The sequence below is a fragment of the Aquarana catesbeiana genome, linkage group LG13 (genome assembly GCF_042186555.1).
Source record: "Aquarana catesbeiana isolate 2022-GZ linkage group LG13, ASM4218655v1, whole genome shotgun sequence".
In the NCBI taxonomy this organism is placed as follows: Eukaryota; Metazoa; Chordata; class Amphibia; order Anura; family Ranidae; genus Aquarana; species Aquarana catesbeiana.
The window spans coordinates 231,688,625-231,760,713 of record NC_133336.1 but is presented as its reverse complement, the minus strand read 5'-3'; the positions used below and the strand labels follow the sequence as shown (position 1 = coordinate 231,760,713).

The 72,089-nt window shown below is 42.2% G+C and overlaps 1 protein-coding gene across 1 annotated transcript; it reads right to left on the bottom strand.

Moving 5' to 3' along the window:
* Positions 1 to 16,364: 16,364 nt before the first annotated feature.
* Positions 16,365 to 43,953, bottom strand: LOC141116939 (uncharacterized). Its single transcript, XM_073609451.1, has 8 exons — positions 43,828 to 43,953; positions 38,118 to 38,447; positions 36,120 to 36,149; positions 29,352 to 29,672; positions 27,601 to 27,933; positions 25,807 to 25,836; positions 22,249 to 22,563; positions 16,365 to 18,300 (listed from the first exon to the last, which is right to left on the bottom strand). Exons 1-8 carry the CDS (start codon positions 43,877 to 43,879, stop codon positions 18,188 to 18,190), a joined length of 1,524 nt encoding a protein of 507 aa, XP_073465552.1. The 5' UTR covers positions 43,880 to 43,953; the 3' UTR covers positions 16,365 to 18,187.
* Between the last annotated feature and the right edge of the window lie 28,136 nt (positions 43,954 to 72,089).

Here is a 72,089-nt window from a genome sequence, read left to right as displayed (position 1 = left end):
GTGCTTGAAAATGATGTCACCAATCCACACCACAATATAAACAGGCAGTATATTATTTAAGTAAGCCCCCCCCCCAAAAAAAAAAAAGAAATAATGTAATAACGAAATGTAAAAAATAATTACATTTTTTTTTTTTGTCATACTATCACCAGTCAGTGTCCCTGATCACCACCACACCAGTTATATGATGACAATGTACTGCACTGGTGATAGTATGTAAAAAATTGTGATTTTTTTTTCTATTTCTTAATTTTCTAAAAAAATTATGACAAAAAATTACAACTTCAAAAAAATTGCTGTGCCTCTTACTAAATACCTTGGACTGTCTACTTTCCAAAAAGGGTCATTTGGGGGATATTTATACTGTCCTGACATTTTTGGGCCTCAAGAAATTAGGCTATTAGTACATCAGGATTGATCAATTTTCATATACTGTATATATCAGTGATGGCGAACCTTGGCACCCCAGATGGTTTGGAACTACATCTCCCATGATGCTCATGCACTCTGCAGTGTAGTTGAGCATCATGAGAAATGTAGTTCCAAAACATTTGGGGTGCCAAGGTTTCGCCATCACTGATATATGCCATAGTTTGTGGGTTCTATAACTTTCCTACAGACTAAATAAAATATACTGATTTTTTTTTTTTTTTTTTCACCAAACATATGTAGCAGAATACATATTGGCCTAAATTTATGAAGAATGATTATTTATTTGCAAAATCTTATAACAGAAACAAAGAAAAACACATTTTTTTATTTTTTTTTTCAAAGTTCAGTCTTTTTTTTTGTTTATTTAGCAAAAAATAAAAAAATTAATTTTGTTTGGGTACAGGGTTGCTTGACTGAGTAATTGTCATTTAACGTGTGACAGCGCTGAAAGCTGAAAATTGGCCTGGGCAGGAAGGGGGTGAAAGTGCCCGGCATCGAGGTAGTTAACCATTGGTAATACAATGTTGCTGTATACATTTTCTGTACTCTTAATAAACTTGAAAGAACAAATTTAGGGCGGAGACCGAATACTAATTGCTATAAATTTAAAAATAACGTTAAATAATTTAAAAAGTGGTCAGAAATACCTTATGTTTCTGAAGATAAATAAGAAGGTGTCAGCAGATGAAAGTGTGCACTCTTATCTTTCCTTGTCACATTCTGCGTGCCGAGAACGGGTGAAATTTTCACAGTTCCCCTTCTTGGATGGTAGCCAGTAGCCACAATCTAAAACCAGCAATTTCTGCAATCTTCTCACACACATTCTGCATCCTCTTTATTTCAAAACTTTCACACCCACATACCTAAATGTGTACACTATGATATTTGACTCATGCAATGGTCCATATATAGTCTATGTGTAGGCAAGTTGCCAATTCCAGAAGTATTGATGTAAGTCAATATTTGACGTTTGCAATTATTCAGCTTAGATTCAGGTAGGCCATCGGTCTGTTTCAAGAAGCTGTGTGTGTTATGTCTACTATCTATCTATCTATCTATCTATCTATCTATCTATCTATCTATCTATCTATCTATCTATCTATCTATCTATCTATCTATCTACACTATATTGCCCAAAGTATTGAGACGCCGGCCTTTACACACACGTGAACTTTAATGGCATCCCAGTCCGTAGGGTTCAATATTGAGTTGGCCCACCCTTTGCAACTATAACAGCTTCAACTCTTCTGGGAAGGCTGTCCACAAGGTTTAGCAGTGTGTCTATGGGAATGTTTGACCATTCTTCCAGAAGCGCATTTGTGAGGTCAAACACTGATGTTGGACGAGGAGGCCTGGCTCGCTTTGCATCAGTTGAGAAAATGCAAAGTTTTCTCTGAATTTTGCATATGCTGGTGAGCAACCTCTTTTTTTTCAGTAAGCAACATGGCAGCTGCCTGGAAGTCAGTGGAAATCATTGTAATAGCAAGGACTACTACAGTGATTTTCAGCTTCCACGTGAGGGTAGGTGCCTATTAAATGGTCTACCTCACTTTCTACCTCATTGTGTAATGCTCTTTTTCTTGCAATGGGTTTGATGTTTACATTGTTCATTGTAATTGTACTGGGTGATGGTGCCTTCTGCTCTGGGGAGGGTTAAGTGTGCTGCTTGCCTACTCTCTGGTTTTCATGATACCACTCCCTTGTGGTGGCTTATAAACACCAGGGCAGGCAGGCCTTGAGGTCAGTGGGTCTGTGTGGGAGGGGTAAGGAGGACTTGTGCTGCTATGTGATCAGACTATGTGGGAACCCAGACGGGGTTCCAGGAACTGGACTTTAGTTCTTGAAATGTACTTGATCTAGCTAACCAAGGTATGGACTGGATCATGGGGCAGGGGCATTAGGAGCAACGTTATTGTTTTAGGAGAATGTAAAGACACATAACACTGTTACATGTGAAGAATAGGGATGAGCTTCGTGTTCGAGTCGAACCCATGTTCGACTCGAACATCGGCTGTTCGATCGTTCGCCGAATTGCGAACGTTATGGGCCGTTCGCGCTAAATTCGTGTGGCGCGTCACGGCCCATAATTCACTGCGGCATCGCAGTGCATTGCTGGCTGATGATTGGCCAAGCATGCACTATGACCCGCATGCTTGGCCAATCACAGCGCCGTCAGTAGAGAGAGCTGTAATTGGCCAAAGCCAGGGTGGCTTTGGCCAATTATGGCTCAGGGGATTTAGTACACACCCCACACTATATAAGGCCGCCTGCACGGCGGCCCTGTGTAGTGTGTGTTCCGGTGTGCTGAGAGATAGAGAGAGAGAGAGACAGTGTCATTTGATTTGAGTTAGATAGATTAGGCAGAACAGTCAGTCAGTTAGCTGCACTTACAGTGTATTGTGTATATATATGCATCCCAGGTGTTGCATATATATATATACACTGTATTCAGTTTAGCTAGATCCGTTCCTGTTATCTTCTATCTAGACTATTTACATTTAATGCAGTGCGTCCTGCTCACAGTGTTCAGCTAGATCCGTTCCTGCTATTTACATTTAGTGCAGTGCGTCCTGCTCACAGTGTTCAGCTAGATCCGTTCCTGTTATCTTCAAGACTATTTACATTTAGTGCAGTGCGTCCTGCTCACAGTGTTCAGCTAGATCCGTTCCTGCAATTTACATTTAGTGCAGTGCGTCCTGCTCACAGTGTTCAGCTAGATCCGTTCCTGCTATTTACATTTAGTGCAGTGCGTCCTGCTCACAGTGTTCAGCTAGATCCGTTCCTGCTATTTACATTTAGTGCAGTGCGTCCAACTCACAGTGTTCAGCTAGATCCGTTCCTGTTATCTTCTAGACTATTTACATTTAGTGCAGTGCGTCCTGCTCACAGTGTTCAGCTAGATCCGTTCCTGCAATTTACATTTAGTGCAGTGCGTCCTGCTCACAGTGTTCAGCTAGATCCGTTCCTGCTATTTACATTTAGTGCAGTGCGTCCTGCTCACAGTGTTCAGCTAGATCCGTTCCTGCTATTTACATTTAGTGCAGTGCGTCCTGCTCACAGTGTTCAGCTAGATCCGTTCCTGTTATCTTCTAGACTATTTACATTTAGTGCAGTGCGTCCTGCTCACAGTGTTCAGCTAGATCCGTTCCTGCAATTTACATTTAGTGCAGTGCGTCCTGCTCACAGTGTTCAGCTAGATCCGTTCCTGCTATTTACATTTAGTGCAGTGCGTCCTGCTCACAGTGTTCAGCTAGATCCGTTCCTGCTATTTACATTTAGTGCAGTGCGTCCTGCTCACAGTGTTCAGCTAGATCCGTTCCTGCTATTTACATTTAGTGCAGTGCGTCCTGCTCACAGTGTTCAGCTAGATCCGTTCCTGCTATTTACATTTAGTACAGTGCGTCCTGCTCACAGTGTTCAGCTAGATCCGTTCCTGTTAAATTCCTACTGACCGGCAGGCTTGTCTGGTTACAGTATATAAAGCTACCTGAAGAAAATTACAGGTGTTCTATTTGATCCTATTAGTACCACGGTCAGGCAGCTAGACTATTTACATTTAGTACAGTGCGTCCTGCTCACAGTGTTCAGCTAGATCCGTTCCTGTTATCTTCCTACTGACAGGCAGGCTTGTCTGGTTACAGTATATAAAGCTACCTGAAGAAAATTACAGGTGTTCTATTTGATCCTATTAGTACCACGGTCAGGCAGCTAGACTATTTACATTTAGTACAGTGCGTCCTGCTCACAGTGTACAGCTAGATCCGTTCCTGTTATCTTCCTACTGACAGGCAGGCTTGTCTGGTTACAGTATATAAAGCTACCTGAAGAAAATTACAGGTGTTCTATTTGATCCTATTAGTACCACGGTCAGGCAGCTAGACTATTTACATTTAGTACAGTGCGTCCTGCTCACAGTGTTCAGCTAGATCCGTTCCTGTTATCTTCCTACTGACAGGCAGGCTTGTCTGGTTACAGTATATAAAGCTACCTGAAGAAAATTACAGGTGTTCTATTTGATCCTATTAGTACCACGGTCAGGCAGCTAGACTATTTACATTTAGTACAGTGCGTCCTGCTCACAGTGTACAGCTAGATCCGTTCCTGTTATCTTCCTACTGACAGGCAGGCTTGTCTGGTTACAGTATATAAAGCTACCTGAAGAAAATTACAGGTGTTCTATTTGATCCTATTAGTACCACGGTCAGGCAGCTAGACTATTTACATTTAGTACAGTGCGTCCTGCTCACAGTGTTCAGCTAGATCCGTTCCTGTTATCTTCCTACTGACAGGCAGGCTTGTCTGGTTACAGTATATAAAGCTACTTGAAGAAAATTACAGGTGTTCTATCCCAGCTTAGTGCAGCTACAGGCCATTAGTATGTCTGGAAGGCCAAGAAGGAGAGGCAGACAGTCACAAGCCAATAAGAGAGGGCAAGCAGGCTCTGTGTCTAGTGCTGGTCGTGGAGACGGTGCATCCTCATCAGCACGTGGCCATGGGACACGCTTGGCCTTTTTTTCGGCAGCTGGCCATGTTGAGCCGCAACATGCGGAAGACTTGGTCGAGTGGATGACCAAGCCGTCCTCATCCTCCTCATCCTCTCTCACCCATGCCCAGGGTGCTTTGTCTGGCAAAGCAGCGGCCTCTTCCCTCAGCTCAATGTCATCAGTGACTCCTTCCCTAGCTCCACCATGTCCTCATGAGGATTCCCTCGAACTGTTTGACCACAGTGTTGGGTACATGCTCCAGGAGGATGCCCAGCGTTTGGAAGGCTCTGATGACGATACTGAGCTCGATGAAGGCAGTAACATGAGCGCGGACAGAGGGGGTGCCCAAGAAGGACAGCAATCTGGCAGTCATGCTCCCCCTGCTGCAGCATACTGCCAGGTTTGCTCCAGTGATGAGGAGGGAGGGGATGATGAGGTCACTGACTCAACGTGGGTGCCTGATAGGAGAGAGGAGGAGGAGGAGGAGGAGGAGGAGGAGGAGGAGGAGGAGGAGGAGGCGGCAGCACATCACCAACGAGGCAGGATGCCCTCCAGGGGCCAGCCTAAGGGCAGCACATTGACTGCATCACACCCCAAAGCTCCACATGTGCAGGGCGCTGCAGTCTCTGCGCGTTATTCAAAAAGTTCTTTGGTGTGGGCCTTTTTTGAGACGAGTGCATCAGATCGCACCGCTGCTATTTGCAACATATGTCTCAAGCGTATCTCGCGTGGCCAAAATATCTCCCGCTTGGGTACCACATGCTTGACCAGACATATGTTGACCTGCCATGCAGTTCGTTGGCAAGCGTATCTAAAAGACCCACACCAAAGAACAAAGAGGATCTCTCCTTGCTCCTCATCAGCTGAGATTTCCAACCCCACTAGACCTTCAGTCCTCTCTGAGACCTGCAGTGAGAGGAATGAAGGTGTAGAATTAGGTGTGTCACAGCCAAGTACTTGTGGGCAATCTGCTTTTGGTACACCGACGTCAGATTGTACCAGGCAAATTTCCCTGCCCCAGCTGCTGCACCGCCGAAAGAAGTTTGCTCCCAGCCATCCACATGCCCAGCGGTTGAATGCTAGCTTGGCAAAATTGCTAGCACTTCAACTGCTGCCTTTTCAGTTGGTAGACTCTGCCCCCTTCCGTGAGTTTGTGGAATGTGCGGTTCCTCAGTGGCAGGTACCCAAACGCCACTTTTTCTCACGGAAGGCGATTCCGGCTCTCTACCGGCATGTGGAAGGCAATGTCCATGCCTCGCTGGACAGGGCGGTCAGCGGTAAGGTGCATATTACCGCTGACTCATGGTCCAGCAGGCATGGACAGGGACGTTACCTAAGTTTCACGGCGCATTGGGTGACTCTGCTGGCAGCTGGGAAGGATGCAGGACAAGGTGCAGTAGTGTTGGAGGTTGTTCCGCCACCACGCCTCCAAAATGCTGATTGTGACACACCTCTCTCCTCCACCCCCTCCTCTTCTTCTTCCTCCATGGCCTCTTCCTCGGAACCAGCGGTGCTCCGTAGGCGTTCAAGGGGCTACGCAAGTACGCAGGCCAAAAGATGCCATGCGGTGCTTGAGCTGGTGTGCTTGGGGGACAGGAGCCACACTGGGGCAGAGGTTCTGTCAGCTCTGCAGGGGCAGGTTCAGAGGTGGTTGACGCCACGCCAACTTAAGGCAGGAATGGTGGTTTGCGACAATGGCACCAACCTCCTCTCTGCCCTCCGACAGGGACAAATGACCCATGTGCCCTGTTTGGCTCACGTCCTTAACTTGGTGGTGCAGCGGTTCTTGGGCAGGTACCCGGGCTTACAGGATGTCCTGAGGCAGGCCAGGAAAGTCTGTGTGCATTTCCGCCGGTCATATAATGCCAGTGCTCGGCTGACGGACCTCCAAAAGGAGTTTAACCTGCCCAAGAACCGCCTAATCTGTGACATGCCCACCAGGTGGAACTCAACGTTGGCCATGCTGCAGCGGCTGCACACGCAGCAGAGGGCCATCAATGAGTACCTGTGCGACTATGGCACCAGGACAGGGTCAGGGGAGCTTGGTTTTTTTTCCCCACGCCAGTGGGCCATGATCAGGGATGCATGCACTGTCCTGTCACCATTCGAGGAGGCCACGAGGATGGTGAGCAGTGACAGTGCATGCATCAGTGACACTGTCCCCCTTGTCCACCTGTTGGAGCACACGCTGCGTGGAATAATGGACAGGGCACTTGAGGCAGAACAGAGGCAGGAAGAGGAGGACTTCCTTAGCTCTCAAGGCCCCCTTTATCCAGACAGTGTTCCTGCGTGCCCGCCGATCACACAGGAAGAGGACGAGGAGGAAGAGGAGGAGGAGGAAGATTGTGTCAGTATGGAGGTGGAGCCTGGCACTCAGCATCAGCAGCAGTCTTTAAGGGATCAGTCCCAAGAAACACATGGACTTGTACGTGGCTGGGAGGAGGTGGCTGCGGACCATGTCGTTCTTAGTGACCCAGAGGACTCCGGACCGAATGCCTCAGCAAACCTACGCTGCATGGCCTCCCTGATCCTGCAAAGCCTGCGTAAGGATCCTCGTATTCGTGGTATCAAGGAGAAGGACCAATACTGGCTGGCAACCCTCCTTGATCCACGTTACAAGGGTAAGGTTGCGGACCTTATCTTGCCATCGCAAGGGAGGCCTTGCAGAAAGGTCTGTGCAACGCGTTCCCAGAGACTGGGAGGTTACAAACTCCTGTTTCTGGACAACGTGTTGCTGAGGCTTCGGTCAGTCAAAGAAGGAGCGGTGGAGAAGGTGGCCGTCTGACCGATGCGTTCAGACAATTTTTTGGTCCGCAGCCCCAAGGTATGATCGGTTCCAGCAACCATCGCCAGCGTCTGTTTTACATGGTGCAGGAATACCTAGGGGCAAGATCAGACTTGGACACCTTTCCCACCGAAAATCCTCTGGGTTACTGGGTCTTGAGGATGGATCACTGGCCAGAGCTTGCACAGTATGCAATTGAGCTACTGGCCTGTCCTGCATCCAGCGTTCTTTCGGAACGCACATTCAGTGCTGCTGGAGGCGTGGTAACCGATCACAGGGTGCGTCTGTCCACCGACTCGGTCGATCGGCTGACCTTCATAAAAATGAATGAGTCTTGGATCACCACCAGCTACCAAGCACCTGATGCTGATGTAACCGAATAATTTTTTTTGAAATCTCAGATCCCTTCAAAGACTGCCTATGCTGATGCTGAGTGACTATCCCTGAGTAATTATCCTCTTCCTCCTCAATCATCACGCTGATAGCTTGTAAGAACATTTTTGGTTCTGGGCGCCACCACCAGTGCCTAAGGCACAATTTTTCAGCCCCTGTTTAACAGGGGCGTGTAATTACAATTTTTGATGTAATACTTTGCAGCAGGGCTCGTTCCTGCATTCCAACTAGAGTGTCTGTGAGGGGTTGCAGTGTTGTGGCACCAGCACCAGTGCCTAGGGCCCAATTTTTCTGCCCCTGTCTAACAGGGGCGTGTAATTACAATTTTTGATGCAATACTTTGCAGCAGGGCTCGTTCCTGCGTTCCAACTAGAGTGTCTGTGAGGGGTTGCAGTGTTGTGGCACCAGCACCAGTGCCTAAGGCCCAATTTTTCTGCCCCTGTCTAACAGGGGCGTGTAATTACAATTTTTGAAGCAATAATTTGCAGCAGGGCTCGTTCCTGCGTTCCAACTAGAGTGTCTGTGAGGGGTTGCAGTGTTGTGGCACCAGCACCAGTGCCTAAGGCCTAATTTTTCAGCTCCTGTTCAACAGGGGCATGTAATTACAATTCTTGATCTAATATTTCACAGCAGGGCCCTGTGAGGGCTTACAGTGTTGTGGCCACAGCAACACCTAAGGCCCAAATTTCTGCTGAGTATATAGGGCAGGACCCTACTTTCAAACATCTAACTTACAAACGACTCCTACTTGCAAACGGAAGGAGACAACAGGAAGTGAGATGAAATCTACCCCTAGGAAGGGAAATTCTCTCCTGTAAGAGTTAATATGGGAAAACAATTTCTCCTTTCCACTGATGCTTTCCAATCCTTGTTCCACAAAAAAACCCAAATTTTCAAAAAACATTTTTCATTGGGACAAAAAAGTGAGGTGAAATCTTCTGAAGAGGAGGAAAGACAGCAAAACAAATGTCACAGGGGTGATAACCCTTCCCTATGTTTTCCAAAAAGCTTAGAAAAGATTTTTTGGCTGGAGCTAAACACGTTAAAAATGTTCAAAATTACAAACAGATTCTACTTAACAACAAACCTACAGTCCCTGTCTTGTTTGCACCGCCTGTATACTGCTGTTCAGAGTATATAGGGCCTGGTGGCCCCACACCTTTCCTTATTTTAATTTGGGTGCGGGGTTCCCCTTAATATCCATACAAGACCCAAAGGGCCTGGTAATGGACTGGGGGGTACCCATGCCGTTTGTCTCACTGATTTTCATCCATATTGCCATGACCCGACATGACATTAAACCCGCAAGCAGTTTTAAATGAGATTTTTTCCTTTAAAAATGACATTTGGTGCAGAGACTGTTCTAAACATGGGAAACACGCGTCACTTTACAGGCATACTATAGACACCCCCCAGGTACGATATTTAAAGGAATATTTCACTTTTTTTTTTTTACTTTAAGCATCATTAAAATCACTGCTCCCGAAAAAACGGCCGTTTTTAAAAGTTTTTTTTGCATTGATACATGTCCCCTGGGGTAGGACCCGGGTCCCCAAACCCTTTTTAGGACAATACCATGCAAATTAGCCTTTAAAATGAGCACTTTTGATTTCGAACGTTCGAGTCCCATAGACGTCAATGGGGTTCTAACGTTCGTGCGAACTTTCGGTCCGTTCGCGGGTTCTGGTGCGAACCGAACCGGGGGGTGTTCGGCTCATCCCTAGTGAAGAATTATCTCAGTTAAAGATTTCCATTGATGAACAGCTTTGACTGGCCTAAGTTTATTTAAGAATACAGAGTGTATTAAACAGCATCCTCTGAGGAGAAAACACATCTGGATTCTAAAAGGAAAATACTATACAAGATTGTAAGGCTGAGTTAACCCTTGCAGAGGTGTCACAGCTAGAGAACTTTGGTGGGTTGGATATCCTGAAAACATAGCAGCTAGCTTACCAAGAAATGAGTGACTGGTGGGGGTGATGGAAGGCCCAGGTAATGAAGGGATTGGTGTGCTTTGGGTCCCTTTCCTAGCAGCCTGGACTTCCTTCTTGGGTCTGGCTGCAGTATGGGGCTTCCCTGTGACCTAGTTGAGGAAGACATAGGTCTTGAAAAGAAGAGGGAGGCACAGTGCTGGCAAAGGTAAGGACAAGTGCAGCCCTGGCCAAAAGTTTTGAGAATGACACAAATATTAATTTTCACAAAGTCAGTTTTATGATGGCAATTTGCATATACTCCAGGATTGTTATGAAGAGTGATCAGATTAATTGCAATTAATGGCAAAGTCCCTCTTTGCCATGAAAATGAACATAATCCCAAAAAGAACATTTGGACTGCATTTCAGTAAATCACTCTGTAATGCTGATTGAGTTAGAATAAGAGACTGGAAGCTTTAAAAAGGAGGGTGGTGCTTGAAACATTGTTCTTCTTCATGGTTAACCATGTTTACCTGCAAAAAAACATATGCAGTCATCATTGCTTTGCATTAAAAGGGATTCACAGGCAAGGATATTGTTGCTACTAAGATTGCACCTAAATCAACTATCGGATCATCAAGAACTTCACGCAGAGAGGTTCAATTGTTGTGAAGAAGGCTTCAGGCTGCCCACGAAAGTGCAGCAAGCACCAAGACCATCTCCTACAGTTTATTCAGCTGTGGGATCAGATCACCACCAGTGCAGAGCTTGCTCCGGAATGGCAGCAGGCAGGTGTGAGTACATCGGCACGCACAGTGAGAAGAAGAAGGGCACCAAAGCAGCCACTTCTCTCCAGGAAAAACATCAGGGACAGACTGATATTCTGCAATAGGTACAGGGATTGGACTGCTGAGGACTGGGGTAAAGTCATTTTCTCTGATGAATCCCCTTTCTGATTGTTTGGGGCATTCGGAAAAACACCTTCTCCGGAAAAGAAAGGTGAGCTCTACCATCAGTTCTGTGTCATGCCAACAGTAAAGCATCCTGAGATGCTGTGTGAGCTCTCTTCTCAGCCAAGGGAGTGGGCTCACTCACAATTTTGCCAAGAACACAGCCATGAATAAAGAATGGTAAAAAAACATCCCCCAAAAGCAACTTCTCCCAACCATCCAAGAACAGTTTGGTGATGAACAATGCCTTTTCCAGCATGATGGAGCACCTTGAGGCAAAAGTAATAACCAAGTGGCTTGGGGAACAAAATATCAAAATTTTGGGTCCATGGCCAGGAAACTCCCCAGACCTTAATCCCATTGAGAACTTGTGGTCAATCCTCAGGAGGAGGGTGAACAACCCCCCCCCCCCCCCACACACACACACACACACACAAATTCCAAGCACTGATTATGCAAGAATGGGCTACCATCAGTCAGGATGTGGCCCAGAAGTTGATTGATAGCATGCCAGGGAGAATTGCAGAGGTCTTGAAAAAGAAGGGTCAGCACTGCAAATATTGACTCTTTGCATAAACTTTACTTTATTGTCAATAAAAGCCTTTGAAATTCATGAAATGTGTGTAATTATACTTCAGTATACCATAGTAAAATCTGACAAAAAGATCTAAAACCACTAAAGCAGCAGACTTAGTGAAAATTAATATTTGTGTCATTCTCAAAACTTTTGGCCAGGGCTGTATGTGAATACAGAGTCACTAAAGAGAGTGGCAGGTCGTAAGCTGTTGAGGTCCAGAAAAAAGGATGCTCTCCCGTAGCGTCAACAGGAGAGTGAAGATGTCAAGCGGAGTGCTGCCAACTCAACCGTCTACATGTTATCACAGCTTTTAGGGGCACAAAGGGACATCTATACTCCTCCTTGTAACCCTGCTAACACATGAGGATCTTCCAGGTATGACACATGCATACATTGGTCCAAGCTGAAACAATGTGTAGTCGGACCCAGGTGTTTGGTAACCAAGTTGGAGTAAATGCTCTAGGGGGAGTTCAAGTCGGGGATCCATAGTGGAGAAGGATCTGGGGTTTTGGTAGATCATAAGCTTAATAATAGCATGCAATGCCAAGCTGCGGTTTTCAAAGCGAGCAAAGTCCTTTCTTGCACTAAGAGAGATATGGACCCCAGAGAGAGAGATATAATTTTACCCCCCTGTACAAATCATTAGTAAGACCTCATTTGGAATATGCAGTTCAGTTTTGGGCACCAGTTCTCAAAAAGGATATCAGGGAGCTGGAGAAAGTGAAGAGAAGGGCAACCAAACTGATAAGAGGCATGGAGGAGCTCAGCTATGAGGAAAGATTAGAGGAACTGAATTTATTCTCTCTTGAGAAGATTAAGGGGGGATATGATCAACATGTACGGTCAAAAAGAGATTTTATCTCCAAATATGGAAAGGTTTCCTTATAGTTATGTCCTGTACACACAATCGGACTTTCCGACAACAAAACAGCAGATTTTTATTCGAAGGATGTTGGCTCCAACTTGTCTCGCATGGACTTTTGTCTGACGGACTTGTGTACACACGATCGGAAAGTCCAACAACAAACATTTGAAAATTTGAGAACCTGCTAGCAAACATTTGTTGGTGGAAAGTCCGACATCAAATCTTCGATGGAGCATACACACGGTCGGACTTTCCGCCAACAAGCTTACATCCAACATTTGTTGTCGGAAAATCCGATCGTGTCTACCCAGCATAAGAGCTATGAAAATGTGGAATAGACTCCCTCCAGAGGTGGTTCTGGCCAGCTCAGTCGATTGCTTTGAGAAAGACCTGGATTCTTTCCTAAATGTTCATAATATAACTGGGTACTAACATTTATAGGTAAAGTTGATCCAGGGAAAATCTGATTGCTTCATGGGGGATCAGAAAGGAATTTTTTCCCCTGCTGTAGCAAATTGGATCATGCTTTGCTGGAGTTTTTCACCTTCCTCTGGGTCAACTGTGGGTATAGGATTGGGTATATGGAATTGTATCATATTATTTTTTATTTATTTATTTATTTTTATGGTTGAACTAGATGGACTTGTGTATTTTTTCAACCTGACTAACTACCGTATTTATCAGTGTATAACGTGCACTTTTTCCCCCTTAACGTAGGGGGGAAATAGCGCGTGCGTGTTATACGTTGATATAGGCTACCTTGGAGGGAAAGGAGGAAACGAGCACGGCCGAAACACAGAGCCACAATCTCCTGTGTACTTGGCTCTCCTCGCACCCAGTCCCACCCCCTGGACAGTTCCAGCATTGATGTCCCGGCATTGGACCACTGTTATGTCCATCATAGGGGCCGAGCCAAGGGGCGGGACTGGGTGTGACTGCGAGCCGAGCCGAGTACACAGGACATCCAGCTCTGTCTATCCCAGCATAGACAAGGCTGCATATGGGCACGGATAAGCCTGAAATAATGGACAAGGCTGCAGATGGGCACTAATTAGGCTGTAAGGATGAGCAAGGCTGCAGATGGGCACTGATTAGGCTGCAATGATGGGCAAGGCTCCAGATGGGCACTGTTCAGGTTGCAAAAATGGGCAAGGCTGCAAATGGGCACTGTTTAGGCTGCAATTATGGGCAAGGCTGTAGCTGGGCACTGATTAGGCTGTAATGATGAGCAAGGCTGCAAATGGGCACTGATTAGGCTGCAATGATGGGCACGGCTGCAGATGGGCACTGTACAGGTTGCAATGATGGGCAAGGCTGCAGATGGGCACTGATCAGGCTGCAATTATGGGCCAGGCTGTAGCTAGGCACTGATGAGCAAGGCTGCAGATGGGCACTGATTAGGCTGCAATGATGGGCAAGGCTGCAGATGAGCACTGTTTAGGCTGCAATTAGGGGCAAGGCTGTAGCTGGACACTTATTAAGCTGTAACGATGAGCAAGGCTGCAGATGGGCACTGATTAGGCTGCAATGATGGGCAAGGCTGCAGATGGGCACTGTTCAGGTTGCAATGATGGGCAAGGCTGCAAATGGGCACTGTTTAAGCTGCAATTATGGGCAAGGCTGTAGCTGGGCACTGATTAGGCTGTAATGATGAGCAAGGCTGCAAATGGGCACTGATTAGGCTGCAATGATGGGCACGGCTGCAGATGGGCACTGTACAGGTTGCAATGATGGGCAAAGCTGCAGATGGGCACTGGTCAGGCTGCAATTATGGGCAAGGCTGTAGCTAGGCACTGATGAGCAAGGCTGCAGATGGGCACTGATTAGGCTGCAATGATGGGCAAGGCTGCAGATGGGCACTGTTTAGGCTGCAATTATGGGCAAGGCTGTAGCTGGACACTTATTAGGCTGTAACGATGAGCAAGGCTGCAGATGGGCACTGATTAGGCTGCAATGATGGGCAAGGCTGCAGATGGGCACTGATCAAACTGCAATTATGGGCAAGGCTTTAGATGGGCACTGATTAGGCTGCAATGATGGGCAAGGCTGCAATGATGGGCAATGGCAAGGCTGCAGATGGGCACTGACCCTTATTTTGCTTCAAAATTCTTTATTTAAAATTTAAGGTTTTTTCCTAAAATTTCCCTCTTAAAATTAAGGTGCGTGTTATACGCCGATAAATACGGTATGTAACTATGTAAGGTGGCAACAGGGCACGTAGAACATGGGAAAATCTGGTACAGCAGTATTTTAGAAAAGGTCTTGCAGAACACAGTCTCAGTATTATAGAAGACACTTTAGAAGGCTTACGATGCCCAAAAACATCTGATGAAGGAGGCGACTGAAGGTGGTATGGAAGCAAAGGCACCTGAAAGGCAGAAGGAGTTCCTAGCTTGGCAGCTCAGTTGTGCGATCCCTGCTTGGTCCATTCTCCACTGGAATTCCTCTTTAGACTATAAGACAAAGAGAGGGCTACAACACCGCTGCAGGTGATACAATAGCTGTACTAAAGATCTGGTGCTGGTCCAGTCCGTGAACTAAAAGACTTTCAAAGTTTGTGCAAAAGAGGTGACCGCACTCCAATCTTCAGAAGTATGAATGCTTTTAATCCTAAAAAATCCATGCATTACATCAATAGACCACAATACAACAGGACTATAGCAGCAAGGTTTAACTCGTTGGCTGATTTTTCATTCAGATATCCTCTGTGAAAAATGACAGTGTTTATCCCCGACTAAAAAACTATTTGCTTTTTGTCCAAAATTTACACTAGAACAAAAGATTGATAGGAAGAGACATAAACAGGAAAACAGCAATCACTCCTGCCATCCGAATGTGCCCCATCAGCAGTTATAACTGACACCGTACTATCATCTAATAATAGACTCAACACACCATCCTGATCTTCCTGTTTTTTTCTCATTTCAATATTTTTAAGGGTTAGATGTGACATTTACCAAACCCCCTCTACAAGGGAATCAATTACTGTCATTTAAAACACATTGACCATTAGGATACACCTGCAGTGAAAATGTATTGAATGTCACATTGACTATTTTTTTTTTTTTTTACCACTTAATATCTACCAGATCATTTTGTTTTTTTTTTTTGTTGTTGTTGTTGTTTTTGTTTTTTGTCAAATTCTGCATTTTCTTGCTACAAAGTTACTTTAACCCCTTCAATAACGGGAACTTTCCCCCCTTCCTGCCCAGATCCATTTTCAGCTTTCAGCTCTGTTGCATTTTGAAATGACATTTTTATCATTTTTTTTCCCCACAAATAGAGTTTTCTTTTGGTGGTATTTGATCACCTCTGGGATTTTTATTTTTTGCACAAAAAAACACTGAAAATTTTGAACAAGAACATTTTCTTTTATTTTTGTGTAAATAAGTATGTTTTCTCCTTCACTGATGGGCACTGATGAGGCAGTACTGATCAGCACTGATGGGCACTGATGATGAAGCGCTTATATGCAGCACTGATGGGCACTGATAAGTGGCACTGATATGCAGCACTGATGGGCACTGACAGGCACTGATAGGTGGCATTGATATGGGGCACTGATAGGTGGCACTGATATGCAGCAATGATGGGCACTGATAGGGGGCACTGATGGGTGGTGCTAGTGGGCCCTGATGGGTACTGATAGGTGGCACTGATTGGCACTGATGATGAAATGCTTATATGCAGCACTGATGGGCACTGATAGGTGGCACTGATATGCAGCACTGATGGGCACTGATAGGCGGCACTGATAGGTGGCACTGATATGCAGCACTGATGGGCACAGATAAGTGGCACTTATAGGTGGCACTGGTGGGCACTGATGGTTACTGATAGGTGGCACTGATTGGCACTGATATGCGGCACTGATAGATGGCACTGTCAGGCAGCACTGATCAGTAGGCACTGGCAGGCATCACTGATGGGCACTGAGTGCCATCCCTATTGGGCATTGATTGGTATACCTGGTGGTCTTGGGTGGTCATCCCTGGTCTTCCTGGGTGGGCACCCTCAGGGGGGCTGCACTGATAATCATAATCGGCTCTCCTCTACTCACGTCTGTCAGTGCGAGTGGAGGAAAAGCCGATAAACGGCTCTTCCTATTTACACTGTGATCAGCTGTGGTTGGACACAGCTGATCAGAGGCTCTTTACCTAGATCGGAGATGCGGTATGTCCGACTGACCCGTCACATCAACAATCGCCACACTGCGCGCCCCTGCACGCTGGCTTGTTATCCTGCTGGACGTCATATGACGCCCAGTCGGGATAACTAAACCACTTCCCGACCACCATAGGCCGGGCGGGAAGTGGTTAAGCACCACCAAAAAATGTTATATTTTCTGAAAGCAGAGACCCTGGAGAATAAAGTGACAGTAGTTGCAATTTTTTTTATTCCACATGATATTTATCAAACACATTATTTCAGGAAAAAATACACTAAAAATATTTTATTGCAAGCAAGTACCCAGTTTTTTTGTAAAATATAAAAGATTGTATTGAGTAAATAGATACCAAACATATCTAGCCTTAAAATTGTGTAATCTCAAAAAACTATGCTACACAAAATTGTTCATAGGCAATGATTTAAAAGCCTTTACAGGTTATCAATTTAGAGTTAACTGTGAATTATAGTCCTAGAATTATAGCTTTCAGTCTGATGTTTATGGCGATAACTCACATGTGCCATGCCCTACGTTGTGCGTTTGGATTGTGTTGTGTACAGGGGTGAAAATAGAATAGAAACAGAAATAGAAAATGAAAGGCAAAACACTTATGTATATAAATAAAATACATTATAAATACATTTTTCCCTTCTTTTTTGCGTACACGCATGCGCCAATGTGCATGCGCGTGCGCCAATAGACGTTGGCGCCAAGTGCCATATATATAAGTGTAGCAGTTGCACTAATGCTTTGCTGTCTACAGCTGTACCAGTGTTGCTGAAACCTGATCCTGGTATTTCTATGTTTGACCCGGCTTGTCTCTGACTCCGTTGAATCTCTCCTACCTTTGACCCTGGCCTGTATCTGCTTCTTGTCTCTTGCTCATCTGCCTGAACTCACATTGCCAATCTCTGCCTGTACCCTGCCTATTCTTTACCTGCCCTCTATGCCTGCATCTGATCATCTGTTACCAACCTGGCTTGTCCAACCAAGCATCCTGTGTCTCTTCTGCTCCGCCTGCACCTGCCTGGTCCCTGCAGCCTGCTGCCACCAGCCTGGAAATCTGCTGGCCTGCCAAAACCTGCCGTTTAACCATGTGGTCCAACCTGGTGACACATCCACCACACGGAAGACGATCCAGGCATCCATACACCACCATGCTCTTGTGGCCACTGGGTGATCCCTGAGCCGGGTTGTACAAGAGGCCTTCCCTCTGCACGTCAGGCTCAGCCGTCAGGTATGTGAAAGATCATTGGAGGTGAGCAGGCTGGGTTCCCAGCACAGCTAGAAAACTGATCACACTGTGTGGTCAGGTATTAATAGGAAAGCAGAGGGACTGACAGGGATACCAGGAATTTCACACAAAGGAAGCAAAACAAAGGAAACAAGATACATTTCCATAAATGTATATGATGGTACAGCAGGCACATATAACATACAACTGGAGGCTGGAGCCCAGATTTTTTTAGCCAGGAACATCAAGAAATTAAATATTGCTCTAGTAAGACATGTATGGTCATGACAATGTTTTTTCTAGCCTAAATTTTAATATTTCATAAAGTAACTACAACTTTATTTGTGTTTTTTTTTTCTTCAAAAACTAACTTGGAAAAATCTTCATCAGTTGGCTATACACTCTGTCCTAATGTGGTGGAGTAATATAAGCACAGCAACAAGGAGAACACAACCTGACAATGCCTGGTAGATCACGGAAGGCATTGTTGATTTTTTTTCTGAAAAACAAAAAAAAAAAATGTTACCGTATATAATTATGTCTATAAATACAATTTATGTAACAGATAATTTAGCTACATTTACTTGTATTTTAATTGATTAGTACAATTGGAAACGTAAAATTTGAATTTCACCTTAAAGTGAACCCGAAACGTAACAGCAGTGCTAAAGTGCAGAACCTTATGGTGCCTCCAGGGGGCCTGGCCTAGATAGAGGTGGCAGGTTCCTGCTGGGTGTCCCTGTTTCTAGGTAGCGGGTCACTCCATCTGCCAGCAGCCACACACCCCTGCCTCTGGCTGCACTTCTCCAATTGTCTATGCTTCTCTAGAACCAGATTTAAGCATCACAAGCCCAGGGTCCTGGGCTTGTGATAGCAACAGCTACCTAGCTCCCTTCCTGTCATGCCCAGCTTGATGTGCTACTTGTCGTTTCAATTGCTTCTTGCTGACCACTATCTTACACCCAGACTACTCTTTTGGATTGCCATCTCAATTTGACCTCAGAGTAACTACTGGATTACACTGGATTACACTTGCCCACTGCCTGCCCTGACCTCGGAACTGTCCAGTGGATCACACTTGTTCGCTACCTGCCCTGACTTCAGAACTAGTTAGTGTATTACGCTTTCTCCCTTACTGGATTATGTTTGCTTTTTATCTGCTCTGACCTTGGAGCTGTCTATTGGATTATGCTTGGTTGCCCCCTTACCTTGACTTTGGAGCTGTCTACTGGATTATACTTGGTTGCCCCCATACCTTGACTTTGGAGCTGTCTACTGGATTATGCTTGCTTGATACCTGCCCTGTCCTTGGTGCTGCCTATTGCATTATGCTTGCTTGTTCCCTTCCCTGACCTTGACACTGTCCACTGGACCATGCTTGCTTGCTCACTTGGAGCTGTCTATTGGATTACACTTGCTCACTTCCATCCCTGACCTCAAAACAGTTTTTTTGGATTACACTTGCTCTCTTGAGGCCCTATTCTTGGAACTGTATTATTGGATTAAGCTTGCTCGCTTCCATCCCTGACCTCAAAACTGTTTATTGGATTACACTTGCTCTCTTGAGGCCCTAACCTTGGAACTGTATATTGGATTATGCTTGCTCATTTCCTGCCCTGACCTCGAAACTGTCTATTGGATTATGCTTGTTCACTTCCTGCCCGGGCCTCTGAACTGTACACTGGTTTATGCTTGCTTGCTTCCTGCCCCAACCTTTGAACACTCTACTATAACACAATTGCTCACTTCCTGCCCTGACCTCAGAACTGTCTATTGGATTATGCTTGTTCACTACCTGCCCCAACCTCAGCACTACCTACTGGATTACACTTGCTTGCTTCTTGCCCTGCCCTCAGAAATATCTACTGGATTATGCTTGCCGCTGCCTATCCTGACCCAGTACTTTACCATGACAACTAACCATAGGCATCATCTGCCAGACCAGCCTCAAGTCTACAGGTACCCTTCCTTGTCTCATTCACTTAGTCCTGGTGCCAATTGCACTGTGCCTCAAGACCTGGAACCAACCACATACCAGTAGGCCTGCTTGTCTTAGGGGAAGAGGAAGGAGTGTGGTAAAGGCAAAAGAAACTCTTGGTGACTCTCATTCCTGGACTAGGCGTTGGGCTGTTTGCCACACTTGGATTCTAAGTTATTTGATTAGCTCTTTCACTTTCCTATACCTATTGCAGCCTATCCAGATTATCAATGGCAAGGATCTCAACAGCTCCAAATGCTCTGCTCATTATTTCGATAAGCATCCCTCCAAAAATCGAAATTTTGACATGTTCCTGAAAAGCAGAAGTGATTCATTACAGTTCCCCCTTTCCCTTGTTTTCTCTTCTTTTCCCTCTTATTTAGAAACATATAGTTCCTGTTTTAATTTGAGCAATGCTCAAGAAAATTCTGCAAGAAAATGTGCAATGTGCGAGAAAAGTAAACCTCAGACATGAAATATGAACAAAGCATAACTCTCTATAGTGTGTACTTGTCTCAATCCAGAGCACTAAGTGTCATTTCTGTCTGTTGCCTCCTTCCTCTGCTATCAGCATGAGTCACTTTTGACAAGTTTTGCTGACACCAACTGAAAAAAGGTCACAGGGAAGGGATCTCCAGCATGCAGCCTGTGATTGAAAGCCTCAGGTCTTTTCCTGTGTGCTGAGCGAAGGCCTCCTACTTTTAAGAGCTGAGAAATCTTGTGTAAATTCTGCACTTCAAATGGATGTAGAGGAGAGAAGACTGCAGATAAACAGGTACAGTTTATGTAGGAGGGTTTGTTTAATCTCTGTGTATTACTTGAGGCCAGTCACTATACTGGACCTATGGAAATGTTTACAACCACTTTAATGAAACTTTGAAAGGAGTCAAAATACTTTTGGAAATTACAATAGCGTGTAGATCATATAAGAATTTAGTGATTGAGTTTACATTTACTTTCAATCAATGGAGTTTATTTAATAAAGGCAAATAGGCTGTTCACTAAGCAAAGTGAATTTTCACATTACAAGGGAATTTTCCCTTAGTTTTGTGAATGAGGTGAGGCTTTCATGACTACCATTATCCAATCATCATGTGCAACCAAAAATCTATTTTTTTATTTGTATTTTTTCTTTGTATGTTGTGTACTCTTTGCAAGGTGAGCAAATCCCTTAGGGCTTGGTTACACTTGCAGTTGAAGGGCGGTACCCCGCTCCCCAATCCAGTCCACCTAAGCTGCAAAGGAGGTAACAGATGGGGGTGTATGCAGGCTGCTGGGACCCAGGGACACACACATGCTGTCGCCAAACACCAGTCTTATTAATTACTGGTGGTTTTAGACAGCATTCGTCCACCGGTACTGAGTCCACTGCAGAACTTTTTCGGTCCTTGAATGCCCCCTATGGTCAACTTTAGCACATGGGTCTCTGGACGCAGATAGACACCTGGGACCCTTTAGTGATTTGACTAATATTTCAGGAGACCAAGAAGGCTTGTCCCTCTAGTTGGGCAGCATCCCCTGAAGAAGTCTGATATATGGGTGATACATGTTGGGAACTTCATCTTATAATGCTGTATCCATAAAATCTTGTTGATCTGTACTCGCCAATTGTTGTGTTTTAACATTTTTTTTTCTAAAATAAAACATTTCTTACATATTATATATTATAGTTACTGCTTTTCAAATTAATTTGCACCTGAAAAATCCCAATCCCTCCATCTACATTTAACAATTAAACCCCCTGTCAAATTCAGTGGGCAGTGCCACCCATCGAACGCAAACCCATTTAGGTAAATGGAGCCGTACTGCAATGCACATGGTTCCAGTGCGGTGGTGTAGACTTTTAGTTGTGGTGATGAGGCGGCCTAATGCCCTAAGGCTCCATACCGCTCCTAAGCCTTTAACACCTTTGATAAGACAGACAGGGTTCTATTCTACTCTACAGCTACTCCAAGAACTCCAGCAACATTATAATTAAGCTCCTTGCTGAGTGAAACGTGTTGGGTCGTGTTCATCTTTGATGGAGTGGTTGCTTTATTGGACTGATGAATAACTGGATGAGATGCATTTCTGAGTGAGTGGTTCTCTTTCTATTCCTGGAGTTGTTGTAGGGTTAATCTGATGACTATCAAGAATCTTTTGTTCTCGTTGAGAGTCAGGGGATAGGAGCCTTGAGCAGAGCAAGTATCTTCTGTCTATTAGGGTTCAAATCTAGTACCACCAAAGAGATATCTTCCTGCACAGTACAGACAGGGTAAATTATGGCAAACACAACTCCTCATCCTAGTCATAGCAAAGTAGAATTGTTTCCTTCCTGGAAGTTCCATTAAAGACCATTTGAAAAAGGCAAGCTACAATTTTTATGCTATGTGAATCATGGGGACATGTAGGAAATGTACAGTAAATAAGGTATTATCTCAATTTGGCTGCAACAGTGGAAGACAAAAAAGTTACAAGCCTTCGACTTACTTTGTAGCTTCACTTCGAAAAGCTGTGTGCAGTAGTGGACCCAGTTATCGGTAAAAAGCTCAGCTCTGAAGACCCGCTCATCGGTGGCGGTTATCCGAGGCAACCGTAAAGATCCGTCACTCGTGGCAGAAAGTCTCCTGGAGTAGCAATAATTCTGACGCGCTATCTGACCCGGCCTAGTGATTGCTAGGTGATCGATGTTATTAATATCCCAAAAAATAGATGCTACTCCTGAACGACTGGGAACTTGTAGAGTAACAGTGTCCCCAAGGCGATGAAATAATTGTCTTGTGGCAGTACACGATTCATTAGGCTCTAATGAAAAAAAACAAAAAAAAAGTTGAGTTTAACCACTTGCCACCCAGGCCAATTCTTACACTTCTCTCCTCTATGTAAAAAACATCTTTTTTTGCTAGAAAATTACTCAGAACCCCCAAACATTATATATATATATATATATATATATATATATATATATATGTATATATACAGTATCTCACATAAGTGACTACACCCCTCACATTTTTGTAAATATTTTATTCTATCTTTTCATGTGACAACACTGAAGAAATGACACTTTGCTACAATGTAAAGTAGTGAGTGTACAGCTTCTATAACAGTGTAAATTTGCTGTCCCCTCGAAATAACTCAACACACAGCCATTAATGTCTAAACTGCTGACAACAAAAGTGAGTACACGCCTAAGTGAAAATAAACCAAAAAATATGTAGAAAATGGGATTTTAAAGGTACCCCTGATATAGGAAAAGACATTATCTACTAATAATATATCAAATATTTATTGAAGCAGTTTTACAAAAAAATATACGATAAAATGTGAGAACAGTTTTACATTCACAGTCAAAGGTATACATCCTCAACCTAATATTGACAATGAAAAAAACTGTGGTCACCAAGAGTTCAAAGCATAACCACGTCCACATAATTTCAACATGTTTCGCCCAGAAGGCTTCATCAGGAAAATGGACGAGGCTTTCAATTATTCAACAACATTTTCCTGATGAAGCCTTCTGGGCGAAACATGTTGAAATTATGTGGACGTGGTTATGCTTTGAACTCTTGGTGACCACAGTTTTTTTCATTGTCAATATTAGGTTGAGGATGTATACCTTTGACTGTGAATGTAAAACTGTTCTCACATTTTATCGTATATTTTTTTGTAAAACTGCTTCAATAAATATTTGATATATTTTTAGTAGATAATGTCTTTTCCTATATCAGGGGTACCTTTAAAATCCCATTTTCTACATATTTTTTGGTTTACTACTTCAGGGATGATGGTACATATATAAAAAACGTTTATAAACACTGATCTCTACCCATATACCTTAAGTGAAAATGTCCAAATTGGGCCCGATTAGCATTTTTCTTCCTTGGTGTCATGTGACTCTTTAGTGTTACAAGGTCTCAGGTGTGAATTGGGAGCAGGTTTGTTAAATTTGGTGTTATCGCTCTCACTCTCTCATACTGGTCACTGGAAGTTCAACATGGCACCTCTTGGCAAAGAACTCTCTGAGGATCTGAAAAAAAAGAATTGTTGTTCTACATAAAGATGGCCTAGGCTATAAGAAGATTGCCAAGACCCTGAAACTGAGCTGCAGCACGGTAGCCAAGACCATACGGCAGTTTAACAGGACAGGTTCCACTCAGAACAGACCTTGCCATGGTGGACCAAAGAAGTTAAGTGCACGTGCTCATATCCAGAGGTTGTCTTTGGGAAATAGACGTATGAGTGCTGCCAGCATTGCTGCAGAGGTTGAAGAGGTGGGGGGTCAGCCTGTCAGTGCCCAGACCATACGCGGCACACTGCATCAAATTGGTCTGCATGGCTGTCCTCCCAGAAGAAAGCCTCTTCTAAAGATGATGCACAAGAAAGCCCGCAAACAGTTTGCTGAAGACAAGCAGACTAAGGACATGGATTAGTGGAACCATGTCCTGTGGTCTGATGAGACCAAGATAAACTTATTTGGTTCAATGGTGTCAAGCGTGTGTAGTGACAACCAGATGAGGAGTACAAAGACAAGTGTGTCTTGCCTACAGTCAAGCATGGTGGTGGGAGTGTCATGGTCTGGGGCTGCATGGGTGCTGCCTGCACTGGGGAGCTACAGCTCATTGAGGGGACCATGAATGCCAACATGTACTGTGACATACTGAAGCAGAGCATGATCCCCTCCCTTCAGAGACTGGTCCACAGGGCAGTATTCCAACATGATAACGACCCCAAACACACCTCCAAGATGACCACTGCCTTGCTAATGAAGCTGAGGGTAAAGGTGATGGACTGGCCAAGCATGTCTCCAGACCCTAATGAGCATCTGTGGGGCATCCTCAAATGGAAGGTGGAGGAGCGCAAGGTCTTTAACATCCACCAGATCCATCATGGAGGAGTGGAAGAGGACTCCAGTGGCAACCTGTAAAGCTCTGGTGAACTCCATGCCCAAGAGGGTTAAGGCAGCTGGAAAATAATGGTGGCCACACAAAATATTGACACTTTGGGCCCAATTTGGACATTTTCACTTAGGGGTGTACTCACTTTTGTTGCCAGCGGTTTATACATTAATGGCTGTGTGTTGCGTTATTTTGAGGGGACAGCAAATTTACACTGTTATACAAACTGTACACTCACTACTTTACATTATAGCAAAGTGTCATTTCGTCACTGTTGTCACATGAAAAGATAGAAGAAAATATTTACAAAAATGTGAGAGGTGTACTCACTTATGTGAGATACTGTATATATATATATATATATATATATATATATATATATATATATATATATATATATATATTTTGTTTAGCAGAGGCCCTAGGGAAAAATCATACAAGATGTTATTAGGGCAACGATCTACCAGAGCACCCAGATCCTCCTCCATCTATCATCATATTATAAGTAAACATTCTGAAAAATGACTAAAGAGCCTTAGCCTCACCCAAACTGAAAGCTCAAAGTCACATATTATCTTTGCTAGTTACAGAAAGATCATTTTTGTTCATGCAAAGACACTATTCCCCCATCCTCCATTCCATTCTTCTCCAGCCAAATATTTGCACTAAGGCCCGGTTCACACTAGTGAGACATACAGTACGCTCCAACTTTGAGAGCACATGTCGCATGACGTGTATGAATCAATGATTCCCTATGAGAGCCGTCTTAACTAGTTTCGACTTGTGTCGGCCCAATTTGGAAAAGGTTCCTGCACTACTTTGGTCTGACTTTGGTCTGATTTCAGCCCATTGAATATCATTGAAGTCGCATCCAAGTCGGATCACCATCTTAACTATCCATCTCAACTATCCAAAGGACAAGCCGGACTATCTCAAAGTTGGATCAAAACCGTATCCTGTTCATTAAAGTCAAATAGAAGTCGGATCGATGTCAGACCAAAGTCGCTTGGCAAAGTCAGCTCGACAGTCGTACAACCAGTGGGAACCGGGCCTAAGGCTTTATTTGAAGTGGTTGTGAAGGACTGTTTCAAGAATGTAATTAAAAGTAACACAATTTATAATGCCTGGTATTACTGAATATTTTACTTACCTGCAATGCTTGGAGATAACCCATTATTGCCTGTAGATTAGAATGATAAGAATAGTCATTATTGCAAGTAATCCTTTGCAGCAAATGGTTTGTGTTTCATCTGAAAGAGTCCAATATGTTGATGCAGTTACTGGGCTGGTTAAATGATTTGTGGAAGGGTTGTGAAGGGATTGTGGGTGCTGGTGGTCCCATATCCCCTATGTGATATCAATGAGAAAATCACCAGAGGCTGGAGAAAAGAAGACCAGCACTTGACTTTACCACTTGGATTGTGCTGGCTATAGAAGCCTGGATATTGAAGGCACCTAAGCTACAGAGGCATGACTGTAAAGGTAGGTGCACCTACCCACCTTGTGGGTCTGTAGCCTATTCATTTTAACGAGACACAAACAGGTGTACTGTAAGATGGGTTAATATGGCTTTTCCAAGTGTTATTATCAGATCTGGTAATATAGCTTAAAGTGTATTTTAACCTAAATATTAAAAACATCATATTTTTTCCTTCTCCATAGGTACCTACGGTAGCTTAGTCAGCTTACGCCCTCATTTCTTGGGTCAGTGTCATGCCTCTAGGCTATTTGTTAGCCTGACATGCCCCAGCCAGCAGAGTCTCTCACTGTCAATATTAGGAGGAACATCAGGGCACTGACCGCCATGCAGCAGAACGTTGTAAAGGGAGTGGTTGCGTTTTTTTGACAGCTGAGAAGTGTTATTTTTAAGATACTTGGCAGGCTTTAAAAATACTGTTCCAGCTTTCCCTCCTAATGCTGTTTAACCTTAACTCTAAAAGATTTCCTACCCTCAAGCCTACCTCATGCCTACCAATCTATCCTTCTTATAGTCCCCAATCTATCCTACGAGGTGGGATGAGAACAATCCCTCCTGGCACACTCTCCTACTATTCTGCCCCTATCCCCCCTATTATCAACCCCCCCCCCTCCATACGCATGAACCCACATTTTCCATGACTTTCCTTCCCTATATCAATATCCCCCCCAACCTTACCTATAGCACCCCTACTACCCTTGTTTAAGCATATCCTACCCTCTCACAGTGGTCCCTACACCTATGGGAAGATAATACCTTTTATCTGCTTGGTCTTACATGCGATGTCTTATGCCGTGTACACACGACCGGACTTTCGACGGACTGAACTCCGAAGGACTTTTCAAAGGACTTTCGACGGAGTTCTGATGAAACAGACTTGCCTACACACAATCACACTAAAGTCTGACTGATTCGAACGTGATGACGTACGATCGGACTAGAATAAGGAAGTTCATAGCCAGTAGCCAATAGCTGCCATTGCGTCGTTGTCTGTCAGTCGGACTAGCATACCGACGAACTGATTTTTCGACCGGACTCGAGTCCGTCGGAAAGATTTGAAACATGTTCTATTTCTAAAGTCTGTCTGATTTTTCGACAGCAAAGGTCTGATGAAGCCCACACACGATCGAATTATCCATCGGACCTTTGCTGTCGAAAAGTCTGGTCATGTGTACACGGCATTACAATTGATCCTGATGCCTTTACTGCTCTACAGCTCACATGTACTGACCTTGGACATTACGTGCAGCTTCCTACCTTGCCTAAGGTATTATTTAGGCTGTTACTTGTATCTCTCACTTGAATGCATATGCATATACCACCAATTTACAACAGTACTACTAATATAATAAATCAATACTATTAATAAAACATTCTTGATCAACATTAATGTTCCCAATTGTGTAAGCAACGTAATTTTGTAGATATATGAAGTAAATGTAAAGCCATTGACTTTTTTTAACTTACCGCTAATCCTTAGATCATATATCTGAGCACAGATGTATTTCATTTCACTGGTAAATAATTCAGCTCGGTAAATCCGAATGTCATTGGAAGACAAAGATCTGATAATTAATGACCCATCCTTTAAGCTGGAATCTAGTCTCCCGGTATAGTCAGAGCCATGATCTCCCATCTCCAGTGGTTGGCTTGGTTTTGTTGTGGCAATAATAAACTTTTCATAGTTCCAGCTGGCAGAAGTGAGAGGGATATTATTCAGGTCCAGTTGTAGAACAACGTCTTCACCCTCCTCAACAGAAAGACTTTTCATGGGGGCACAGGCCTTTGATAAGGAAGCACCTACATTAAAAAAGAATAATTTGTTGAAGTGTTGTCATTGTGGACCTTCGCCTTCTTTACAGAATATTATTCCTCACCAAAAAACTCATCAAAAAATTGGAGATGCAATCTCAGTTTAAGTTGAATTCCTTTACTTCAATCTCCATGCATACAAAAGTTAGAGTGCACAGTTTCGGACAGCACATGTCCTTCATCAAGCTGCATATAGTAAATACGTTTTTTATATAACTGGTTTCAAATGTGTAAAATTTCTCATCTAGGCAGTAATGACCACCAGCTGCCTCTGGCCTCCTGGGATTCTCATGTCTTGCATCCCAGGAAGCCTTAAGGCAATCTACATCACATGCACATTTGCCTCTGTAAATTAGACCTACAAACATCAACTCTGTACTATGTTGAAGCTGATAAAGAATCAGCTTCCTCCCCTTCCCTGGTTTGAGATTCACAGCTCCAAATCCAGAAGTGCTCAGAAATAAGCACTTCTGGGCTCATAGAACCCAACATAGATCCGCAAATAGATGTTTGCTGGTCTACCACTGCTCTCCGTCCTGACACCTGTCATGGAGGTTTTGGGCACCTAAGGGGGATAATTGAGCCTTGGGGGGGGTAGGTATTAGGGTGGCACATTATAGTACAAATGATCAGGTGGCTTTACAGATGGTCTTATCACTTCTGCAAGAAAGTTGGCAGCTGAGGCGAAAAGTATAACCAAACGTAGAAGCTGGGAGCTTGGCGGCACAGCCGTGATAGTTAAGGAAGTGGCAGCAAAAGTGTCAACGTCTACCTGCAGTTCAAGAGAAGAAGAATTCAAAAGAAGAGGATGAAAGTATACAAGAGAAGCAGTAGCCAAAAAGAGGGGAGGAGGTAGAGGGAACTAAAAGCCTAGGGGGGGTTAGGGGAAAAAAAGGGTGAACGAGGGGGAAGGGTGTTGGGTGTCAAGGTGGGGAGACAAGCTCCCCATTCAGTGGGCTTGCAATGAGAATTCAGGGCCAAAGGGTTTTGAATTGTTGAGATTCTGAGAAAGCTCTTCATATAGTCTAAGTGAGGAAATAAGTGGGGGTTACCTGTCATAATGTCATGCAACCAATTCTTCTAGGTGCTGGAGGCAAGCTAGCTCCGCACACCACTTTACCATTGTGGGAGTAGATGTTAATTTCCAATGTCTTGGAATCACATTTCTGGTAGCAAATAGAAAGAAGTGAAGCAGGCTTTTATTTGCTATAGATATGGAGTCAGGTGGCACGGAGAGTAAGGCAGTGGTAAGAGACACATGAGTATGCATTCTGGATTAGTCGTGAATCAGTAGGCATGGCCATCACACATGCAGCACTGTCCTCGTAGCCCCCCTATATCTCCAACAAGTGTTGGGGTGAAGGCTAAGCTAAGCTTTTTAAGACAAAAATGTTAGGTAGGCTTACGTTTTAGTTTGACATCAAAAAGCTGTGCACATTTGTAGACCCAGGTGCCAGTGAAAACATCTGCTTTGAAGACCCGCTCTTCATTGGTGGTCATCCCAGACAGCTTTAAAGATCCATCACTCGAGGCAGTAAGTCTGTTAGAGTAGACATTTGCCTGAGACTCTAACTGATGACCTGGTCTGGTCACTGCTATGTGATCCATGCTGTTAATATACCATTCAATAAATGCTACTTCTGAACGAATGGGAGGTTGGAGAGTAACGGTGTCTCCAAGGCCTTGGTCACTGTGGGAACGTATTTCTCCACATGTATCTGCAGATGCTGTTAAAACACAAAAATGTTAAATTAGTTAAATGGACAATCTGATTTTGTAAAATGCTTAAATGCTATTAGTAAGCACGCATCAATCAAAATATATGACAAAATTGGTTTTTACCACTTCAGTACAGGGCACTTTCGCACCTTCCTGCTCAGGCCAATTTTTCCAGCTTTTAGTGCTGTCACTTTTTAAATGACAATTACGCAGTCATGTTACACTGTACCCAAACTAAATTTGTATCATTTTGTTCCCACAAATAGAGATTTCTTTGGGTGGTATTTGATCACCTCTGCAGTTTTTATTTTTTGCTAAACAAAATAAAAAAAGATTGAAAATTTTGCAAAAAAAAAGAGTTTTTCTTTGTTTTTGTTATGAAATTTTGTAAATAAGTAAGTTTTCTCCTTCACTGATGGGCACTGATAAGCTGCACTGATGGGCACTGATAAGGTGGCACCGATGAGGTGGCACCAATGAGATGGCACTAATGAGGTGGCACTAATGGGCACTGACGATGGGCACTAATAGGTGGCACTGATAGGCAGCACTGATAGGTGGCACTGATATGTGGCACTGATGGGCATTGATAGGCGGCACTGATGGGCACACATAGGTGGCACTGGTGGGCACTGATGGGCACTGATAGGCGACACTGATGGGCACTGAAAGGCTGCACTGATGGGTACTTATGGGTGGCACTGATAGACGGCACTGCTGGGCACTGATGGGCACTGAAAGGCGGCACTGATGGCATTGATGGGCACTGATGGCTGGCATTGATAGATTTCACTGATAGGCATCACTGGTGGCACTGGCAGGCATTTTTCATTGGCACTGATTGGCAGCTGCCTGGGCACTGATTGGCATTTCCCTGGTGGTCTAGGGTGTCATACCTGGTGGTCCAGTGTGGTGGCCATCCCTGGTAGTCCTGGCGGCATCCTGGTGGTCCCGGGCTGGCATCCAAGTGGGGGGGTATGCTGATAAACAATCAGCACAGACCCCTCCTGTCAGGAGAGCAGCCGATCGGCTCTCCTCTACTCGCGTCTGTCAGACGCATGTGAGGAAAAGCCGATCAGCGGCTCTACCTGTTTACATCGTGCTCTGCCGTAATTGGACACGGCTGATCACATGGTAAAGAGTCTCTGTCAGAGACTCTTTACCTAGATCGGAGTTGCGGTGTGTCAGACTGACACGCCACAACAACGATCGCCGCGATATATAGGACAACATCATAACATATGACGTTCGGTCAGGATATCGCAACCACTTTGCCAACATCATAATGCTATATGGCGGGCGTCAAGTGGTTAAATGTGGAAAGTATAACTGAATTAAGACAAACGTTTTAGGCTCCATGCACACTAGCATTTTTTTTAAGTCCAAAAAATGTTGGCAAAAACTCTAGACAACAAACACTGGTAGTAGCTTTTTGTAGTCGCGTTTTAGCAGTGTTTTAGGAACGTTAGTGTTTTATTAGCATTTGTTCAGTAAAAAAAAAAAAAGCTCAAAAAAACAATATCAACAGCGTTTAGTAGCGCTTAGAAGCATTTAGGAGTGTCTCTGCTGGAAAAAATGCTCCAAGAAACTCTACAAAAACATCTTTTTTTGTCTGCTCCTAGATGCTGAAGCTCAAAAAATGCTAATAGCCTAACGCAGTGTGCATGGACACATAGGATAACACTATTTAGCTTCTAGGAGCAGAAAAAAATGCTAATAACAGCTTCTAGGGTCTTAAAAAAACGCTAGTGTGCATGGAGCCTAAGGTGGAGGGCACGAGAATCAGCTATAGTAAACACTAAGTAGTACTTTGGTTTTAAAATATTCTCAACTGAAACTTCCTTGAAATGATCTACATCCAGCCCTTTTGAATCTGTTTATCAAAGTTAACGAAAAGTGCTATAGATTGACGATTTATAATGCCAATGTTTTTACATTCATTTTTCTTCAAGCTCCTCCCATAAGTGTCCGCATGGGGGGTGTCCACACAGCGTTGCCAACTGCCCGTAAATTTCAATCTGTTTTTCAGCTGCCCATAAATGCCCGTTATGGATGGTGGCTGCCCGTAAAAAATATGGCTGCAGGGCAACATTGAAACTGCACATGCGCAGTGCCAAAGCCTGCCGGGTTCGGGAAACTCGTACATGCTGGGCCATTTCTGGCTGAGTGGGTGCATGCATGGTGAGTTAATGGCATAATGGCACCGCCTGGCGCCATTTTTGAATGGACAGCAGTTGGCACTCGGCTGCCTCTGAGTCAGCAGCATATCAGTGGACAAGTCTCCCGACCCAAAGACCGGACTCCGGCTGGAACCTGTGGGGACTTCCACCACCACTATGCCACTGTAAGCATGGCCACACGGAGACCAGATCCCTGCACCATCCATGATGGATGGTGCAGGGGTCTAGTCTCCAGGACTCAGTGTGGCTGTGCTCACAGTGGAGTGGTGGGAGACTCTATCCAGCAGCTATGGATCCATCCATGGCTGCTAGAGGGAGACTCCCACCACTCCACTGTGAGCACAGCCACACTGAGTCCTGGAGACTAGACCCCTGCACCATCCATCCATCCATGGCTGCTATATCTACAGAATGTGATGTTCTCATCCTCCAACCACCTCTTTTATCATGTCTGCAGCCTCTAACCACCTCCCGTATCATGTCCACAGCCTCTAATCACCTCTTGTACCTTGTCCGCACTCCGCAGCTTCCAACACCTCCTGTAACATGTCCGCAGCCTCCAACCACCTCTTGTTCTATGCCCGCACTCCGCAGCCTCCAAACACCTCTTGTGCCATGTTCACACTCTGCAGCCTCTAACCATCACCTGTACCAAGTCCGCAGCCTCCAACCACCTTTTGTATCATGTCTGCAGCCTATGGTTGCCACCTCATCCCTTTAAACCCGAACACACATGAATTACACAGGTTCTGTGGCTGATTAAGAGGGTAATTAAACTCACTTGGTGCCTTATCTGCATTTAATTAGCCTCAGAACCTGTGTAATACAAAGGTGTTCAGGTTTAAAGGGATGAGGTGGCAACTCTACTGCAGCCTCCAGCCACCTCTTGTACCATACCCACACTCTGCAGCCTCCAACCTCCTCCTGTATCATGTCCATAGCCTCCAACCGCCTATTGTACCATGTCTACACTCCGCATCTTCCAACCACCTCCTATACCGTGTCCGCAGCCTCCAACCACCTCCTGTATCCTGTCCGCATCCTATAACCAACTCCTGTATCCTGTCCGCAGGGGACCCTGATGTAAGGGGGAACTCTGATGGGGACCCTGATGTAAGGGGGAACTTTGATGGGGACCCTGATGTAAGGGGGGACTCTGATGGGGACCCTAATGTAAGGGGGGACTCTGATGGGGACCCTGATGTAAGGGGGGACTCTGATGGGGACCCTGATGTAAGGGGAGACTCTGATGGGGACCCTGATGTAAGGGGGGACTCTGATGGGGACCCTGATGTAAGGGGGGACTCTGATGGGGACCCTGATGTAAGGGGGGACTCTGATGGGGACCCTGATATAAGGGGGGACTCTGATGGGGACCCTGATGTAAGGGGGGACTCTGATGGGGACCCTGATGTAAGGGGGGACTCTGATGGGGACCCTGATGTAAGGGGGGACTCTGATGGGGACCCTGATGTAAGGGGGGGCTCTGATGGGGACCCCGATGTAAGGGGGGACTCTGATGGGGACACTGATGTAAAGTGAAACTCTGATGGGACCCTGATGTAAAATGGAAGTCTGATGGGGACCCTGATGTAAGGTAAACTCTGATGGGCACCCTGATGTAAAGTGAAACTCTGATGGGGACCCTGAAGTAAGGGGAGACTCTGATGGGGACCTTGATATAAAGTGGAACTCTGATGGGGACCCTAATGTAAAGTGCAACTCTGATGGAGACTCTGATGTAAGGGTAAACTCTGATGGGGACCCTGATATAAAGTGGAACTCTGATGGGGACCGTGATATAAGGGGGGACTCTGATAGGGATCCTGATGTAAAGTGGAAGTCTGATGGGGACCCTGATGTAAGGGGGGACTCTGATGGGGACCCCGATGTAAGGTAAACTCTGATAGGGATATGTGTTTGACAAAGGAGTGCAGCCGTCATGCCATTCACGGCTTGCTGACTCAGGAAACGCGTCATGTGTGTGACGTCATCACACTTGCCTGGAATGCTGTTTGCCTTCCAAGCCTCATTCTGGTACTCCTCCATCATTGCCGGCCGGTGGACACAGTGCATCTGAAAGACCAGTTTGATTACACATCCATGGCAGGGATGATCGACCTCATGGACACCTCCAGTTACATCTGGGACTCCCATATGCCTTTTTAACTCAACACAAATGTGAGTGAAATCTCTGTTGCTGCTCTTTTTATTAAAATTGTTTTTAAGTCTGCACCCAGAGGCGCCTCCTTTCTTTGTTTCTAAACTCTGATGGGGACCCTGATGTAAGGGTAAACTCTGATGGGCACCCTGATGTAAGGGGGACTCTGATGGGGACCCTGGTGTAAGGGTAAATGCTGATGGGCACCCTGATGTAAAGTGAAACTCTGATGGGACCCTGATTTAAAGTAAAACTCTGATGGGGACCCTGATGTAAATTAAAACTCTGATGGGGACCCTGATGTAAGGGGGGACTCTGATGGGGACCTTGATGTAAGGGGGGACTCTGATGAGGACCCCGATGTAAGGGGGGACTCTGATGGGGACCCTGATGTAAGGGGGGACTCTGACGGGGACCCTGATGTAAGGGGGGACTCTGACGGGGACCCTGATGTAAGGGGGGACTCTGACGGGGACCCTGATATAAGGGGGGACTCTGACGGGGACCCTGATGTAAGGGGGGACTCTGACGGGGACCCTGATGTAAGGGGGGACTCTGATGGGGACCCTGATGTAAGGGGGGACTCTGATAGGGACCCTGATGTAAGGGGGGACTCTGATGGGGACCCTGATGTAAGGGGGGACTCTGATGGGGTCCCTGATGTAAGGGGGGACTCTGATGGGGACCCTGATGTAAGGGGGGACTCTGATGGGGTCCCTGATGTAAGGGGGACTCTGATGGGGACCCTGATGTAAGGGGGGACTCTGATGGGGTCCCTGATGTAAGGGGGGACTCTGATGGGGACCCTGATGTAAGGGGGGACTCTGATGGGGACCCTGATGTAAGGGGGGACTCTGATGGGGACCCTGATGTAAGGGTGAACTCTGATGGGGACCCTGATGTAAGGGGGGACTCTGATGGGGTCCCTGATGTAAGGGGGGACTCTGATGGGGACCCTGATGTAAGGGGGGACTCTGATGGGGACCCTGATGTAAGGGGGGACTCTGATGGGGACCCTGATGTAAGGGTGAACTCTGATGGGGACCCTGATGTAAAGTGAAACTCTGATGGGGACCCTGATGTAAAGTGGAACTCTGTTAAGGACCCTGATGTAAGGGTGGACTCTGTTAAGGACCCTAATGTAAGGGTGGACTCTGTTGAGGACCCTGATGTAAGGGTGGACTCTGTTGAGGACCCTGATGTAAGGGTGGACTCTGTTGAGGACCCTGATGTAAGGGGGGACTCTGTTGAGGACCCTGATGTAAGTGGGGGCTCTGATATGTAACAGGAGGCTCATAAATGATGGGAGCTTCCAGGGGCGGACTGACCATTGAGCCACTCGGGCACTGCCCGAGGGCCCTGGGCCACTAGGGGGCCCCATCAGGGTTGCCAGCCTCAGTAAAACCAGGGACAGTATGTATAAATCTGTGTTTTTTTTACATCTGTCTGTGTATACTGTGTGTACATGTATGTGTATACTGTGTGATTGTATACTGTGTGTGTGTATACTGTGTGGCCCCATAATCACTGATTGCCTGGGGGCCCCATAATCTCCTATTGCCCGGGGGCCCCATGAGTTATCAGTCCGCCCCTGGGAGCTTCAGATGTGAAAGAGGGACTTTGGTGTTATGGGGGGCTTCTAACATGAAGTATTTCTTCAAGTGTGTTTCTTCATTCATTTAAATTTTATTCAATCAACTGATTTTTTTTTCTCCAACAAATATTTTTCAAATATACAATGTGGCCCTTATACTGACAAATGTATAGACCCCTGATCTAGAAGCTGCAGATTGGCATTGAGTGATGTTATTAACACTATGATCTACCAGAGCACACAGGTCCTCTTCCATCTATTAACAGATTTGAAGTAATCATCTACAATAATGTCACCCAATCCGAAAATTAAATGTTACAGTTTTCAGTAGAAATTTTGTTAGTATTGCATATACAAGGATTGTATCTGCTAAAAATGCTATGACCCATCCACTTCATTCCTCTCCCGTCAAATCTTAGCTTTAAGCCTTCTTTTTGACAAGGGCCAAGATTGACTTTTTTCAAGTAGTTTTAATTAAAAGTAAAAGTAAAAAGGAAACACTAATGAATATTTTACTTACCAACAATACCTGGAGTTAACCAATCCTTTCCTGTGTAAAATAAAATGAAAAAAGTCATTATTGCAAAGTCAGAACAATAATTTGCAGCAAATTGCTTGTGTTTTATCTGAAGGAGGTCAGTATGTTTGCATAATATTTTTTTATGCAATGACTGAGTTGGGTAAAGGATTTGTGGAAGGTTTGTGAAAGGATTAAGAGCGCCGGTGTTGCCACTTTCATATCCCCTTGTCGTGTTGATTGGTAAAGGAGAAATAACCAAAGAAAAAGGCCAGCACTTGACTCTACCAGAAAGGGCTGGATTGTATTAAAAGAAGCCCAGGTGTTGAGGGTACAGTACCTAAGCTACAGAGGCATACATACAGTATAAAGCCCCGTACACACGATCAGACTTTCCAACAGGAAATGTTGCATATAAAGGAAAAAAAAAAAAAACTGCGCTAAAAAGCAAACAATTATAATCACTGAACTGCAGCCACAACAAAAAAACTAAAAAGAATAAAACTAAGTGACTAAGTGCACTTACAGTCAAGTGGTCAAAAAATCTATAAATTAACTGATGATGAAATTCATAAATAGCCTGTAAGTAGTTAATGAAATCCAATAATAAATAAATGAGTTCATAAATTGCCTATGAATAAATGATAAAGTCCAACATTGAATAAAGTGCACATGCAATTAATTGACCAAACAAATGTTAAAATATGAACAATAAAAAATATATAAACAAAAAAAATGACCAAAGTTCATAAATTGCTGGTGAATAAACAATAAATAAAGTCAATTCATAGAGAGCTCAAGGAGGACCCACAAATCCCATGAAGGAGAATCACAAAATCACACATCCACAGTTCAATGGTCCCCGCCGGTGTGAGAGGAAAGAGGAAAAGAGGGAGTGTGAAGGAAGTGTCCAAGCAGACGGTGGATCCAGGTGACAATAAAATTGAGCCCTTACCAGAAGTGGTGGACCTCCTTAATAGCGAGGTCATATGCGCATGCAGAAACAGCCCTCTGCAGGAACAGATGGATGACCGCATCCGGAATTCACCGACGTATATAGCGTTCCAAGGGGAGGCAACTCCAGCGTGTCAGCCTAGGGAAAAGCACTCACTAGTGCTGTGAGTGCAAAGAGAGGCAAAAAAGGCTCCGATAGTGTAGTAAAATTAAAGACCTTTATTGCTTATGGGGACAAAGAACACATCTCCACCATAAAGTATATTAAAATAGCCGGCATATAAAAAGGGAACACCCGTGTAAACAGACATGGGGCGTACAACGTGATGGCATACAGTGCATAGCAACGCCCTACATGTTTCGTCATAAATGACGTCTTCAAAGGGGCACGGGCGACGCACTGAACCATCACCTATATAGTGCTGAGCAGCAACCAGACCTCGTTTTCATCTGGGCGCCGCTCAGCATTCGACCACTTGACTGTAAGCACACTTAGTTTTATTCTTTTTGGGAAATGTTGGATGACAGGCTGTTGGCGGAAAGTCCGACCATGTGTATGCTCCATCGGACAATTGTTGTTGGACTTTCCACCAACAAATGTTGGCTAGAATGTTCTCAAATTTTCAGCCAACACATGTGTGTTGTCGGACTTTCCGAAAGCGCTCGTTATTGTAAAACTAGCATTCGTAATGGAGACATCACGTACGTCTTATACGTCACTACATTCATAATTGTTGGCCACCATTTGTGTGACCGTGTGTATACAAGACAAGTTGGAGCCAACATCCTTCTAACAAAATCCCACGGTTTTGTTGTCGGATCGTGTGTACAAGGCTTAAAGGTATGTTCCTACTTTATCCAAAACTATAAAAAAAGGTTTTGGCCTTAGATCCACCTCAACATAAGTTGAGTACTGCAACTTTTTGAAGCAGGGGCAACATTTTTCATAAAGCCATTGTAATTGGCAAGTGGAAGGCGATAATGTCATCATTTGTGTATAGATGTTTGAAAGTAAAAGCCTTTGTGTTTTTTTTTTTTTAAACGTACCGTTAATCCCGAGAGCATATAACTGAGCACAGACGTAATTATTTTCCCTGTTAAATAATTCAGCTCGGTAAACCCGCATGTCATTGGAGGACAAAGATTGGATAATTAATGAGCCATCCTTTAAGTTAGAACTTAGTCTTCCGGTATATTTTAATCTATGATCTCTCATCTCCACTGGTTGGCCTGGCTTTGTTCTGGCAATAAGATACTTTTCCAAGTCCCAGGTGACAGAAGTGAGAGGAGTATCATTTAGGTCCAGTTGTAAAATGACGTCTTCACCCTCCCCAACAGAAAGGCTTTTCGTGGGGGCACAAGGAATGATGGAAACCACTGCATTAAAAAGAAACATTTGATCCAGTTTAAGATTGATAAGGCATCATTTTTGTTTCATTGTATCTAATTACATAGTTACATAGTAGGTGAGGTTGAAAAGAGGCACAAGTCCATCAAGTCCAACCTATGTGAAATCTTTAATAATAAATCCCAGTTGAACTTTTAGTGTGATCAGCGAAATACCTTTCAGGTGCATAAAAAAAAAAAAAAACAGTTTGCTTTCTTTAAAAAGCATCCACAGCCTGCATAAAAAAAGCCTTTCTTCTGCCAGCATGCTGTAGAGAAGGACCCTTGCTCTCTGTGTGGAAGCAGTGGTCTCTCTGCAGATGATGGACACGCACCTCCTCAGTCAACTAGGGCGCCCAGGCGCCACCCCCCAGCCATGTGTCTGACCCCCTGATCTACATGCAGGGATGCCGGATGCATAGATTCCAATGGGGGGTGTTTTTTTTTAATTTGGAAGCATGTGATTAGAGCCAGAGGCTCTAAAATGCGAAAGGGAATGCCGCTCCCAAGACTTCCACACCTGAATTGATGCTCCCACCCTACTCAAACTCATGGGTGCTTGCTCTGCACTGTTGTGCAGGAAAAAGAGAAATATCCTGGACTGCCGCACTTCATGAAAAATGGCATCTTTATTGGCAAAAATAGATAAAAATCCAAAATACAGTCACATCAAGGGTGGATAAGACAGAGATTAATAGCTAACGCATTTCACATCAACTGATGCTTACTCATAGCTTGATGTGAAACGCGTTAGCTATTAATCTCTGTCCTATCCACCCTTGATGTGACTGTATTTTGGATTTTTATCTATTTTTGCCAATAAAGTTGCCATTTTTCATGGAGTGCGGCAGTCCAGGATCTTTCTCATTTTCCTAGCCAGTGGCTCTAATAGGCTTCAAAAAATGGTGGTCTTGGGGTGCAGAGCATTGTGCTCCGAACCCACCCAGTTGTGTTACAATAGCGAATTAATATTTGCTATTGTAACACTGAATCCCCTCCCAGTCAATCAGGAAGCGGGTCATGAGACTCGTCACCCAATTGGCCGAAAGGAGATCCAATCGGATTGGCCATCAGGTGAGCCACGACGCACGGAGTAGAGGAGGGGGAAGACGCACACAGGGGAACCGAGCAGCAAACAAGCAGCCCACAGCTCAAAGGGAAGCTGCCACCACTGCTACCGCCGCCACCCGCTACGCTGCCTGTGAGATGAGGTAAGTGCGGGGGCCCCGACTGACTCACATACTGGGGGGGGTGCCGTCCGTGACCCGGCCGGCCAACTGACCGGGAGGGGGATTTGGGGGGTGCCATCTGTGACCCGACCGACTGAAGGGGTGGCAGCGGGTGAATTGTGTGTATTGCCCCCCCCTCCAAAAAAAACTCCAGCCACTACTGGTCAGTTGTATATCTCTCCAATTAGCAAAGAGTGATAGCTCTGCAAAGAGATCACTGCTTCCACATACAGAGAGCATATGTCCTTTCCTGCTGGCAGGGAACAGACTTTTCAACTCAGGCTGTGGTTGTTTTCTAAAAAACAAAGACAAAAAAACAAAACCAAAAAAAAAAAAAAAATCAGTGAGGCTTTGCAAAACTTTTGGTTTTTCATCCTCCTTGGTCCAGTGAAGCGGAAAAATTATATACCAATATTTCATTACAGATTTCATATTTTATTGCTTGCTTAATGTTTGTGAGTTGGAGGTTTGAACTGAATATGGGTTTAATACAGTTCAAACACTTGATATTGGCTGACTTTCAGCAACACATTTGATTTTTTTCTTTGGAAGTTTAGAAAAAAATGTTGCTTCCTGTTCACTGATAGAAGCAAGGAAGTTCAAAAAAGTCCACAAGCTTTCTTGTAAATCACATTTTGGCTGGTAAACTAAAATTCAAGAAATGTCCTCACGGCGTTACGAGATATTGGAAAACAAATCTGCCTACATTCTCAGATTCAGGGTAATTAATATAAAAAGAGAGTCAATTTACCCCCCCAAAAAATAATATTTTAGTTATCGGGGGTGTCCTGGAGATAAATCAGCCACTTATGTCTTACATTTCTTGGACACAATAAGAATTCACTAACACTATTGACAATTCTGTTCTTGTCCACCTTGGAATTTAAGGTACCCAACTTATTCAATTTTTTTTTTGGATGTTGGGATACAAAGAAAAGCAAAACCTCTCTAAGCAAGTTGTCAATGGGGTGATTCCCCCATTGCAAGAATACTCCCATATTCATGTTCTAAGGAAAACACAGAAATTTGGATTTTTTTTCTCACTTTCTGTCCTGGTGACAATGGAGAGGGTAAGACAAAAGAAATGGTCGCACTCTGAGACCCCAAAGTTTGCTTGATGTTGCCTTTATTGTCACAAATTTGTCAGACAGACAGGAAAAGGAGTTGACATGTTTCACAAGCGATAGCTTGCTTGTTCACAACAAAAGATAGCACCTGCCAGGCTGGATATTTAAGGTGTTCGCCCCAATCAGGCTATACCCAAAAAACACCTGCCTCAGGAAATGCTATGTGCAAAAACATTTCTACTGACATGCTTAAAAAAAAAAATTATATATATATATATATATATATATATATATATATATATATATATATATATATATATATATATATACAGAAACACCGACAGACTTAAAAAAATGTTTTTAAATAAAAACAAAAATGTATACAATTCATCAAATAAACAATATATGGGTCAAAAAACAAGTAACAAAATCCAAAAACAAAAAACAGAGAAAAGAAAAGCCAGTATGTATCTGTCTGGCTTCTTTTCACCCAAAAAACCCAACATGTGCATATACATATAAATGCACACATCAAAAACACCTGTTGAGTTGATATAAAATGTGTATAAAAACATGATAAATATACAGGAGTAGCTGGTAAAGGGTATAAGGATATGTGAAATGAGATATTGTCACATTGAACCACTCTTGGTACAAACAAAAAACAAAGGGATGAGTGGAACTGCATGTGATTGGAAGATTGAGAAGAGTAAGTAGAGCAATGTATGTACATATAAAAATAACTACAACAGTAAAAACAAAAATAAATATAATTACAAATTGGGTGAAATGTGCAGCGCTTATGTGATCATATAAACCATAACAAATAATATGAGTACAAAAAACGTGAATAATAAATGATGTGCTCAAAAATACTCCAAGCAGTCCTCTATTATGACATGTAATGTCTATAAACAGAGGAACTTGGACGTGTGATGTCCAAAAAAAGTCAGTGTGACAAGCTTCAATCATGTGTGATGATAATCCTCAACCACATGTGGATATAATATAGTAACAGTCTTTAACTTCAAATATGTATGATGTAATAACAGTTGATAGTAGATCTACCACCAAAGACACCAGAAGCTTCCTCCCAAAAAGACATATAACCAGTCCTTTCCAACGCTCAGGTTCAAATCACTGTGCTAGAGGAAAGACATTGTAGTCCGTCCTGCCGATAAGGGCGGAGGTATAGTCGTGCAGGACAGACTGGACTACATGCAAGAAATGTATAGGATATTAAGCGACCAGGACACATATAGGGAACTTACCAGTAACCCTACTGCCCAATATAAAAAAGAGCTGGACCAACTCGTTTAAAAAGCTTTTAATGAGCAGATTCTAAATAAAAAAGAAAGGGCTTACCTAGTACCTACTGCACCTAGAATCCCAATCATGTACCATTTGCCCAAGATCCACAAGGATCCTGTTCACCCTCCGGGTCGACCAATCATAAGTGGAATCGACTCTGTAACATCACGTATCGATAAATATATCGATTTCTACATTCAAACATTGGTCAAAGGTACTCCATCATATCTTAAGGATATGACTGATACCATTAGGCTACTTGAAAGTGTGGAGATTGGGGGGGACCTGCTGATGGCACATTTCACCCAATTTGTCATTTTTGCAACTTTATCCACTGCTGTGCTGGCTGCTTTAGTTTTTTTTTTTTCAATTTTTGTTTGATTTCTTTTATAGACAGCGTGGTATATATTTGTTTATAAAATATAAATACATTCATATGCACATATATATAACTAATTAGATGGAACACAAATTAAATCCTAGTTAGTAATTAATTATAAAAGTGTGGGATGTCCCATTCATAGTTCATATCAAAATATATTCTGGTTTTGAAGTGGAATATCCAGAAAACCTCTCTTTTACAGAGAAGTTTGAAAACTCCTCTTTTAGGTAACTGAACTTTTTCCAAAATCTGTATCCCCACCATGGCACTGCTGCCACTGTGGTATTGATTAAAATGTCAGCCAACATTTGTTGGCAGATTCTTGTCTACTCTATATAAATGTTCTTGGAACCTGTCCCTAAGTCTCCTTGTTGTGCGGCCAATATATTGTACATTTGCAAGTCACAATATATATATATAATTTATTGTGCATTATGCTATGTAGACACGATTTTCCGACAACAAAACCGTGGATTTTTTTCCGACGGTTGTTGGCTGAAACTTGCCTTGCATACACACGGTCGCACAAATGTTGTCAGAAATTCCGAACGTCAAGAACGCGGGGACGTCCAACACATACAACGAGCCAAGAAAAATGAAGTTCAATAGCCAGTGCGGCTCTTCTGCTTGATTCCGAGCATGCGTGGAATTTTGTGCGTCGGAATTGTGTACACACGATCAGAATTTCCGACAACGGATTTTGTTGTCGGAAAACTTGAGAACCAGCTCTCAAATTTTTGTTGTCGGAAATTCCGACAACAAATGTCCGATGGAGCCTACACACGGTCGGAATTTCCGAAAGCAAGCTCACATCGAACATTTGTTGTCGGAAAATCCTATCGTGTGTATGCGGCATAACAGTTGAAATTTTTTTTTATCTGGTGTGTTTTTTCATTGAAGAAGGATCACACAATATCTCCCTTAATAATGGAGAGGGTGAGGCTTCCTCACAGGGATAAAGACGGCAATAAAAACTTGACAGAGTTTCAAAACCTTCCCTACTTTTTTTTTTTTTTCAATAAAGGTTTATTTTCTAAATGTAAAAATACAACGAGGTTAACATTCTACATTTTTATTCAAATAGAAAAAAATATATATATGTATAAACACTTATTGAAAATGCCAACAAAATGACTTTAGGTATATTTTAACATATCTCCATTGTAATTATTTGCATCTTCAACACTATGTAATTTCTCTTCTCCTATCCACCAGGGTATTTTGTGTGTTCCATCACCTCACATACTCACATACTTCATGATTTATAACAAATAACTATATATATATATATATATATATATATATATATATATATATATATATATATATATATATATATATATATATATATAAGAATTGGATAAAAAAAGAAGACAACTTACATCCCTGTGGATATATAACAAGGCACCAGCAGACGAAAGGCCAGTCTTTCATTTTTTTTTCTTGTGTTGTTCTGACTGCCAGGGACAGCTGAGGTTTTTCACACTTCCCCAAAGGATGGTGGACACATATGCAAAAACTAGCAATGTAGACACAATTTTAACCTACAGCCAACATCCTGTTCATTTTAAATGCCCAGTCTTCACACCCACTGTTAAAGGAAACGTACCTTACTTGGATCCTACCATATTTGTATTTGCAACCAAAAAGAAATTCACTTCAATGTAGGCTGGTATTTGACAGACATTCTTATTAAATGCAATTGCATAGTTAATTTACAGTATTTAAATAGATATTAAAATAGTTTGAAAATCTGCTGAGTAGAGTTAAAATTTTAATGGGATTTGACATGGCCCACATTTTTCTTTTGGAGCCTGGTTCAGACTTCTTTTGACTTCAGCTTAACGTCCCTTTAGAGGTAGTTCCCTTCCGATGTTGGCAAATTTTTAAAAAAATTGGCCGAACTACGACTGATTAGGAAAAATTTTGTAAGGTCATTCTTCCTTCTTACCAAAATCATTAAAAAAACTTCTAAAGATTCAATATATAAACATCTGAAAATTGCTGAGTAAAGCTTATTTAAAAATGAATAGACTTGGACCAGATTTTATGTATTTACAGTGCCTTGAAAAAGTATTCATATCCCTTGAAATTTTCCACATTTTGTCATGTTACAACCAAAAACGTAAATGTATTTTATTGGAATTTTATGTGATATACCAACACAAAGTGGCACATAATTGTGAAGTGGAAGGAAAATGATAAATGGTTTTAAATTTTAAATACAAATAAATATGTGAAAAGTGTGTGTGTGTGTGTGTGTGTGGGGGAGGGGTATTTGTATTCAGCCCCCTTTACTCTGATACCCCTAACTAAAATCTAATGGAACCAATTGCCTTCAGAAGTCACCTAATTAGTAAATACAGCCCACCTGTGTGTAATTTAATCTCAGTATAAGAACAACTGTTCTGTGAAGCCCTCAGAGGGTTGCTAGAGAACCTTAGTAAACAAGCAGAATCATGAAGGTCAAGGAACACACCAGACAGGTCGGGCATAAAGTTGTGGAGAAGTTTAAAGCAGCGTTAGGTTCTAAATATATATCCACGCTTTGAACTTCTCACGGAGCACTGTTCAATCCATCATCCGAAATTGGAAAGAGTATGGTACAACTGCAAACCTACCAAGACATGGCCGTCCACCTAAACTGACAGGTCGGGCAAGGAGAACATTCATCAGAGAAGAGCCAAGAGGTCCATGGTAACTCTGGAGGAGCTGCAGAGATCCACAGCTCAGGTGGGAGAATCTGTCCACAGGACAACTATTAGTCGTACACTCCACAAATCTGACCTTTATGGAAGAGTGGCAAGAAGAAAGACATTGTTGAAAAAAAGCCATAATAAGTCCCGTTTGTAGTTTGCGAGAAGCCATGTGGGGGACACAGCAAACATGTGAAAGAAGGTGCTCTGGTCAGATGAGACCAAAATTGAATTTTTTGGCCTAAAAGCAAGACGTTATGTGTGGTAAAAAAACTAACACTGCACATCACCCTGAACACACCATCCCCACCGTGAAACATGGTGGTCACAGCATCATGGTGTGGGGATGCTTTTCTTCAGCAGGGACAGGGAAGCTGGTCAGAGTTGATGGGAAGGTGGATGGAGCCAAATACAGGGAAATCTTAGAAGAAAACCTGTTAGAGTCTGCAAAAGACTTGAGACTGGGGCAGAGGTTCACCTTCCAGCAGGACAACGACCCTAAACATACAGCCAGAGCTACAATGGAATGGTTTCGATCAAAGCATATTCATGTGTTAGAATGGCCCAGTCACAGTCCAGGCCTAAATCCAATTAAGGATCTATGGCAAGACTTGAAAATTGCTGTTCACAGACGCTCTCCATCCAATCTGACAGGACTTGATATATTTTGCAAATAAGAATGGGCAAAAATGTCACTCTCTAGATCTGCAAAGCTGGTAGAGACATCCCCAAAAAGACTTGCAGCTGTTATTGCAGTGAAAGGTAATTCTACAAAGTATTGACTCAGGGGGGCGCTATACAAATGCCCCCCACACTTTTCACATATTTATTTGTAAAAAAAAAAATTTAAAACCATTTATAATTTTCCTTACACTTCACAATTATGTGCCAATTTGTGTTGGTCTATCACATAAAATCACACTAAAATACATTTACGTTTTTGGTTGTAACATGACGAAATGTGGAAAATTTCAAGGGGTATGAATAGCTTTTTCACTTTCAAAACTTTTTATTGTTGTTTTAACATGACATACATGAGGATGCGTACATTTCCGGCAACTGAGGAAACATAACTTATAATGTGTTACATGGATAAGAACAAATATTACAAACTAGTACAAAAGAAAGGAAGCAAAACTGTCGTTACGAGAATAACTCTCAGCTGTGATATGCATTTCTGTTGTAAAAGATTATCCATGTAAATTCATAGAAATTCTCGTGAGCCGAGCATCACAAGTTCTGGATTATATAGAACAAAACCCGGACTCCTGGGTCTCAGGAATACCATATGAGGAAATACTAACATATGTAAAGCTTTCAGACAGGTTCCTCAGGAGTCTCAGGATACTGTAATGTGAGCACAGATCCTTTGATCTGTGTGTATTAATCAGGGATGTCCGGTGGACCCCTCCAACCCAGGAGGACAGATATAAATAGGGATTCACTCCCTGAGGAGAGACGTCGGATGACCCTGGGTGCCCTTGCACACCCCCCCCGTGGGATCTTCCTGTAGGTGTGGTCGGGTTCTATCCCGTGCCATCCGTCTCCCCAGGAGCATTATAAATTGGCTGGGGGGCTAACAGAACAAACCCCCCCCCTTCTGTTTCATGCCGAAATGCCCATTCATCCTCCTGAGAGGGGGAGAAAGGGTCCCCCGGACATCCCGAGCAACAAAGTCCCGAGAACTCCTCTCAGTGGTCAGAGAGATCATGTTATACCTGAGAAATAGCGAGGTCTAATCAATCTTAAAAAGGGGAGACAGAGAACGTGTGAAAAGAGTGGTAAAAGGGAGTAGAAAAGGTGGAGAGAAAGGTTTATTTAATAGCAGAGGCTAAACTTGCGTCAGGTTCCAAACCCGGTATAAGGGATATGTTGCAAAATGTGGCCCAAGGTTCCCAGATGGTATTAAATTTCTCGACTTTGTCATTCAGCTTCGCGACTATTTGTTCCTGGGACATGATCCAGGATATTTTCCTCTTGCAAGCCTAAAAGGACACCGTGGGTTTCTTCCAGGCTTTTGCTACAGTGACTTTTGGACCTAGTAAAACAAAGTATGATAGTGCCCGTAAGCGTTTAGGTGTATTGGGTATATCACGATTAAATAAGGCAATATGTGGATTGGGGGCAACCGAGACCTCAATCAGTTTGCTAATTGTACGAAAAATGAGCTTCCAGAAGGTTCTGATGCGGGGACAAGTCCACCAAATATGAAGCATGGTGCCCTCTAGGTTGCACCCACGGAAACAAAGAGGAGAGGTACCGGGGTATATTATTGCTAATTTGGACGGGAAATAATACCATCTGGACAAGACCTTTAGACTGGCTTCTATGAGGGAAATGATTCAAATACCTTTGCAGGAGCGCGTCCAGGATCTGAACCAGTCTGTCGTCTGCCAAACTTCGCCTGTATCCTCCTCCCAGGTCTTTGCGTAAGATGGTTTGTTCAGGTTTGTCTGTAGTGCAGTATAAATCAAGGAGATTCCCCCCTTTTGATCCATCAGGTTCGAGCACCAATGCTCAAAAGGGGTTATTGAGGGAGGTTCTGGTTTGTTAGTCCATATAGAATGTAAGAAGTGTGAGATTTGTGTAAATCGGAACTGTTCCGTGTCCGGCATTTCTAGTTTACGCTTGCAGTATGATATAGTAAGGGGGCCACCAGGAGTTAGGAAATGTCCGATCCGATAAAGGCCCTTGTCGGTCCACCATCGGAATGCTCGGATATTTGCTCCTGGTGTAAATTTTGTATTGTGGAATAGATGGGATAACGGCTTGAGCTGTGATGTAAGGGAGGATTGTTGTAATAGTTTAGTGCATGTTGCTATTGAGTGAGAGAGAGTGGGGGCCATTATAGCTGGTCTAATGGTAGGGTCACAGTATAAGAGGAAGTCAATGGTGTTGAGGGGTGTAGCTCTTCTTTCCATTGAAAGCCACTCGGGTTTTGGGCCTTTAGAAAAAACTAGAGAGATTTGCGACAATTGCGCCGCTTGGAAGTAGTTCCATAGATCCGGGAGGCTAAGCCTCCTTGTGTCTTAAGGCGATACAGTATCTTGGAGGGACATCTATAACCCTTTTTACCCCAGATAAAGCGAGTAATCTCTGATTGAAACTTTCATATAACATTCCTCGGAAGCGGGATTGGTAGAGAGCGAAATAGGTATAAGAGACGGGGAAGGAGGGTCATCTTCACTGCGTGAATTCTCCCCAACCAGGATAGGCCACATCTTGACCACTTTTGTAAGTCCCCTCTACACCTATTGAGCATGGTGGGGTAGTTGGCTTTAAAGAGGTTATTTACATCTGGGGTTAAATTAATCCCCAGATAAGGAATGGTCATGGGGGCCCAAGAGAATTCAAAGTTATTAGTTAGTTGTGTCACTATGTTGGGAGCAACAGTTATATTACAGTATTACAACAGTTATAAGCAATGGATTTGGACATATTAACCTTTAATCCGGATATTTTGCTAAATGAGTTCAGGACCCTGTAAATGTTTGGGGTAGTTATTAAAGGGGAGGTAATATACAGCAAGAGATCATCCGCATAAAGTGCGCATTTATGCTCATGTTCTCCGCAAGTCACCCCCTTAATATCAGGGTTCGTTCTAATTGCTATGGCCAGTGATTCAATGGCCATTGCAAGGAGAAGGGGCGATAGGGGGCAGCCCTGCCTAGTGCCCCTCCCAATTGAGAAGGAGGAAGAGTATCTTCCCATCAACCGTACTTGGGCAGAGGGGTTAGAGTACATGGAATTAATTATATTTAGGAAATGGGGGCCAAAGTTCCAACGTCGAAGGGTTTCAGAAAGGAAGTTCCAGTCGATTGAATCGAACGCTTTGTGGAGGTCGATAGAAAGAATGAAACCTGTTTGTGGGGAACCTCCATCCCAGCTAGATTTAAGGAGGGAAATTACGTCTATTGTCCTTCTAATCTGGTCCGGGCCTTGCCTCCCAGGTATGAACCCTACCTGATCGTTCTTTAGATGTAAGGGGATAAAACTGGCAAGTCTATTGGCTAGGATCTTGGTCATAATCTTTATGTCGTTGTTGATTAAGGAGATAGGCCTGTAATTTCCGACTACGCTCGGATCCTTCCCTGACTTGGGGATCACAGAAATGTATGCTGCATTTAGATCAGGTCCCAGAGGGTGACCTTCCCTAAGGAAGTTAAAAAGCTTTGTGAGATGTGGGGCTAAGGTTTCCCCAAATTTTTTATAGTACCCGGTGGAAAACCCATCCGGTCCAGGGGAGGAGCCAAGCTTCAAGGAATTAATGGTGTCTAGAACCTCTGGAATCGAGAAGGGGCTTTCAAGTAAGTTCTTGTGTTCTAGGGACAATGAGGGCAAAGGCAGGGAGTCAAAGAAGTCATCCCATGATAGTCCTGAACGTTGACTTTGGGGTCTGTAAAGTTCCGCATAAAACTGATGGAAGGCTTCCATGATCTTGGTAGGATTCTGGGACAGGTCACCTGAGTTCAATTTAATTTTAGGGAATGTCAGTAGGCGAGGCTTAGGAGTGAGTTTTATCGCCAGTTTCGCTCCTATCTTATCTTTCTGTGAGTAGAAACGCGCCCCTGTCCACCTGAGGATTCTTTCTGCTGTTGTCGTTAGGTTCAGGTTAAGGAGGGCCCGAGCTCTATCCAACTGAGATAGGGACTCCACATTAGGATTAAGCTTATGTGCTTTTGCAAGGTCACGAAAATTTGCGGTCAATTTGATCATATCGCTTTTGTGTTCTGCTTTCAGTGTAGCTGTTAATTGCATTATTTTCCCCCCGATTACCTTTATGAGCAGCCCAGACTGTGTACAGGGTAATATCCGACGTGGTGTTTATTGTGAAGTACTCTTTAATAGATTTCTCTATTATGGTGGCTTGTATGGGGTCGTTAAGGAGGGATTCCTGCAGGTGCCAGCGCTTGCGTTCTCTATGGCCTGATGATCTATGGGTGGACAGAGTAACCATTGAGTGGTCCGACAGTGGGGAGTCTATAATCCGGGACCTAACAATCACAGGGATCGTAGAGGCCTGTATGAAGATGTGGTCAATCCTGGCGTAAGAGTTATGGGGAGCAGAGAAATGAGAATAATCCTTAGTACGAGGATTAGTTTCCCTCCAGGCATCTACCAATCCCGCTTCGTGTATTAACTAAGCAGCTTTAACGCTCTGTTTAGTAGGGCGCTTGAGTTTCTTTAGACCATCTCTTGATTTATCCATTGAGAAGTCGAAGGTTAAATTTGAATCCCCCCCCAAGATAGTTGTTCCCTTGAAGTGTGGGCGGAGTTTGTGTAGCATGGAATCAAAAAATGCCCGTTGGCCTTTATTAGGGGCGTAATATGAGACAAAGGTGTATAATGCACCATCTATTTTCCCTGAAACTAGTAAATACCGTCCCATAGGATCTATAATCGTGTTAGGTTGAGAGATATTGATATGTTTAGCAAAACATATGGCCACCCCTTTTGTCTTGTTGGGAGCTGATGCGATAAAAAATAGGGGGAAGTTGCGATGGAGAAATGTGGGTTTATATGAAATGGGGAAATGAGTTTCCTGCAAAAAAAGAATATCCGTGTGCATGGATTGGTATACTTGAAACAATTTCCTCCTCTTAACAGGGGAGTTCAATCCCTGAGTGTTGTGGGAAATAAAATTAAGTGTTGGATGAACTTTGCGGTTATCAGCCATGACTTGTATGTCGTGGGAGTGTGCTTATGAGAAAGGTCATACCTGAATTTGTAGGGTAGTTCATCTCGATGTTCACGTGTAGGAGTCCTGATTGGGGCGAAAGACCTGGGAGGAGAAGCCACGAACGAGCGCAGAACCTGGAGACTCTCGAGTTGGATGCAAGAGGAAGAGAGAGTAGAGGGGAGAAAGAAAGTAAAATGGAGATTAGACATGTTACCAAAAACTTATTCACAGATCTGTCATACATGTATCCAGAGCAGCGTTTACACAAACAGGGGTCCCCTAACCCCTTCCCAATCCCCAGGTAGGATGAACTACCCATACCTTACCCGTCGCCTGAGAGGGCCGGTAACCAACCAATTGGCAACCGGGCAAGAAACCGAATGCACTCTAGTGCACTTGGATTCAACTAGAGGTGCACTAAGTCCACCACGGCCTCACAACCTCTAAATCCATATTTCTAAAGAAATGTAAACTTTCTAACATTACTTCCATAAACTAAACCAAACCAGGAAGATAAAAAAAAAATAAAAACCTAAATGAACATTATGGAGAGCAATAAGGCAGAGCAACCCTATCATCTAATGGATGTGTGTAAAATAGGGTTATACTGTCCTAACCGGACTTCAGGGCTCCAGCTAGTCATCAGGGATAATTAAATGGTAGGATCTGCCGGAGAGATCAGACCCTTAAAGGAGAACAAAATGGTACAAAAATAGAGATGAAACTAAAATAAGTGGCATTGTGGAATTTGCTGGTGAGAAGAGGGTCAGCAAGACCTAGTACCCATATGGGCCTATCAGACCTATATAATAGCCAGATATGGCTATATATATACAATAGCTTATGAGAAGACAAGAGACTTCCTCCCGTCTCTGCCACCATCCCATGAGTTCACAGAGTCCGCTGTTGCTGAGTCTGTGAAATCTGAGATGGTAGCAGTAATGTGAGCCACTGCAGGGAAATGGAACACCTCTGACATATGGCATCTTTGCAGATAACATTTACATGAGGAAGAGGGAATGTCCCGTAAGAGTTAACGTTAACCCGATAAGTCCATCAGGAATCACCGGAACAGGTTCTGGATCCAAATAGAGGATAGCCCGTCATGGAGGAAGGTTCTCTTTGGAGCGTTTGGAGCTCTGTTTAAGCCAGTTGTGTTGCAGCGGACTTGCTGGTGGGGGCCTTTTTGTAGATGATGATGAGCTCTTGAGGGATCAACCCCAATTGAAGAAGCAGACGTTCCCCTTCAGCAAATGAGGAAAAGCCGTAGTTCTTATTTCTATAGGAGAAATTTAATCGAAGTGGGAAAGACTAACGATATGTGATTTCTTTGTCAAGCAGTGGTTGGATTAAAGGTTTGAGAGAGCGTCTTTTTTGCACAGTGTATGGTGACAAGTCTGCAAAAATTTGGATCCTGTGCCCCATCAGTGTTAGATTTTTATAGCCCCTAGATCTTCTCATCACCTCCTCTTTGATAGAGTAGAAATGGGTTTTCACAATGATGTCTCTAGGGAGACCATCTGAACGGGGGGGCTGTAGGGCTCTGTGCGCTCTGTCCAGTTCAAGTTGTTGTTCCGTGATATCCGGTATAAGGTTCCGTAAAAGGGTCTTTACTGCACCATGAACATTTTTCTCTGATTCAGGAAGACCTCGCACTCTAAAATTATAGCGTCTCGACCTGTTCTTGAGGTCATCAATTTTGGCAAATGCTGATTCCAGCTGATCTTGCATACCTTGTAACCGTGCTGTATTTTGATTAATCCAGGAAACTGCTTGGTCAGCTTTCTTTTCAATTATGTCCATCCTCATCCCTATTTGCTGCAGGTCAGCATGAATGGATGAGGTAATGTGTGCTGCATTTTGGGCCAGGCTTTTTGAAAGGAGATGAGAGAAAGCCTCCATCATGGAGGGGAAGTCTAATGGTACAGGGATTTCAGGCTGGGCTTCTGGGGCTGACAAAAGCATGCCTGTATGAGGATCTAGCATTGGTGTTGAGGGAAGGCCCAGGCCCATCCTGCTCAGGAGGGATTCTGTGGAAGCTGGGGATGCAGCCAGGGGCAGGGGTGGATAGTCCTCACCTGGGGACTGTGGTGGTGGAGGATGCTGAGAGTCCTGCTCCCCCCTCGAGAGCTCCATCTCCTCCTGTGTGTGAGGGCCTTGTGGAGCCGCCGCCATCTTGGCGTAGCTGAGCAGAGGGCCTGTCGCGGTCATCTGGCTCGCCAGATTCCGGCGGACGTTCGCCGTTTTCCGGGATCTGTTCTAGGGGGTTTCCCCCGCTCGTGCCTTCCGGTTAGAAGCTCTGCGGGTTGCTCCTGACACTCCGGTGGTTAACGCTGGGCCGTGGTGGAGCGGAGTATTAACAGCCGGCGGCCATCTTAGGTGACTCCGCACATGCGCCTGATGAATAGCTTTTTAAGGCACAAAGGGGTTTTGATGATTGTATACCTGGGGAAAAAAGGCAAAATAAAGAACTGAAAATTTTAGTCAAGCACAATTATAATTCTAAATACTGGTACCTCTGATGTTGAAATGTTGTTTTGCAGTGTTCACACTGCGGTTTAGCATTGCAAAGAGGATTTGCAAGAAAAACAAGCCACGTAACCGGAGGAACACAAATGACAAGAGGAAGGAATGACAAAAAAAAACTATTTTAATTCCAAATTCTCCAGAAGTGGTCATTGATCAATGCAAAAAGTTGTAGTTAAATTGATACCATTTATTGGCTGGCTGAAGTTATTAAAGATGTAAGCTTTCAGTTCCCTTCCTCTGAGGAAGATATCCTTTTCAATAGAAATTTGAACCAGGCTCCAAAAGTTGTGTATTACAAAGCAGCAAATAGTGCAAATTTGGTTTTGGAAACCCCTGGCAGCTTAAAATGAAGGGGCCAAAAACAGCCTGAGTCACTTCATTAAAATAGTGTTCCAGAGATACTAAGATGGAAGGAAGAGACCTGGTGGCACTAGCAGTCAAATTAAGGTTGCTCAGGACACAGCAGAACCAGATATTAGACAAAAAGAGCCTTTGGAGTAGCCTTTGGTCACTTTCTCCAGGAAGATGTTTGGGAATCCATACATTCAAGAATTATACTGAAATAGGCTCAGGACTCCTAAATTCTCAAATCATCAGATATTTTGAGATCAACTCTAAATGGCATTTTGTCAATGTGATAGTGATATTTATGTAAATTAGCGGTTTTTAAAGTCCCAAAATTCTATCGAAGTTTATATACAGTCATGGCCAAAAATATTGTCACTCTTGTATTTCTGTCAGATAATGCACCAATTTGCCCAGAAAATTGTTGCAATTACAAATGTTTAGGTATTCTCCCAAAATCCATACCAGACCCTTATCCAAGCATTCAGCCCGGCAGGCCAGAAAAAAGGTGGGGGAGCACATGTGCACATGTTGATGGAGACAAGGGACTCTTTCCCACAACCCTGGCCAGTGGTTGTGGGGGTCTGCGGGCGGGGGGGCTTATTGAAATCCTGGAAGCCCCCTTTAACCAGGGGGACCCCAGATCCTGCCCCCCCTATGTGAATGAGTAAGGGGTACATAGTAGCCCTACCCATTCACCAAAAAAAGTGTAAAAAGTGAGTAAAGACACAACACAAGTTTCTGACGAGATCTAAAATTTTCAAAAAGTCCCCCCAGTGTAGATCCATTGTCAATTACTACACACGCCGCACCGCCAGACCCAGGAAAAAACCCTCCGGTATCGTCAAAGGCTCCCACTGTCTGCCTGCTCTGCCGGCTGACAGTTCTTAAACAGCTAAGGGGCAGGGGAGGGGCACCCGACGACATCCCCAGGTGACCCCACCCCATTATGACTCTATCGATCGGGACATGAGAACCATCCAAGGAAGCAATATAGTTTGCCAGCAATACTCAAAATGAGGTTCAATGTAGAAATGTAGAAAAATGTAAAATAATGCATTTGGGTGGCAAAAATATAAATGCAATCTATACACTAGGGGGGAGAACCACTGGGGGAATCTAGGATGGAAAAGGACCTGGGGGTCCTAGTAGATGATAGGCTCAGCAATGGCATGCAATGCCAAGCTGCTGCTAACAAAGCAAACAGAATATTGGCATGCATTAAAAAGAGGATCAACTCCAGAGATAAAACGATAATTTTCCTGCTCTACAAGACTCTGATCCGGCCGCACCTGGAGTATGCTGTCCAATTTTGGGCACCAGTCCTCAGGAAGGATGTACTGGAAATGGAGCGAGTACAAAGAAGGGCAACTGGAGGATCTGGAGGATCTTAGTTATGAGGAAAGGTTGCGAGCACTGAACTTATTCTCTCTGGAGAAGACACGCTTGAGAGGGGATATGATTTCAATTTATAAATACCGTACTGGTGACCTCACAATAGGGAGAACACTTTTGCGCGGAAGGGAGTTTAACAAGACACGTGGCCACTCATTAAAATTAGAAGAAAAGAGGTTTAACCTTAAACTACGTAGAGGGCTCTTTACTGTAAGAGCGGCAAAGATGTGGAATTCCCTTCCACAGGCGGTGGTCTCAGCAGGGGGCATCAATAGTTTCAAGAAACTATTAGATAAGCAACTGACCGACCACAACATACAGGGATATACAATGTAATACTGACATATAATCACACACATAGGTTGGACTTGATGGACTTGTGTCTTTTTTCAATATCACCTACTCTGTAACTATATGTAACTATGTAACTCCCTCTAGAGCACAAATATCCAAGGGAGTAAAAAAAGGAAAGGGAGTTGTACTTACATAGACCACCTGCCTGCCTCCTATTTTTTGTGCATAGAACCAGTAAGAACTACGTGAAGGTCCATGATCCCCAGTGGCGCCTACACGCATGATTTCTCGTAAGCCCCAATGCTGAGTCCTGCTGGCCTGGTGGCCAGAACGACTCAAGTGGAAAATTCTGCTTTTATAATTGCTCTGGTTAAAACCCTATTCCTCATTAATTGAAGGTAATTATACTTTATAGGTATTGTGAAATGGTTATGACAGTTACTTTGTATTTAATGCACTGTTCAGTACGACACTTTAATTATGTGCTTCTCAACGCAGATAACCTATCCCCTTGAGGAAGTTACGAGTTTTATCATTGAAATGCATTGGGTTGCTGTTGGCGGGATCAAGCTTGTGGAAAATCCGTACAATAGTATTTATACCTGCTTATGGTTATCATCATGTTTGTGTCAGATTGGGCTTATCATGTTACCAGAGCTCATATTTTTAATTTATGTTGGTCTTCATTTTTGTACAAATAAAGCTATATATTTTACAAGAATTTATGTACTCATGTGACCCATTACTTGCTGCATTAAAACCTCTAGGTCAACTTAATTTATTTTGTATACTTTTTGGGGTGAGCAGCATCCCTAGCTCTATGTTGCTCTGGAAATTTTATAGACAGGCAACCCCATCCTCAATTGCTCTGTCATGCAACACTGTACCCAAACAAAATTTATATCATTTTTTTCCACACAAAAAAACGTTCTTTTTGTGATATTTGCTCACCTCTGCGGTTTTAATGTTTTGCTATATAAACGAAAAAAGAACAACATTTTTGAAACAAAAACTATATTTGTTATAAAAACATATCCAATAAAATCTAATTTCTTCAAAAAAAATGTAGGGCAAAATGTATTCTGCTACATGTGTTTGGTAAAAACAAAAAATAAAATCCAAGTAAGTAGACATGCGCAATTCCTTTTTTTCCGAATTAGTTATTTTAACGAATTTCGACAAATTTGTTAATTCGTAAATATCCGAATTAATGAAAACCTGTTTAACAAATTTTTCCGAATTTTCGGAAATTAGAAAACTTGTAAATTCATTAAATCGAAAATTTTGAAATTAGAAAATTCATAAATTTATTAATTTGAAAATTCGGAAATTTAGAAATTTGAAATTAGAAATTCAAAATTCCAAAAACTAGAAAATTTGAAAATCTGAAATAATAGCTAACTAATAATAACTTACCTATTACTAACTATTAAATTACAGGTATTGGAATTTCCTTTCAAGTTTGGCTGTTAGTGAACGTAACGAATACAAATTTATCTGTTACAAAGTTACGAATTATCTGAAATAATGAATGCCGTATCTAAACGAATGGAATGTAACAAATAATAATAATAAATAACAATAAAAACATTTTATTATTATTATTTATTATTAATTTGTTCCGTTTCACTTGTTATTCGTTATTTTGGATAATTCGTAACTTCGGATAGATTTGTATTTGTTACGTTCACTAACAGCCAAATTTGAAAGGAAATTCCAATACCTATAACTTAAACGTTCGTTAATCTTTTCAAATTTTTTGATTTTCATTCTTATTTTTGGATTTTCGAATTTTCAAATTTATGAATTCCGATCATAACGAATGACCCGAAAAAACAAAAAAACAAAAATACAAAAAACATATGAAATGGAAACGAACATTTTTTTCAGCAGTGCACATGTCTACCAATAAGTGTATATTAATTGATTTGTGTGAAAGTTGTAGCGTCTACAAACTATAGTATCTATATTTGAAAATTGATCAGTCCTGATGTACTGACGGACAATGTCATTTCTTGAACCCCTTACAATGTTAGGACAGTACAAATCCCCCAAGTTGACCCCTTTTTTGGTAAGTAGACAGTCTGAGGCATTTGATAAGAGGCATGGTGAGTTTTTTTAAGTTATACTTTTTTTTGTCACAGTTTTTTTGGAATTTTTTTTTAACATTTTAATTTTTTTTTTACTATTTTTTTACATGCTTTCATCAGAGAAGCTTGCCATAGTGACTGTTTTACTCTGGGGGGTGATCATGGATTTTTTTTTTTTTTTAGTTTGCTGTTACAGTAATAATCATTGTGACAGAAATGTTTTGAACTGTCATGAATGTATTACATTCATAACAGCTGTTATTACTATTGTGTGCTGAGATTGGCCCACAGCTATCACATGTTACAGGGCGCCCTGATTGGGCCAGGTACTATGTGATAGTTGTGGGCCAATCACAGCATCACAATACCAAGCACAGCTGTTCTGAATGAAACTCATTCATAACATTTTTACATTATGATCATGTAATCGCTTAGCAATCATGTGGTACCCCATCCGCCGCAATCCACTGTGTCTGGGGGACACAGTGGTTGGTTGTGGGAGCAGCAGGCTGCAGGCCTATCAGCTGTTGACGTACATGTACGTGATCCAACCTGCCTGTGCTGCCCGCCTCCAGTAACTGTACTGTGGGTGGGTGGGAACGGGTTAATATGTGCATTTCCTATGACCGTTAGCTCCATCTAGTGGACACAATGTGGTATTTTCCTGAAATACCTCAATCAGGAAAAAAAAAAAAAATCAGCATTTTGACCACTAGATGGAGCTGACATAGCAAATAAACATATTATACAAAATATGGTGATAATTCATGACAGCTGTGTGAGTGCTTGGATTCATTTTTAACATGCTTATCAATAGCTGGTGGTTTCCCCTGATGAAGAGGTACTTTTGAATCCCCAGGCCATGCAATGGCCATTTACTTTACTTTAAATTTATACTCGAATAAACTTTTTTTGGACTTTCCAATGTGGTGCTCCAGTCTGTATCTCTTTCTCCAGTATCAATCCAAAGTAGCATTGGATGCCCTTTGTTGGATGCTGTAAGGACATGTTGACCAAACTGTTGAGGTTGAGGATCTTGCTCTGGTGTCTGGCAGGGGTACCTGGATAACAAGATTGACCGAACAGAATTATAAATCTCTTGGTTGGTAAAACTTTTTATATTTGTATTTCAACCAGCTGTTTTCTCAAATTCAATTACAATCCCCTCCCAATGAGCAAGAGGAGACTGAACCTGGAGAAGGTCTTCAGTAGGCTTTTTGGAATATAATATAAACCGTTCAGTGCCCCTGACTGCTGGGCAGAGCAGGAAAAACCCAAAGCAGTAACAGGAAGTCAGATGATGTGATTTGCAAGACCCCCCATGGTGGAGCCAAAACTGTCATTCCGACATACGGAACCATCAACCAACCAAGCAAGGTCAACCATCAACCAAGACACCCGTCTGATCAGAAACAACAAGAATTTACATTCTGATTCATACCGGAGTAAGGTACAAAGCTTTTCTTTTTCTTTTTTTATAGTTTAAATGACAACCTCCAACAACTGGTTAAAAACTACAAGAGCAACAGAAAATCAAAATGACAATTTATTGCAAGAAGTACTCATAGGAAACCACAGAGTGTAAGATCTGCAACATTTAAATTTTATACATAAACTTTTTTTTATTCCTGTCTGTGAGCCCACTGAAAATATTCCCCTCTCTGTCACTCCTAGTAGAGGGTGTCAGTGGGACAGGAAGTGTGGGGGTGGTGGGATCTCTCTGGTAGGGGCCCCTACTGCCTCACAGAAGACGTCTGTTTAGGCGAAACGTACGTGGGGCAAGGAAATAGCGGTGATGTTGTGACGCCCGTGGAGGGTGTAGGAAGAATGTTTGATTTCAAATGCCTGTTTTAACTTTGCTGCTGTAAGTAGATCCTTTAATAAACTCCATTTTTTTTAACTGGATGCTGCGCAATTAGTTTTTTCTCTTTTCTCCTTGTTATACAAGACTGGTTCCTGAGGATACCTTAAGGGCATATATCTTTTCCATCATTAGTTTCCATAAGGCGGCTGGATAAGCTGATGTAGCCTATACCTAGTGTGAGGGGCAAAGCTCACAGATGTGAGTACAGACCTTGAAAGGTCTATTGATCTGGTAAGCAGATATTTTTCTATGGGGAGCACTGGGTGTTGCACCGAATAAGAACCGGAGGACATTTGCACATTTTATATATCACTCTATGGACTTGATGGCGTTTCTGGACATTATATTATTCATTTATTCTCTGGACTTTTTAATGATTGATCAATTATTGTCAAGTGTGATAATTGTTACAACATTTACATAACAGCGCAACACGGTTTTTATTTTAATTTTGGATATTGTTGTGTACAATGTTGTGAATGCTGCTGTTAGTGTTCATTTTATTCAATTTGTTTTTCACTGTGTACACTAAGTGCAAGTTTTTTACATATTTCAAATGATTATTATTATTATTATTATTATTATTATTATTATTAGTAGTAGTAGTAGTAGTAGTAGTAGTAGTAGTATCACATTTATTAGTATTAGTGTAATAATAATAATAATAAAAATAATAATAATAATAATAATAATAATAATAGTTGTGGTAGTAGGTGTAGTTATATCACATTTATTATTATTATTATTATTATTATTAGTACATTACTTTTTATTATTATTATTAGTATTTGTATTATTATTATTACATTTATTATTAGTAGTTGCACATTAAACATTATTATTATTATTACATTTATTACTATTAGTAGTACAGTAAAACCTTGGTTTGAGAGCGTTTTGCAAGACAAGCAACATTTTTTAATACATTTTGAGCTGATATACAAGCAATGTCTTGATATAGTAGTGTCAAGTCAAAACTGAGTATAAAAGAGAAAAGAGGTGCCTCGAAGTGTAGCAATATGGTTACATTTAATGAAGGTACAACATTTAGCAACTCGTATGGTTGATGATTAAAAGAGGCACATCTAAGTATGTAGGCATCCAGGGTAAAGCTGTCCACACAGACCATCCTCCTCACCTCCATCAACGTCATCCCTTCCACACTGAGCTCCATGAGCGGTTCAAGCCTCGCTTTCAGAACGTTCTACTGCAGGGTAGTCTTCCCGGTCATGACTGCAGGCTGACAGCCAGCGGTATAGGCGATGGTCTATGTGGAAATGTTTTGCCCAGGGTGCAGGCATACTTAGATTTGCCTCTTGTAATCATCAACCATGTGATTTGCTAAATGTTGTACCTTCATTAAAAGAAACCATATTGCTACACTTAGAGGCGCCTCTCTTCTCTTTTATACTCTGTAGCTCCTGCTGGATTTTGCTTCTAATCCCCTTCTGGAGACTTCTGTATGTGGATGGACATTTTATGGTTACACAACCTATCACATTGCTATAATCTTTTTATATGGACTATAAACTGAAGGACTTATGAATAAATGGTTGTGGAACAAATCATTTGAGTTTTCTTTATTTCTTATGGGGAAATTCGCTTTGATATACAAAATATAAAAGTGCTAAAAGTAATTTGATATATAAAAGTGCTTTGGATTACAAGCATGCTTCCGGAACTAATTATGCTCGCAATCCAAGGTTTTACTGTACACTAATTATTATTAGTAGTATTATTATATGTAGTTGCCATAGTATCACATGTATTATTAGTAGTACATGAATTATTATTATTATTATTAGTAGTAGAAGTAGTATCATTTATTTTTTAGTAGTACATTAATTATTATTATTAATAATGTTAATTGTGGTATTTCTAGTAGTAATAGTAATAGTAGTAGTATTATCATATTTGTTATTATTAGCACATTAATATTATTAGATGAGGATAATTGTTATTATTGCTATTAACAGAAGGACAATAATGTAATTTGTTTTGTGATTGTTTTTTTGCACAAAGCAGTTTTTATATAATAGTATTATTATTATTTTTTTTGCACTCACCATAAAATCTTTTTTTTTTTTCTACATTCACTGGAGGAGATGACTGCTATAAAGAGGTCGGTTCCCAGGCAAAATCTTTTCAATCTCTCCTCCACTATTTTCAGCAATCTCTAAAATCACCACAAGGTGGAGCCACATACTTTCCATTTCCTTATTCACAACACTTTCTTCCAGAGCCGACAACAGTTTCATTATTGTTATAAAGAAAAAAAAAAAGAAACAATCTAGATTTTAGTGCCCTGTATTATTAAACATATTTACTGATTTACAAAACTGCAACCACTGAAAACAAGTGCATAGTAAATTTGGTTTATGTGTAGCATTCTGTAGAAAGTAATTGCTGTAGGAAAAAAGAAACATGATAAGTAAAATAAATCCTATGTAAAGACTCTACAGCAGCTTACAAAATAAAAATAAACAGATGTTGGCTCATATCAATAGAGCACTGTCTCTATTACATGATTACATGATTTAGAAATGTATATAAAAAAAAAAAAATAGAGAGAGAGAGAGAGAGATTAATGTTTTATATTGATTATTTAAAATAAATTATATATAAAAAAAAAAATCATACAATCTAAATTTTAGTCCGCTCTCTGCTGAAAACGGGTCACAGGAGTGCAAAACAAATTAAACTGTGATCCAGAGGAGAAATCCAGCCAAACGAGCTCAGGCTGGGCTTCTCCTTTGAAAATATCGTACTTACTGAATATAACACCACAACCACAAGGGCGTAGTAAATTTGCTTTATGTGTAACATAGAAAATAATCTCTGTAGGGAAAATAAACATGATATAAATAAAACAAATACTCTAATACTCTACAGTAGCTTATAAATAAAATGAACAGTTTAAAATGAACTTGCACTTAGTGTACACAGTGAAAAACAAATTTAATAAAATGAAGACTAACAGCAGCACTCACAACATTGTACACAACAATATCCAAAATTAAAATAAAAAATGTGTTTTGCGCTGTTATGTAAATGTTGTAACAATTATCACACTTGACAATAATTGATAAATCATTAAAAAGTCCAGAGAATTAAATTAATAATATAATGTCCAGTTAATATATGATTAACTGTTTATGTTGATTATTTTAAAGAAATTAGAAATTCATACATAAATATTTAAGACAATTGAAAAAAATACATATTCAAATATATAAAAAATATACATTATATATGCAATAACCATAATAATAATAATGCTTTTTAACCCTTCTCTACTGTATAAAAAAATGGCTTTAGATATACTTTGTCAGGTCTGTGTGGAAACATTCACTCTCTGTGCAGTTAATTGATTTTATCTCATAACTTATTGCTGTGACGGCAAAATGGCCCGTCTGTATTAGGTTTTCTTTATCAGATACCTGGTTTTTATGCTGTTTTTTGTGCTGGTTTTTGTGCTAGTTTTTATGCTGGGTTTTATGCTGGTTTTTGTGCTGTTTTTATGGGTTTTTATGCCGTTTTTGTGCTGGTTTTTATGCTGGGTTTTATGCTGGTTTTTATGCTGTTTTTTGCTGGTTTTTGGGTTTTTATGCTGTTTTATGCTGGTTTTTATACTGTTTTTGTGCTGTTTTTTGCTGGTTTCTGTGCTGATTTTTATGTTGATTTTTATGCTGGTTTTTGTGCTGTTTTTTGCTGGTTTTTATGTTGGTTTTTATGCTGTTTTTTGTGCTGGTTTTTGTGTTGGTTGTTATGCTGTTTCTTATGCTGTTTTTTTCTGACTTTTATGCTGTTCTTGTGCTGTTTTTTTTTGCTGATTTTTATGCTGTTTTTATGCTGGTTTTTATGCTTTACATTTTCTTGGCTAAAATAAGAAACAGGAACAGAAGCTGACTAACCACTTGTAATTGATGATGTAAAGAGCCAAATGACTAAATGTTGTGTATACAAACCACAGTGTGGGATAAGAAGACCAAAGGAAACCTGTCAAGAGAACTATGTGTAACCTGCCATTGATAACTTCTTACAGCGTATCTAAACCAAACAACCCAAAAAAACCCAAATGTCATATATTGCGGCTTATCAGTTCTTAGATGTGGTTGCTGCATTTGTTTTCTTTTTTTCAGGCTTTGTTGCTATATTTTCAACTGGTGATCCTGCCAGTAACATACTTCCTATCCTAGAGTGACAACACTCATGCACCCTTCTGTATCAGGACAGCAGAAACAAGACAGGACTACAGAACCCCCACTCCTTTCCTCTTCTCTATAATATAGATGGATGGGGTCATGTAGTCCTCAGATAGAACAGGGAACAATGTGACTGATAACAGTACAGCACAGGCAGAGGGCACAGGAAGTGATCGGCTTGCTAAATGTTTAGCAGGATGTTTTTGCACAGACACAGCCAGCTGATAAGCATTTTTTAAAAGGAGACCAGCAAAAACCGGCTCTATATTGTTATGGGGGGCCTGTGAGGGGGCGGAGTTCAGTGCTGGAGGAGTTTAGAAATCTCCACAGAGAAGAGACGCTGAAGCCATACAGGGAACTCTATGTGAGAAATATCAGGAGTTTGTCTGCAGCAGAAGCAGTACTGCAATCCGACCACCAGGTGTCACTAGGTGCACAACAAAGAAGTCTATGTGAGAAATATCAGGAGTTTGTCAGAAGCAGTACTCCAATCTGACCACTAGGTGTCAGTAGCTGCACAATGGAGAAGTCTATCTGGTGCTTCCTACCATTTCCATCAATAGGAGATTGAAAACGCAGAGGTCGGCCAGACCTAAAGTGAGAGGTGAAATCCACTATTGACCGATATTAGGTCTAATATTTGGATAAGAGGCTATATCTGTTGATTTGAAAGGGGAGTACTAGGCGATTGCCACCGGAAGATTTAAGTAATCATTCTTTTGGCACATTTGGATCATCACTATATAGACTTTTTTTGTATTGTTTCTTTTACATAAATCTCTTTGCACTTTAATTTTGCATGATTGCACTTTATTCATAATTCACCGTTGAAGACATTTTTTTATTTTTAAATATTAATTTTTATTAAATAGTTTGCAAGGTTACATTCAAAAAGCCCAGAAGTCTGGATCGCCTTGATTCCGTATATCACAACATTAGTGAAGCTTGAGAAGGACGATCCTTTCTAATATTTGGAAGGTCAATATAAATATGTCTTATTGCCAACAAAAACAATTATACTTAAGTAACCATTATTTCACTCTGGCAAAAATCTGCTCAAAGGCAAAACAAAACAGACCATAAAAAGAAAGAGAAGAAAAATAGAAAAGGACATACATAAAGAAAAGAGACAAAAATAAAGAGTGGGGAGAATTTCACAAGCAAACTATTGAAGAAATTTTATATGAACTATAATTTGCAGCACTGATGCACATTATAAAAATATGGTTTATAATATTGTTATATAAGTGATAGCACAACATAATTTATTTTACTATAAATAATAATAATAATAATAATAATAATAATTATTAACAATATAAAAAATATATAAATAACTGTACTCCCTGCTGTGTCTCTGGGGATGGATATGTTTGAAGGACAGGAAGTAAATAAGAATTTTCCCCAATAAGACACAAAAAAAAGAAAACATGAATAATACTATTTAATAATAATAATTAATAATAATATTATTTCCTGCTGTATCTCCGGGGATGGATATGTCTACAGCAGCCTTTTTTCAACCAGATTTGCCCAGGCACCCTGGGGTCCCTTGAGGTTTCTTCAGGGGTGCCTTGTCAAATTGCCCAAAAATTGTATACAAGCCAGCGGGTGGGTGAAGCTGGGGAGCGGCTCTCTGAGAGGCTGAGACGGCCATCAGTCCTGGCGGATCCAGACTCCCAGAGTCGGGATGATGCGGTGCCTGGACTGATCTGTGTGATGTCAGTCCGCTCTCTGCTGAAAACGGGTCACAGGAGTTCAAAACGAATTACACTCCTGTGATCCAGAGGAGAAGTCCAACCAAACGAGCTCAGGCTGGTCTTCTTCTTTGAAAATGTAGTACTTACAGAATATAACACCACAACCACAAGGACGTTGTAAATTTGGTTTATTTTTAACATAGAAAATAATCTCTGTAGCAAAAATAAACATGATATAAGTAAAACAAATACTCTAATACTCTACAGTATCTTATAAATTAAATGAACAGTTTAAAATGAACTTGCACTAAAGTGTACACAGTGAAAAACAAACTGAATAAAATGAAGACTAACAGCAGCACTCACAACATTGTACACAACAATATCCAAAAATTAAAATAAAAAATGTGTTTTGCGCTGTTATGTAAATGTTGTAACAATTATCACAATTGACAATAATTGATAAATCATTAAAAGGTCCAGAGAATTAAATGAATAATATAATGGCCAGTTAATATACGATTAACTGTTTATGTTGATTATTTAAAAGAAATTAGAAATTCATATATAAATATTTAAGAAAATAGAAAAAAAAATACATATTCAAATATATAAAAAATATACATTATATATGCAATAACCATAATAATAATAATGCTTTTTAACCCTTCTTTACTGTATAAAAATGGCTTTAGATATACTTTGTCAGGTCTGTGTGGAAACATTCACTCTCTGTGCAGTTAATTGATTTTATCTCATCATACTTATTGCTGTGCCGGCAAAATCACCAGTCTGTATTAGGTTTGCTTTATCAGATACCTGGTTTTTATGCTGGTTTTTGTGCTGGTTTTTATGCTGAGTTTTATGCTGGGTTTTATATTGGTTTTTATGCTTGTTTTTGTGCTGGTTTTTATGCTGAGTTTTATGCTTCGGTTTTATATTGGTTTTTATGCTTGTTTTTGTGCTGGTTTTTATGTTGGGTTTTATTCTCGTTTTTGTGCTGTTTTTTGCTGGTTTTTGTGCTGGTTTTTATGCTGGTTTTTATGCTGGGTTTTGTGCTGGTTTGTATGCTGGTTTTTATGCTGGTTTTTGTGCTGGTTTTTATGCTGAGTTTTATGCTCGGTTTTATATTGGTTTTTATGCTTGTTTTTGTGCTGGTTTTTAAGTTGGGATTTATTCTGGTTTTTGTGCTGTTTTTTACTGGTTTTTGTTCTGTTTTTTTTGCTGTTTTTTTGTGCTGGTTTGTATGTTGTTTCTTATTATGGTTTTTATGCTGTTTTTTGTGCTGTTTTTTATGCTGGTTTCTGTGCTGGTTTTTGTGTTGGTTGTTATGCTGTTTCTCATCCTGTTTTTTTTTTTTCTGATTTTTATGCTGTTTTTTTCTGGTTTTTATGCTAGTTTTTATGCTTTATGTTTTCTTGGCTAAAATAAGAAACAGGAACAGAAGTTGACTAACCACTTGTGGCTTTTTTTTTTTTTTTACTAGAGAGTGAAATTCTAAAGAAATGTAATGTAATTGATGATGTAAAGAGCCAAATGACTAAATGTTGTGTATACAAACCACAGTGTGGGATAAGAAGACCAAAGGAAACCTGTCAAGAGAACTATGTGCAACCTGCCATTTATAAGTTCTTACAGTGTATCTAAACAAAAAAACCCAAATGTCATATATTGTGGCTTACCAACTCTTACATGTGGTTGCTGCATTTGTTTTCTTTTTTTCAGGCTTTGTTGCTATATTTTCACCTGGTGATCCTGCCAGTAACACACTTCCTATCCTAGAGTGACAACACTCATGCACCCTTCTGTATCAGGACAGCAGAAACAAGACAGGACTACAGAACCCCCACTCCTTTCCTCTTCTCTATAATATAGATGGATGGGGTTATGTAGTCCTCAGAAAGAACAGGGAACAATGTGACTGATAACAGTACAGCACTGGCAGAGGGCACAGGAAGTGATCGGCTCACTAAATATTTAGCAGGATGTTTTTGCACAGACACAGCCAGCTGATAAGCATTTTTTAAAAGGAGACCAGCAAAGACTGGCTCTATATTGTTATGGGGGGGCTGTGAGGGGGCGGAGTTCAGTGCTGGAGGAGTTTAGAAATCTCCACAGAGAAGAGACGCTGAGGCCATATAGAGAACTCTATGTGAGAAATATCAGGAGTTTGTCTGCAGCAGAAGCAGTACTGCAATCCGACCACTAGGTGTCACTAGGTGCACAACAAAGAAGTCTATGTGAGAAATATCAGGAGTTTGTCAGAAGCAGTGCTTCAATCTGACCACTAGGTGTCAGTAGGTGCACAATGAAGAAGTCTATGTAAGCAATATCAGGAGTTTGTCAGAAGCAGTACTTCAATATGACCACTAGGTGTCAGTAGGTGCACAACGGAGAAGTCTATCTGGTGCTTCCTACCAATACCATGAATGGGCAAATGAAAACGCAGAGGTCAGCCAGACCTAAAGTGAGAGGTGAAACCCACTATTATATGAAACAATCAGTGCCACAAGTAAAAAATATTTTAATGTTTAAATAAGATAACCTAATAATAAACGTGCACAGCTGCTAAACATTCCAAGTGGTACACCACACTAATTTCAAAATGGATAGTAAATAAATAAATGTAGCGCTATGTGTAAAAATAAAAAAAGTGCAAATCTCTAAAATAAATAAATCCTACATATAAATGAATAGTCCATAAAATGAAAAAATTAAGACATAAAACATGAAAAACTCTTCTTGTGATCAGTGTATCCACACAATTCCACCACAGTTGTTTGTCCTCAAAAGGAGTGCACACCACCACCAGTAAAAATGCGTGCTCACCTCCCAGATGAGTCAAAACCCATATGCGGATCTCCCCACAAGCTCTTTGCTCTCACTTCCTCTTCCCAATCAATGGTGGGTAATCCAGATGGCTCTTTTCTTAATGGTAACTCAGCTCATTAATATCCAAAGAAGCAGATCATCTCCCAGCTTGGCTCAAGATTCCATGAGTTCAGGACATGTAAATAATAAGTATAGAGACCATAGTGTTCTCCGTATACAAATGTATTCAAAGCCCCCAAACAGACAAGTTGCACTTACAAGATAAAAACTTTTAAAATCACATAAAAACCTCCAGAGTAGCACCACCATGTCCACATACTCAGTGCCTGGCTGGACGTGACTATCAGCTCCTCCCTTCTAGACGCGTATCGGCCAATCACAGGCCTTCCTCAGTAGAAACCCACTATTGACAGATTTTGGGTCTAATATTTGGATAAGAGGCTATATTTGTTGATTTGAAAGGTGAGTACTAGGCGATTGCCACCGGAAGATTTGAGTCATCATTCTTTTGGCACATTTGGATCATCACTAGATAGACTTTTTTTTTGGATTGTTTCTTTTACATAATTCTCTTTGTGCTTTATTTTTGCATGATTGCACTTTATTCATAATTCACAGTTGAAGACATTTTTTTTTTAAATATGAATTTTTATTAAATAGTTTGCAAGGTTGCATTTAAAAAGCCCAGAAGTCTGGATCGCCTTGATCCCATATATCCAAACATTAGTGAAGCTTGAGAAGGACAATCCTTTCTAATATTTGGAAGGTCAATATAAATATGTCTTATCACCTGTACAACAAAAACACACTATAATTAAATAACCATTATTTCACTTGGGCAAAAATCTGCCCAAAGGAAAAAAAACAAAACAGACAATAAAAAGAAAGAGAAGAAAAATAGAAAAGGACATACAAAAAGAAAAGAAAAAAAAAGAGTGGGGAGAATTGCACAAGCAAACTATTGAAGAAATGTAATATGAACTGTAATTTGCAGCACTGATGCACATTATAAAAATATTGTTTATAATATTGTTATATAAGTGACAGCAAAACACAATTTTTTTACTATAAATAATAATAACAATAAAAATATAAATAAAAATATAAATAACTGTACTTCCTGCTGTGTCTCTGGGGATGGATATGTTTGAAGGACAGGAAGTAAATAAGAATTTTCCCCAATAAGACACACAAAAAAACAAACAAACACAAAATATGAATAATAATATTTAATAATAATAATTACGGTAATAATAATATTATTTCCTGCTGTGTCTCTGGGGATGGATATGTTTGAAGTATGTTTGAAGGAAGTAAAAAGGAATTTTCCCCAATAACACACAAAAAAAAGAAAACGTGAATAATACTATTTATTAATAATAATTAATAATAATATTTCCTGCTATGTCTCTGGGGATGGATATGTCTACAGCAGCTTTTTTCAACCAGTTTGCCCAGGCACCCTGGGGTCCCTTGAGGTTTCTTTAGGGATGCCTTGGCAAATTGCCCAAAAATTGTATACAAGCCAGCGTGTGGGTGAAGCCAGGAGAGGCTCTCTGAGAGGCTGAGACGGCCATCAGTCCTGGCGGATCCAGACTCCCAGAGTCGGAATGATGCGGTGCCTGGACTGATCTGTGTGACGTCAGCGGAGAGCGGACTTCAATCTGAAAACAGGTCACAGGAGTGCAAAACGAATTACAGCCTGTGATTCAGAGGAGAAATCCAGCCAAATGAGCTCAGGCTGGACTTCTCCTTTGAAAATATCGTACTTGGGGGGGGCGTGACCGGAAGCCGAGCTTGATGGCAGCCTAAGCTCTTAGCTCTCTAAGCCCACAGCACAAACTGCGATTTTTGCCCACATGGGCAAATCTAGGACCACTCGATCCTCCAGGCCTAGAGGATCATCCTTACCCCCTCCAGGGTCCTCCACAGACCTCCGCTCCTACTTCACACAGCCTGGAATGTCCCAGGACGAGGAGGCCAATATGGCGCCGGACACTCCAGCCCGCATGCAGAGGAGTCCCGCCCAGCCTCCACAGCCAGCTTATACCGAGCAGCCACACGGGTCCCGGCCCGCCATGCCGCCCGCCTCCCCCACGTACTACACTCAGTGCTCGGCGGCCTTCCCGAGGCTTCTGAGAACGGCTCCGGAGCCGCTCTCACAAAACATGGAGCCTGTGTCCACAGATTCCTCGGATCTGTCCCGGGATTTCCCCCCCTGCCGAGCCCTGCAGGCCCACAAGCTGGAACATACAGATTCCCTGATGGCTTGAACGAGGGAGCCTGGGCAGGGGTTATTACCTCCCCCCCTCCCAAAGCACAGAGACTGTCCCGCTCCAGAGATCCCAGTGCATCAAGGCAGCATACTACCTCCATGCTATCTTATGCACAGAAAGCCAGTGCCTCATTCTCCCCCCCAGCAGAGGACTTTAACATCAGACCCCTTTCACAGCAGCAACAAATAGGGGAATGCATAGACTCATGGGACCTCCCAGCAACTGGAGTACAGTTCAACCAGGAAGCAGGTGCTTTACCACCACACTCTCCACCACGTGTATCATCCCCATCTCCTCATCACTACAGCCCAGCAAGGGACCCATACATGCCTCCACATATACCTCAACAATGGCAAACTTATCTGCAAGCCATGCCTACTAAGGAGGACTTTAGACAACTAATCGAGGACGTGAAAACCACATGTCGCACGGAAATTCAAGTACTTCAAACGGGCCTTAAACATCTGGCGGACAGAGTGGAAATGGCCGAAGAGGAAATACAAGAAACCAAACTAGCGGTCCATAGAACACAACTTCAGGGCGCAGATCACAGAGCAATGCTAAGAGATATGCAGAGGCACGTAGAGGATTTGGACAACAGGGGGCGCCGTAATAACATACGGGTAAGAGGCATCCCAGAATCAGAAAACACAGAGGATCTGCAAACAATCTTGCAGTCTATCTTCAACAATCTCATTGGGGACCCCCCCACTAAACATATAGAAATGGACAGAGCCCACCGAGCACTTAGGCCCAAAGGCGCTACCTCCAAACCGAGAGACGTTATATGCAGAATCAGCTCCTATCCTCTCAAAGAGGAAATTATGAGGCAGGCACGCCTGGCACGCAAAGTAACCTATGCGGACACCCAGATACAACTGTACCCGGACCTTTCGTGGATAACCCTGCAAAAACGTAGGCTCCTTCAACCGCTCCTACAACTATTGCAGAAAGAAGCCATTATCTACAGATGGGGCTTTCCCTTTAGCCTCACAGCAAAACACCAGGGAAAATCCGCTGTATTGCGATACCCAGAAGATCTTCGCACATTCTGTGAAATTCTTGAGATAGCAGCTCCACAACTACCAGAATGGGACATAGTTGCTACTCCTCCACCGCCACCTGCTACCGGACAAAAGGTGCCTGCATCCAATCGGCCTAGGAATTCTGATACTCAACGTAAACCCGCCATGCAAAAGGGCCACTGAACTGCGTTTACTACAACAGCATACAGCTCAGAGACTCGAGTACTTAGGCTCAGTAAATAGAATTGTTTAGTTAGCATACTGTTTAACAGACCCCTAGAACATCTCACCTGACCATACCCCTACGCCCAACTATAGTTTACTACTAAGGGCTAGTTTTAGATGAGCTCAGAGTGGAAAGGCATTGAAGCCATTGTCTATCACCCCCCCTTCTTTGTTTCTAACCTACGTTGGTTGGATACTGGTGCACAGTATTAGGCTGTGTACGGTCTGAGAATTACCGTTGACGGAACACGAGCTTCTGGGTGTGCCTCTATGTCCGCCCTATTCGGGGTGGTGGCTCACGCGGAAATCCGTTCTAGTCTAGGCCTGTCGGCCATTTATAGATGGATTACAAGGTTGACTTTGTGTTATTTTTGTGCAATAACTGTACCTCTAGCCATCTTATTTCGTGCATGGATATGTGCATGAAGATTCCTGGTCTCCTCCTGGAGAGTGCCTACCCTGCACCTGGGGTTTCGACAACTGACAAT

Excerpts from the sequence above, each read along its gene's own strand:
- LOC141116939 (XM_073609451.1), bottom strand. The coding sequence starts at position 43,879 with ATGAAAGACTGGCCTTTCGTCTGCTGGTGCCTTGTTATATATCCACAG. Across the intron at positions 38,448-43,827 it reads TGTTATATATCCACAGGGAT|TGGTTTCCATCATTCCTTGT; the intron begins GTAAGTTGTCTT and ends TTTTTAATGCAG. Across the intron at positions 25,837-27,600 it reads ATATGATCTAAGGATTAGCG|GCAATAATGGGTTATCTCCA; the intron begins GTAAGTTAAAAA and ends TCTAATCTACAG.